At 44.2% G+C, this 71,713-nt stretch overlaps 4 protein-coding genes across 5 annotated transcripts; 1 reads left to right on the forward strand and 3 right to left on the reverse strand.

Moving 5' to 3' along the window:
- Positions 1–6,273: 6,273 nt before the first annotated feature.
- Positions 6,274–8,089, reverse strand: LOC123072203 (uncharacterized). Its single transcript, XM_044495770.1, has 2 exons — positions 7,850–8,089; positions 6,274–7,770 (listed from the first exon to the last, which is right to left on the reverse strand). Exons 1-2 carry the CDS (start codon positions 8,078–8,080, stop codon positions 6,592–6,594), a joined length of 1,410 nt encoding a protein of 469 aa, XP_044351705.1. The 5' UTR covers positions 8,081–8,089; the 3' UTR covers positions 6,274–6,591.
- Positions 8,090–12,051: 3,962 nt separating this feature from the next.
- LOC123066351 (uncharacterized) lies at positions 12,052–13,592 on the reverse strand. The gene is made up of 2 exons (XM_044489444.1): positions 13,470–13,592; positions 12,052–13,389 (listed from the first exon to the last, which is right to left on the reverse strand). The coding sequence occupies exon 2, from the start codon at positions 13,361–13,363 to the stop codon at positions 12,941–12,943; it is 423 nt and encodes a 140-aa protein (XP_044345379.1). The 5' UTR covers positions 13,364–13,389; positions 13,470–13,592; the 3' UTR covers positions 12,052–12,940.
- Positions 13,593–31,339: 17,747 nt separating this feature from the next.
- Positions 31,340–35,705, forward strand: LOC123072205 (kelch-like protein 8). Of its 2 annotated transcripts, none has more exons than XM_044495771.1 (8): positions 31,340–31,663; positions 32,004–32,209; positions 32,519–32,575; positions 32,890–33,543; positions 34,122–34,198; positions 34,550–34,651; positions 34,777–34,970; positions 35,201–35,705. In XM_044495771.1, exons 1-8 carry the CDS (start codon positions 31,453–31,455, stop codon positions 35,476–35,478), a joined length of 1,779 nt encoding a protein of 592 aa, XP_044351706.1. In that variant the 5' UTR covers positions 31,340–31,452; the 3' UTR covers positions 35,479–35,705. The 2 variants fall into 2 exon arrangements, with proteins under 2 accessions (XP_044351706.1, XP_044351707.1); XM_044495772.1 differs by having other exon boundaries at positions 34,777–34,906.
- Positions 35,706–36,120: 415 nt separating this feature from the next.
- LOC123072206 (uncharacterized) lies at positions 36,121–37,911 on the reverse strand. The gene is made up of 3 exons (XM_044495773.1): positions 37,387–37,911; positions 36,998–37,263; positions 36,121–36,890 (listed from the first exon to the last, which is right to left on the reverse strand). Exons 1-3 carry the CDS (start codon positions 37,853–37,855, stop codon positions 36,315–36,317), a joined length of 1,311 nt encoding a protein of 436 aa, XP_044351708.1. The 5' UTR covers positions 37,856–37,911; the 3' UTR covers positions 36,121–36,314.
- Between the last annotated feature and the right edge of the window lie 33,802 nt (positions 37,912–71,713).

Here is a 71,713-nt window from a genome sequence, read left to right on the forward strand (position 1 = left end):
TTAAGCAGATTGGTCATTCAAGAGATAAAATATTCTAATTTTTCAAATAGGAACAAATCTTGAACTTTTTTGTCCTCAACTCCATGCATGCAGTGTAATGCTCTTATTTTTCCTATCTCACCCTAGATACACATGAAGATGGCATATGTGAAGAGTGCCCATCACAAAGTCTCTTGAACAAAGGAGATCGTTGGAACACATTGATGTCATTGCACGAACTTGACGTGCCAAAGAAAGTATGCCAAATCCACAAGTCCTTCGATGTCAGTACTTCAAGTATGATGGTGGCTTATTTGACGTGGCCTTGGTATTGCCCATACAAATCTTTTGGGCAGTTCTTCCATTGCTGGTGCATGCAATCAACTGAACCTGACATACCTGCGAATCCTCTTGATGCTTCAATTGCCAACAGCTTTTATGTGTCTTCCACAGTTGGCTCACTTAGGTACTCTGGTCCGAACAACTTCACAACAGTGTGTGCAAATTGCACCGTGGTGTCCGGGGCTGTTTTCTCTCCCATCCCGTTTTCAGCATCAATTGCATCCGCTGATTTACCATAAATAAGCATCCTGAGAGCAACCGTGCATTCTGCGGAGCAGAGAAGTAAAGTTTTGCCAATAATCGTTCCTCACCTTGAAGTTGTCATCAGCCTTCTTCACGACTTTCACCACCCACAAGAACAAATTTTTGCTCATTCAGTAGCGACGACAAAAGAAACTTTCAGGGAATGTTGGGTCCGCTGTGAAGTAGTCCGTGTAGAAAATCCGTGCACTGGCAATCCTATCACGGGGAATAACTCTCCAGCTCTGGATGGAACCCTTCAAGTGGAGGATGTGCTCCTTTGCCTTCTCCAACACCTCTTGGATCATCATCATCATCATCATCATTTCAGCATCCTCATCGTCCAGATCTATTGAGATGATGAATTGCTGCATATGAATTCGTCAAGGTCTAAGTTTCCACAACCATCATTCCATGACGAATCCATTGGTGAACTAGAAGTAATAACCGAAAGAATAAAACAGGCTCAGAAATTTCATCAAACACATAAAAGCGTGAGGTGTATATATGGAGGAGTTGTACGTTCCGGGCGGTGTCTAGTGGCAGCGACCTTGACCGGTTGCGGCTTGGTCGATGGCAGTGTGGGTTGGGGAGTCCGGTGGCGAAGCCCTAGGTAGGCAATGTCAGAGGAGCAATGATGGTAGAGGAACTCCTGTAGTGGCTGTGCGGACGAGGACAAACAAAGAAGAGAATAGGGTTTGTTAGGCAAGAAGAGATGGGACGGACATGTTCGAATTGTCACGGGCCCTAGAGGTGGCATTGACTCGGTGCTCCGGCACGTCCGGACGTCCCATATCCGCCCCAGATATGGGTTGGATATGGGTAGTACTGGTAAGTCTAAAATCTGAGGAGCCTGGTTGGGTGGCATTTCTGCTTCCCGACAGTGACTGGGCAACCCGCTCGAACGCTTGGGGCGAATATGGGGTCTGGTTGTAGATGCTCTAACCCCCCCCCCCCCCCAGCTTCTGAGGGCCTAAATCTCCCAGCCCGCACCTCCATCGTCGAGCGCGACCCCTCCTCGGCGGTGGACGCTGACATGCGCGCCTTCTTCCTCCTTAATGATGTAGGCAAAGACAACTTCTTCTTCCCCAGATCGGTCCTCGTTGTGTTTCCAGCGGTAAAAAGGATCCCCAGTTTTCACTACAATTCAACCTTATTGGATTCCCATCAATAATGGAGGCTACATGCTTCATGGTTAGAATTGTTCTACTAGTGGTGTGAGAAAGGGCCAAGCTGCATTGGATGCCAATGTTGGGCATCTCCGCCCGCTGGCTTTTGGATCCAAACCCCCACGCGCCTTTTCCAAACCCCAGTTCCAGAGAGAGCGCCCAAACCCTAGTCCTTGCTCCACCGGCGACCCTCCGCCGCGACCGAACGGCAACATCTACATCGGCTTGCGACGAAAGATCTTTTCATCGCTAAAAAGGTAAACGAAAGATCTGAGCGAGCGACCAGGTTCTGGGGCCATGGTGCGCGGTGGCGTGTGTGGCGAGCGCAGAGGACATAGAGATGGGGATGCGACGCGCGATGAGCGCATGGCACGGAGACGTGGCACGGCGGCGCACGGAGCTGCGGGCTGCTGCAGCGGCAGCAAAGGGCGCTCAACGGGGCGTAGCGCAGTGGAGTGCGGCGGTGCGCGGCAGCGGCTGGCGAGGTGGTTATGAGATAGGGCAACTGAGGGACCTAAACATGCTTCATGGCTGCCTCAAGATCCATGGCCTTGAAAATGTTAAAAGCAAGGAGGAAGCTCTTGAAGCCAACATTCAACAACCTGTAATACGTGGATACAAAGGTTCAAGATACCAAGATTGGATGGTGGGTAAGCAGAGCGGTGGCCCAGAGAGCCTGGGTAATGTTTTTCTCTCAAGATGCAGCCATCTGGGACCTATTCCCTCCGTTTTAAAATAGATGACCCAACTTTATAATAACTTTAGTACAAAGTTAGTATAAAATTGGGTCATTTATTTTGGAATGGAGGGAGTATTTTTAGAAATGCGGAATGGAGGGAGTAGATTTGAGGCTTTCCCTCATCTTCATGTGCTCCAGATTTATAGCTGCAGCTGGGAATCCTATCTGGCAACATGGAGCACCTCACGTTGCTCAAGGAACTGTGTATCGGTAATTGCAAGAATATCTGGTCTATTCCAACACTGCCCCAGTCTATTGAGGAATTGCGTCTTGATTCCTGCAACGATGAGTTCATGAAGTCTTGTAAAACAATCTCCAGGAAAGTTGTTGGGTGATCCAACAAGTAAAAAATGTAATCCCTTCTGCTGCCTTGTTTTCCCATTTTGTACGTGTGTACATTGCCTCTGTATATAATGGACGATCTGCTACTAACTCAGCTTATTTGCTACTGGTCGACATTCCAGAAAGGCAGTGAAGTCTGATGGTCTTGAATCAATGAGGAGAGGCTTTAAGCATCGCAAGACAGTGAAGGACATTTGAACAAGTTGGTTGGAATGCCCGGCGAAACTGCAGGATGTGTTGCTGTTTCTTAAATGTTGTCTCATGTTTCAGCTGATGTGAATGCCCTGAATATTAGAGTGTTGGGCCTATCTCAGTCCGTTTTCTCTCGTTTAGTTCTTCTTTTAGGTTTGTGGTGCTGTTGACCAGTAATTTGTACTGCTAAGACACCTGGTTTCTGAAAAAAGGCTTTCGCCCCGCTTTATATATAAAGCATCAACCAATAGCAACCCGGTACAAACGCACGCAACACACGCACACACCCAAGGCAAGATACATAAGCGCTGAGCGCAGCAACACCACCCCAAGCACTACAAGAGCAGTCGGGTCCTCGACCGCGAACACGCCGCCGCGAAGAGATGAAGCTGCATATGACGAACCGTGGGCTCCAAGGCGGTGCCTTCAGGAAGGATACGACACCGGAGCGCCGCCACCGTCCAATCCGAGAGTCAGAGTTTCCCCTGGAGCAACACGACGGGCAATGATGGCCGCGACGACGCCTTCAGGAAGGGAGCGAGCTTCGCCGCCGCCGGTCCGTCCGAAGATAGAACAGGTTTTCACCCCGGCCCATACTGACCGCCACCGAACGCCACACCCCGGCGACCATGCCGCCCACACGACCATGATCACTGGGCAGCACCAAGGCACGGGCTTTGCCCATGAGCACCGCGACACCACCACCAGGGCCGTCGCCCCGGCATCCAAGACCTCGACGCCACCTCACCAGTTACCCAGCGTCACGCCACCTATAGAGACGGGTGGAAAGGCCCCGCCTTTCGCACCCCTGAGCTGCCCCCAACTGGCCGCCATCGGCCCGTCCTGCTGCCGGGTGCGAGACGGGCGCGGTCCTGCCGCCGGGCGTGAGATGGGCGCGGTCCTACCGCCGGGCGCGAGACGGTCGTGGTCCTGCAGCTGGGCGCGAGACAGGCGCGGCGCGGTCCTGCTGCCGGGCGCGAGACAGACGCGGTCCTGCTGCCGGGCGCGAGATGGGTGATGAACGACAGCTGAGAAAAGCCCAGTCCTTTGACGGAAGTGGTGCGTGGGCGACGGTAAGAGGAATCGAAGGCCGCCGCAAGCCGCCTACGGACGAACCGACGCCGAATCAGTCGCCGCCGCAGCCGACATGACAAGCTGTCGTGGATCCCTCCACGGCCGGAGCAGCAGCCATACCAGGCCACTCCCCATCCCGCGCCGCCCGCCGGACTCCAGGCGTTGAGTCCGCCGGGCACACAACCACCAGATCGGCAGCCATCCCCGACCCCCGGCCACACCACCACCTCCCGTCGATCGCTGAAGAAGAGGATGGGAAGGCCGAGGCCGCCACTGCTATGCCGCCACCTCCGCCGGCTGGCTGCCACGGCGGAGGAAGCCACCCGCAGCCCGCACCGCCCGCAACCCGCTCCTACCGGATCTGGATCAAGCCGACGCCGTCACCACACCAGCCGAGCACCACCGAACCGCAGCCCGTCACGCCACCAGCACACCCACGCGCCATCACCTGCGCGATGAGGGGCCGCGCCGCAGCGCCCCGCGGGAACGCCACGACCAGATCCAGGTCGGCCGGCCCGCGCCAGCCCTCCCGCATGAGGCGACGAAGATGCCCCGCCGCCGCCGGCTCCAGCCGGGCGCGCCCTTTGGCGGCGGCGGGAGGAGGAGAGGAGAAGTGGTGAGGCGGCCGGTGGCTAGGGTTCCTCCCCTGCCGCCCGCGGGAGCGCCAGAGGAGGAGGAGTCCCCGATTTTCCTTTCTAGAGAAAGCTCTCCCTCCCTTCCCTCCCTCCCCCCCCCCCCCCCCCCCCCCCTCTCTCTCTCTCTCTCTCTCTCTCTCTCTCTCTCAGACACCTGGTTTCAGTTAAATGAAATGTCTTGCTTATGCTCTCCTGAGCTTGTTACTATGTGATATCTGTCAGCAAAGCCAACCTTTTTATTTGGTTGCTGGCTCCACGTTTGCAAATGAAGGACGCTGCAACGTCTTTCCATTGCTCCTCCTATGGACTTTCAATCTGGAATTCAACCTGGTTAGAAAATCATTTTGTACTGACCAGTTGAAATCCATTGTTTGGCAGGTAAATAAATGGTGATGAAAAATTCTGATTTTATTTGCATCATGGATACAAGGTGTATATACCAGACCACACCGCACCACAGATTTCGAAATCCACATTATAGCTTTCGTCTTCAGGTCTTTCTGACGTACAAATTCAGGCCTTCCTAGCTGACAAGCCATCTACTCCTCTGTCCCATAATATAGGAGCGTTTTCGACATTAATACACTACTAGTGTCGAAAACACTCTTATATTATGGGTGGGACGGAGGGAGTAGTTCACAGTCACGTTTGGACCTCCTAGGGTGAAGCCCGGCCTCGTGTGAAACTCTGTTTTGCAGATATTTTTTTTCTGTCAAGGTGTTCATTCGTTGAGTAGCACTAGGCGCTAGAGAGCCTGGAGTGAAGCTTGTGCCTGCTGCCTATGGAGATTCAGAACTGAAGCCTGCGTGGGGTTGACGCCTCGCCCTTGCCGTGTCGTTGTTCGTCAACTTCCAAGCGATAGAATCATGGATGATACCATTTTGAAAGGGGATGCGTACGTCTTGGATCAAGCACCGACCATGAAATGATGATCAAATCAACACAGAAGATAACAGGACTTGGCCATCACTATCTAGAACTGATTTAAGTGTGAAGAAGAAATTGGCAGTCAGAAGTTTCTCCAGATAGGTGTCACTTGGCAAACAGCAAGAAGCTTCTATGTTGATAAATCTCTATGTAAATCACAGATTCCCAGCAACTACAGGTTGCATTTACACTAACTGAACGGGCACACATCTTCTATTAGAAAACTGCAGCTGGAGAATCAAGCGTTGAAGCCAGAGATAATCAAACCATAACGGCAAAAATCACTTGTTGTTTGCATAAAGTTGAAACCACAGTTCATATGTCAGAAAGCCTTAGCAACAGATCGTGTTAACAAAAATACATGGCAGAAATGAAATAACAAAACGAACTGAATCTACACAGCATGTAGTCCTCGAACGCTCTAGAAATAAAACAGCTAAACAACAAGATACGTTCTAGGCTAGAGCTAGAGATTGAGAAGAAGAATATAACCATTCATTTCTACTATCAGAAACACAAGGTTGCAAGATCTTAGGTTCCAGGTTAATTAGAGCTAGATGTTACGAACAAAAAAACAACCATTCATGTACAACTAAAGTTCATAAGCGGATAAATAAATTCAGAAATAGGGAAATAAGCAGAGAGATGAACGTAGATATTAAAATATTCATAATAGTTCCAAGAAAACGGTAAAATATCCGTAGTTAAGTAGTAGGGTGTTACGCCTGCGTGGCTGCTATAAATGGCCACTCGAACACAAACAGAGTACTAAGTTTACTAAATAGCTAGCTAGCTCCATAAGTCCAGTACATGAGTGCAGTCAAGCACCAACCGCTTTATCACAACTTCATGAAGCTCTGCCCAAGTCCCTTGCTTCCCTGCTGGTACCATTAATGTAACTCTAGTATCCTCAGAAAGGCTGTCAATTGTGAGGCTCCAATACATAGCACAATTAGTGCCCATCTGCCAATGACTCCGAGAACAAAGGAACATAGGAAAGATAAGGGCACGTGGAATTCCATGGAAGATCACATATGAAACACAGCTCCCCAGAATCCATATCGTATGAAAATAATTTCTTCTCTGGTCGGTACCACAATCTAAATCCTTTGATTATGAATATCACATCGTGTTCTGGGTGGGCTGAGATAACACCATAATATTGCTCAGAACTAGAATACTCTATTCCGAACAGTCGCAAGTGGCTGACATTGAGCTTCAGGGTCCAACAATTTTCACTACTAGAATCTTCAAGAACCCAGATTGATAGTTCAGAAGCACCCTGAATTGTGAGATACAACTGTCCCTGTGATGCATAGACATTAGGACGGTCAGGGGCATCATGTGAAGTAGGAATAGGAATGATCCTACAATTTCCTTCCACGTCGACGGCTGCAACTGAATTATTATCAGGACATAGATACAACACTCTGCTCAAAAACGCGCAACCTGATAAGCAGAGTATCTCAATTGGATGCGTCCAAACTCCAGATTCGGAAGAGTAAATACCCACCGCTTTGATGCTATAATGGTCCCTCTTACTCGGAACCCAAGCAATGTCAGGTACCAACTCGAACACATAGAAGTGTGCGGAGACGGCCGGGTCGAATCCTAAGCAAGCACTGTCCACCAACCAGGACCACTTGGTGGCGGGCACGGTTACCCATTTCTCGGTGGCGGGATTGCACACCACGTAATCCAGCGTCTTGGGGTCATCCAGTGTCTCTGGGTCAGTCGACTTCCGGGCTCGGCAGAGGAGGAGGCCGTTGCAGCAATCCAAGATTTGAAGGCTCTCGTATTCGGACAGGAACGAGAGGGAGTCTTCATGAGGGCACCAGTTTCCGGAGACGCTTCGGTAACCATGAGAAAGATGTGGATGGTCGTCCGTGGCGAGGGTTGTGTGAGAAGAAGCCGGCAAGGGTCGACCGGGGAAATATTTTGCGGTGGTCGGGGTGGGAGATGAGGTCCCGCCAGCGCGTGGAGACGCACTTGCAGCAGCAGGTCGACTTGTACGGCACGCGGGAGATGACCTCGACAAGGAGGTCGTCGGGGAGCTTGGCCGTCGGGTCGCCGATGAGGGCCGCCTCCATGGATCCCGTCGCCATCTCCGGGGAGGAAACGAGCGGCCAATCTGCAGATCCGGGGCGAAGGAGGAGAAGTGAGGGATTCATCCAAGCGGCGAGGGGAGCGTGAGGGAAGAGAGGACCTACCAGATGTGTGAGGCGCGAACTGCAAAGAGAGGATCGGCGAGAGCGCCGCCGCTGGGTGCTCCCATCCGCGCCGGCCGGTGAGGGTTTGGTTTGGGGGCGGGGCGAGATTTTTCTTTTCTTTTTGGAGCACAGCTGGGGGGCGAGATGGATGGATAGTTGGATTGGATACTGAGGAAGTGGAACCGGCAGGCACTTGTCTTGCCTTTTTCCTGGGCTCAGTGAAAGACACATTTTAGCTGATCTTTGATACGTACCAGGTGTTGGGGCGCGCCTCTTGAGCGGAAGCTGGGCAGTGCCAGCTAGTGGTCGACCCTTTAATACACTTTTATATTTTGATTAGCGTGTGTGATGATTGTCTTAAGAGTTAATTACACGTCTGGTACATAAACTTGCACTGCGGATACAAATTCATACATAAAGTTAAAAAATGACACAAAATAGTCCAACAACTTGTGTTTGAGGTACATTTATATACATTTCCATTGCTGACTGTTATCACTCCGTTAACTCTATCTACCTCGCACGCCAGCGAGTTTGGGTCGATGTTCCCTCAAGTATGGAACCCACCTGTAAGTGTGGAAAAGAGAAATAAATGGAAAATTAAAATTGTACAAGCATCCAACGGGACTCAATGGCTCGACCTAATTCCTTTAAGCGAGAGATGCTACCAACTGCACCAACTGTTATTTACTGCTAACAAAGATACAGACATCTTCTTATATCATCGATAGAGTTGTTCTTGTTCTTTCTTCACAATTTTAAAAACCGAACCAGCGAGCATCCGGTTCAGATTTTTACACTGTTGTACCGCCAGTCTACTGGTTAAATAGTTGGCTTTTTAGGCACTATAAATTAGCATGCATTCTTTACTAATAAAGTAATAATACCCTAATGGAATGAAAACTAAATAACAAAGTTGCTTGGGCGATACAGAGAGGCCATTGAGCCAACCCTGAAATCGATGATTTCAAGCGTCCTAGTTTCAAATCGTATGTTCAGAATCATTTTTATAATTTACGTGCATGTGGCTCGTTCTACCACCTTGTTTGTACCCACGGTTTGCCAAAAAGAAACGCCTGGTGCAGCCGTCCAATGAGCATATTATATTGCTCCATATTACGCACAGGTTATATGTGCAAATACTTAAAAAAATGCTTGAAGATAAATAAAAAATGTCGCTGGCGAGCAGTGCGTAATTTTCTTTTTCAAATCAATTCTGCAGTGTCGTCAAACTATATAAAGTGGTCTATCTCTTGTTGAGCATATGATGAAAGTTAACACATTGGCTAGTCGCAGACGAGCGTGACATGAGCTCTTGAGTTTGAGTTGTCCTCACCCAATGGCGCTTCATTTTATTCTATTTCTCTTTCCCCACTTACAGGCAGGCTCCACACTTAAGATAACGCGGGTCCAAACTTGCTGGCTTTCCACGTAGACACTTAACAGAGAAAATAACGGCCAGCGACGAAAATGTATGTGAATGTACATCAGATGCAAGTTGTTGGACTACTTTGTGTCACTTTTCAACTTTATGTATGAATTTGTACCCACCATGCAAGTTCATGTACTAGAAGTGTAATTAACTCTTGTCTTAATTAAGAAATTGAGATTTCAAGTGGAGAACCGCTGCAGAAATAAATAAATAAATATATAAATATATAAATATATATATATATATATATATATATATATATATATATATATATATGCATAGAAGCCCCATTATGAATCTTAACATGAATAATCTGACTGAGAACAGTGCAGTTTACATAAGCAACGTCATAGTTTTGACATCTTCAAAAGCATCGGATAGCAGGGTCAAAATGTAAATTGTAGGTTCATCATGAGACAGAGAATAATTAGGAATACTTTGATTATAGTGACACGGGATTGTGGTGTATTCAACGGTGCATCTAGAGGTGGTGGATGGTGAGAACCAGGCGGTACTTTGAAGTGACCCTGAAACGAAAAGCGTAGGTGTCTCCTTCGCGAATGTTGGCACAGTGACGAAACTCAGACCAGTTCATGGTTATAGTTGCCCTCTTGTCAGTTCCTACCATAATGCGACATTCGACGCGCAAACGGCCATTTGCAAGTCTAACCATAAGTGTATCATTGTTTGGATCAATGTAGTCCAGCAGATTCTCTTCAGTAGTGTACCTAAAAATACTGGTACAAGAAAGCAAGTGATTTGCATGGACACAAATTGTTGTGTGATATGGAAGATAAGAGTGTGTTTTTGAGGTTACCATGCGCTGGCCTGGCTTGGCAAATGTTTTGTTAATTGTGCACACGTAGTACTTCATGTAAAATGTTTTGTTGATTGTGCACACGTAGTACTTGATGTCTGTCTCTTTGTGCCAGAACATAGCGAAGAAAGGGTCTATGTGGCGTTCATAGAGCTTCACCCCATTACCCCAGTAACAATGGTCTTCAAGCTCACCAAAGTACTGGATGCCGCCAGGTGCTCCTGCATTCAATTCAATGTAGGTGAGAAGAAAGTTAAGTATCGCTTGCAACAACCGTAAATGTCATAGTTTGTTTGGGAAAAGAAATTTCAGTTATATAACAACATAGGCACGGGCTTAGGGGCTGTTTGGATTGAACCCAGACCAGCCCTACAAAAACGATGGCGTGCCAGAATTTTGGCGAAGAAAACTGCCGCCTGGAACTTGCTCGTGTGCTAGTACAGAATTATAAAGGTTGGCTAAAAAATTGGCAGCCATTAGAAAATTCGGCTGCAATCGAAACGGTTGCCCACACTGTGGTCAACAACCAAAAAATTTATTGGTGAAATTTAGACCTTACATTGAATATTTGAAACAAACAAGAAGACTAACTCGGGCGGGAAACCCCTAAGCAAGAGAATCTGCCTCAAAACCAATACTAAGTTTTTCTGTATGCGAGAACATACCTGAACAACCTAAATAAACTGAAGTGCCACTCTCTTGCATTATCTGCATCTTCCCCGATTGCTCCTAAATCTTACAAACCCATGGCCCTGGTGTAGATATGTAACCCATCATTTAGTAACCATCAAAATCAATAGTAATATTTATGATATATGTAAAAAGGGATCAATGACATCGTTGAAGCTCTAGCAGGTTTAAGTTTCAACTAAACCTATTCAGAATTAATTAACTGTAGAAAAAAACAGATTAGCGAGGAAGCATGAATCAAGTCTAAGAGATAGGAAAGTGGCATCCATAATCTGCCACATAAATCATGCTTCCTGTACCATGGGAAGGAACAGAAACAAACTGAGAAGCTGAATGCATCTCTAAGAGATAGGAAAATGGCATCGATAATTCAGCTTTGCAGCGCTCGGCATACCAAAGAACAGCACCATTGAATTGTCAATGCTAATCAATGCTATAGTTAAATTACCCTGTTGAAACTCCATTTTGTTAGCCTAGTTCCATGAATTTCATTTGCTGACACATATAGCCAGATAATTAGGATAAGATGCCCTATTTGAGTTTTATGCTGATGGTTGCAGCCACGGAAAGCATTTGTCAATCTGTTGTCCAATGATTGGCAATCAAATTGATCCAGTGTGTGCAGATTCTTCTTGGGACCCAATTCAACTAGAAAAACGGAGTTAGTCAGTAAATAATTAACATGGCTCACCCTCACCTCCATGGGATCCATTTGCAGTACCATCTAGAGTAAAAGCTAGGGGAATAACATGAAAGCTTCAGGTTGTGTCGCTCCCCTTCAAAGAAGACCCAAATAATAGCAGTGGAAAACTTTCAGTCTCTTTGACCACTCTAAAAGCTACTCTGCATGAGGAAAAAAGTAATGTTATTAGTAAGAAATGGTAACTCATCCTCAGGTTTGGCGGAGGAAACTATAACACATGTCTATCAACTCACATTATTCAGGTGACGAATCCAAAAACAGCAAATAAGGCAATACTTACTAAATATACTTCATAAGACTTGGTTTCCATCAAGTGAAGAACCATAGACAGAGGCAAAGCAACTTATAACATCAGTATAAACAATTCCACACGTTTGTACTGATATTCAAAGAGACACGCTTAGCACCCAAGCAACTCGCTGAGGAAGTCGATGTTGAAACATCAAAGGTTAACAGATGGACACCTCCTACATGGTCACAAATGGGTCTTTTCCCGAGGCAAGTCTGGACCATATTTTGTTGGCATCACAAATACATCTTCCACTTATTTTCATCGGCTGACTGCAGGTGACGACACATGAATTAAAATCAAATTTAATATGTGCGACTAACTCGTAAGCACATCGAATGCTTACCAAGCAAAAAGAGACAAATCAAAAGAATGGCTCATGAGGAAGTCATATAGAACGTGCTTTCCTGTTATAACGGGGGTGCTCATGTCCATCGTTTCACCACAAAATCCATCCTTCGGAAGTTCCCAGTAATAAGATTGGTTGTCATTCCATTTGTTCAGACCTTGTGTTCTGAAAGGAATCATACCATCAAAACTTCCACTCGGTTTAAGCATTTTGTTAGGAATAGCAACTTAATCTTATTAGGAGGCCAAAGGCATCATATATACAAGTACATGAGAATGCCAAAAGGCTAGAATGTAAAAGACCAAAAGTCACCACTAATATAACTCCCCCCCCCCCTCTCAAACTCATGGTGGATCCACAACACTGAGTTTGGAGAGGTGAAATCTATGTTGCGCTCTAGTCTGTGCCTTTGTGAAGAAGTCCGCTAGTTGTAACTTGGAAGGTACATACTGAAGAGCAATAACATGATCCTGCACAGCAGCCGCACATAAGAAGCATCAACACCAATATGCTTGGTAAGCTCATGCTTCACGGGGTCCCGCGCAATACTGATAGCACCTGTATTGTCGGACAAGAGGGTGGTAGGTGTAGTAACAGAAACACCAAAATCCTCAAGTAGCCATCGTAACCACGTCACCTCCGCCGTCAGAAGAGCCATAGCTCTCAACTTAGCCTCTGCACTCGAACGGGAAACTGCAGTCTGTTTCTTCATCCTCAAGTACCAACTCGAACACATAGAAATGGGAGGAGACGGCCGGATCAAATCCCAGGCGAGCGTACGAGTCCGAGGACCATTCATTGGCAGGGAAGGTTACCCATTTCTCAGTGGCAGGATTGCACACCAGGTAATCCGGTTCTTCAGGATAAGGCTTGGAACATCGACAGAGGAGGAGGCCGTTGCAGCAGTCCAGTAAATCAATCTTCTCGCATTTTGGCAGGAACGAGAGGGAGGCGTCAATGGGGCACCAGTTCCTGAGACGCTTAGGTAACCATGAGAATCAGGTGGACGGCGTTTTAGGTCGTAGATTTTGTAGAAGAAGCCGGCGAGGGTCGACCGGGGAAGCTTCTCGCGGTGGTCGGGATGGGCGATGAGGTCCCGCCAGCGCGTGGAGACGCACTTGCAGCAGCGGGTGGACTTGTACGGCACGCGCGAGATGATCTCCACCAGCAGGTCGTCGGGGAGCTTGGCCGTCGGATCGCTCATGAGGGCCGTCTCCATGGACCCCGTCGCCATCTCTAGGGAGGCAAAGAGCGGCCAATCTGCAGATCGGGGAGGAGGACAGGTTAGAGAGATACGTCCGGCTAGCAGTGAGGAGAGAGTGAAGGGAGAGATGACCTACCAGATGCGTGGCGCGCGAACAGCGAAGAGAGTAGCGGCGAGGGCGCCGGCGTTGGGTGCTCCAATCCGCGCCGGCAAGTTGGTGGCGGCGAGCCGGTGAGGGTTTGGTTTGGGGTGTGGGGAGCCAGGGACCGGGGAGGCGAAATGGATGGACTCTGCGGACGTGGTTATCCAAACTCTCAAATGAAAGGGAAATGAAGGAATGGGACAAATACCCCTAAAAAAGGAATGGGACAAATGAAAGAATTCAATTCCCTGCTCAAATGGAATGACCTAAGATTTTATTCACATTTAAAAATATAAATAGTCTCCAATTTAAGGATTCTTTTGATTGCATGAAGTAGAAACACAGGAACGGTAAAATCATAGGATTGAGACGACATGTCCTATGAATTCTTACATGATTTCAAAACATAGGAATTATAAGGGCCTCTTTGATTCACATATGCACATAAGGAGTACACATCCACTGATCGCGAAGAGGCTGGCGCCAGTGGCGGAGACAGCACCCGGCGAGCCGGGGCTGCTGCCCGGGCTCCCATGGTGCATGTGCATGGAGCTTTAATAGTAAACAAATAGTTTCTTCACAGTTTATTTGGGCAAAATATAATTAACTTGGCATCACGTATATCTTGCCCAGGCTCTAAGTTTAAGCTGGCTCCGCCACTGGCTGGCGCGACCTCAAATCTTGAAGATGCGACCGATCGAGACAAATGGGTCGACTAGGGAGACCGGCCTAATGGACAACCCAAAAGGCAAACACAGGCCTAGGCATCGAAACAAGCTCAGACCAACAGGATTGTCATCAATTGGATGTGTGAGTCATCCAGTGTACCTGTTAGTTCGAAGAGGGACAAACAAGGCTATAGTAATGCGCTAGGCTGCATCCTCTACGAAATTGTGAGCATTAATGAAAAGTCAAAAGACAATAAGCCACCAGCGAGCACTCCTCATGTGAAGTTGCACACTCGATATATGTTCTCGAATGAGTCCCTATAGGCAGTGGCGTAGCTACGGCTGGGCCAAACCAGGCCATGGCCCGCCCAGCTGCACAAGATTTCAGTCAAGATTAGTGTACAATCTGGCCGTAAGAGCAAAATTTTAATGGTCCTTCTTATTCCAATCCGTTTTGGCCCGCCCACACAAATGACTGTAGCTCCGCCACTGCCTATAGGAGACCACTCTGGTAAATAACATAGCCATCTCCATGTTTCCACTTCTTTTGAATGGTTGGAAATCCAAGGCCAAAAATGAACACCTTGCTAAAGATTGCGACGAGATCCAAAAGATGTGGCCTTCGGTTTCTGAGGTGGAATGGAACCTATTCGAGGAGCACGGCAAAACCCTTAAAGTAAAGGTGATGGAAAAAAATGAAGTAGAATATGCAAGCACAAAAACCAACACCATCGGAAGTCGTGGTTACCCAGGGAAGAGGTTGAAGTGCGCCAAGCAGGACTTTGAGTTTGTTGCGGCGGCACACCAAACCCCTTCAAGCACTTCCAAAACCCGTGCCATAATGATTTCATCCGAGTCTGGTACCATTGGGACGAGGAGAATAAGAAAGAGGCACTCTTGGACAAATAACAACTAAATTCAAGGAACTCTTCGTATTAGCCCGCGTATTTTTCTCTGAAATAAAGAGCAAATCAAGGTATTCTGCCATCTGTAGTTCTAGAAGGCTTTAAAATGTTGTCGGGTTCCCAAGCCTTCAGCGGTTCCAGGCGATTGATTTTGTTAGTCTTTGCAGGGTTGCTCCAACAGCCTCGCTTCAATAGATTGTGGTGTTTGCTCCTCGATGTTGGCCTTGATTTTTCCATCACTCACCACATCATTCATCTCCATGTTGTCCCCACTTCGCCTATTTCCCACATGAACCCCAAGAAGATGTTGATCCCCTTTTAAACCCTTCCTATTTTGTCTCTGGAACTTACTGCACTGCTTCTCTTCTCCATTATTCCTTGGAACATTTTCATTCCACCTTCCCACCCCGGTTCCCCGTATGCAGATCCTCTCCACCCAAAGCCCCTACACTTCTCCCTTTACCAGGCATATTCAAATATGTCTTGTTTGAGCCCTTAACTTCCTCCGACCCTCCAGCATCTTGTAGCTCGCTCGGCTTTGTAACCCCAAAGGCCAGTTGTTTCCCTATCCCACTAGTTCCATCCTTCACCTCTCCTGCAGGCATCAGTGATTTAAGTGGGATAGGCACCTACTGGTATGCTCTAACCTTCCCCTTATGGTCCCCAAGAGTTAGCGGTTTATTTGTCCTCCAAGCGTCCTTGTTAGTACCCAAGTTTCTTTTTAATGAGCTAATGTTAAAACTCTTCCCGCTCCCTCCACTTCTTCCCCCCAGAAGCTCATCCCTCACACCAATTTCCTTGGCTCGTGTCACTCTCCCTACAGGGTATAGAAGCTTCCATCCATGCTCTTTATTGGGGTTCCTCCCTTTTTCTCAACTTGATGTTGCACTAATTATTTACATGGGTCGAGCCACTCACATGTGAAGCAAAGATCAAGCAGGAACTCATACTGAATCCTAAACCAGAGGAACACATCGGTTTTATCATCACTCCCCCATTTCCCGTCATCTTCATCCTCCTCTATCATGAAACCTCGCATAAGGGGCTCCTAGATATCTAGACGAACCTTAACTCTAAGGAATTTGCCAATTGCCACCTCACCTACACCCACATACACTTCCAGAGTCTCCCCTATGAAACCTCCGACGACTTCGCTTGAATCCCGACACATCTTATCGAGGGTAGGTTGAAGATCCTCATGCACACCACACCGGCACCCATTTGAATTCATATTCAGCAAAGTTTTACTCGGGACAAAATCCTCCACCACCAAGAGTGCCTTACCAGATTTACATGGCCCATCCTCAAGTATTTTTTCTCTTCCTTGTCGGCTGGTGAAACGTGAACAAGAAGATGTTATCTCCCATGTCTTTGCAATCCAAACCCCTCATAGAGCATCATACTCTAGCCAGAGCATTGGCTAGTGCCTTTGCGTGAGCCAGCTTATCTGACAGGATCAAAGATATGGCTTGTGGCTCCACAACACACACCTTTCCTCCCCCTCCCCATCCTCCTCCTTCCAGACGATCTTCCTCCCTTAGCTCTCCATCTCCAACAATTTTAGACTCTTCATCAATCCTTTTACCTGATCCATGATCCCGAGCATCCTCCAGTGAAACGCCAGACGAAACTAGGTTTGGTGTGGGTGGTGTACGGTCGTGTTCCCTAACACACACGACATGATTGTGGTGGAGGGAGGGATGGGTAACTAGATCTTGGCACAACCCTTGATAGGATTTTATCTATGTAGCAGAAACCCTAAGGGCATGTATAATGGTGCTATCTTAGGAGTGCCACGTAGGATAAATAATGAGGTGGAGAAGAGAGAACTCATAAGAAAATGCTTGTCTTCTCTTATTTAATACTCCCTCCGTCCAGAAATACTTGTTGGAGAAATGGATAAAAATGGATGTATCTAGAACTAAAATACGTCTAGATACATACATTGCTCCAACAAGTATTTCCAGACGAAGGGAGTAGAAGACAAGAGATAATCTCTTAGCACAATATGTCTCACCACGTTTTTAGGAATAACCAGTTATTAAAGATAAGGTTAAGAGATGACCCATTATAGACACTTTTTTTGCCATATCTAAACTACATGCAAAATTTAAGATAAGACTATCTTATCAACGATTCTAAATGCCTAAGACGTGATGATCGCTGATCCTCAAAAAAGATCCTAAAAAAGACATGATGATCGCCTATCCTATCGCTAGTAACCAACCGTCACATGAGGTACAAACTTGTGATGGAGCATTAGCTACGTGCTTCTATGTTAGCAACAGCTTCACCGCCTTATACGTTCGTCCAGTACACTTCAACATATTGGACAATGCAGCAAAGTATTTAGTAGCAAAGTAGTACGGAAGTAACGGTAACAGTGGTAAAAGTAACAATAGCAGTTTTGTAGTAATTGTAACAGCGGCAACGGTAAAGTAACTAAGCAAAGAGTGATATGTGAAAAGCTCGTAGGCATTGGATCAGTGATGGATAATTATGTCGGATGCGATTCCTCATGCAATAGTTATAACATAGGATGACACAGAACTAGCTCCAGTTCATCAATGTAATGTAGGCATGTATTCCGAATATAGTCATATGTGCTTATGGAAAAGAACTTGCATGACATCTTTTGTCCTATCCTCCCATGACAGCGAGGTCCTATTGGAAACTAAGGGATATTAAGGCCTCCTTTTAATAGAGTACTGGACCAAAGCATTAACACATAGTGAATACATGAACTCCTCAAACTACGGTCATCATCGGTAAGTATCCCGATTATTGTCACTTCGGGGTTAACGGATCATAACACATAATATGTGACTATAGACTTGCAAGATAGGATCAAGAACTCACATATATTCATGAAAACATAATAGGTTCAGATCTGAAATCATGACACTCGGGCCCTAGTGACAAGCATTAAGCATAGCAAAGTCATAGCAACATCAATCTCAGAACATAGTAGATACTAGGGATCAAACCGTAACAAAACTAACTTGATTACATGGTAAATCTCATCCAACCCATCACCGTCCAGCAAGCCTATGATGGAATTACTCACGCACGGCGGTGAGCATCATGAAATTGGTGATGGAGGATGGTTGATGATGACGACGACGACGGATTCCCCTCTCCAGAGCCCCGAACGGACTCCAGATCAGCCCTCCCGAGAGAGTTTAGGGCTTGGTGGCGGCTCTATATCGTAAAACGCGATGAATCCTTCTCTTGATTTTTTTTCTCCATGAACGTGAATATATAGAGTTAGAGTTGAGGTCGGTGGAGCTTCAGGGGGCCCACGAGGCACGGGGGCGCGCCCCCTAGGGCGCGCCCCCCACCCTCATGGACAGGGTGTGGGCCCCCTAACGTTAATTCTTTCGCCAATATTTTTTATTAATTCCAAAAAGTTGCTCCATGGATTTTCATGACATTCCGAGAACTTTTATTTGTGCACAAAAATAACACCATGGCAGTTCTGCTAAAAACAACGTCAGTCCGGGTTAGTTCCATTCAAATCATGCAGGTTAGAGTCTAAAACAAGGGCAAAAGTGTTTGGAAAAGTAGATACGTCAGAGACATATCAACTCCCCCAAGCTTAAACCTTTGCTTGTCCTCAAGCAATTCAATTGATAAACTGAAAGTGATAAAGAAAAACTTTTACAAACTCTATTTGCTCTTGTTGGAGAAATATGTAAAGCCAGCATTCAAGTTTTCACCAAAGATTATGAACTAACCATATTCACAATAATACTTAGGTCTCATGTTTACTCATATCGATGGCATAATCAACTAGCGAGCAATAATAATAAATCTCGAATGACAACACTTTCTCAAAACAATCATAATATGATATAACAAGATGGTATCTTGCTAGCCCTTTCTAAGACCGCAAAACATAAATGCAGAGCACCTCTGAAGATCAAGGACTGACTAAACATTCTAATTCATGGTAAAAGAGATCCAGTCATAGTCATACCCAATATAAATTAATAGTAATGCATGCAAATGACAGCGGTGCTCTCCAGGGGTGCTTTTTAATAAGAGGATGATGACTCAACATAAAAGTAAATAGATAGGCCCTTCGCAAAGGGAAGCAGGGATTTGTAGAGGTGCCAGAGCTCGATTTTGAAATAGAGATAAATAATATTTTGAGCGGTATACTTTCATTGTCAACATAACAACTGAGAGATCTCGATATCTTCCATGCTACACACATTATAGGCGGTTCCCAAACAGAATGGTAAAGTTTATACTCCCCCACCACCAACAATCATCAATCCATGGCTTTCCCGAAACAACGGGTGCCTCCAACTAAAAACAATCCTGGGGGAGTTTTGTTTGCAATTATTTTTGATTTGATTTGAGCATGAGACTGGGCATCCCGGTGACCAGCCATTTTCTCGTGAATGAGTAACCCGCCTAACATGGAAGATACAAACAACCCTAGTTGATACATGAGTTGTTTGAGCATACAAAACATAATTTCATTTGAAGGTTTGGAGTTTGGCACATACAAATTTACTTGGAACAGCAGGTAGATACCGCATATAGGAAGGTATGGTGGACTCATATGGAATAACTTTGGGGTTTATGGATTTTGGATGCACAAGCAGTATTCCGGATTAGTACAAGTGAAGGCTAGAAAGAGAGTGGGAATCGACCAACTAGAGAGCGATAACAGTCATGAACATGGATTAAAATTAATCAACACTGAGTGCAAGCATGAGTAGGATATAATCCACCATGAACATAAATATCGTGAAGGCTATGTCGATTTTGTTTCAATTACATGTGTGAACATGTGCCAAGTGAAGTCACTCGAATCATTCAAAGTAGGATACCACCCTATCATACCACATCACGACCATTTTATTAGCATGTTGGCACGCAAGGTAAACCATTATAAACTCCTAGCTAATTAAGCATGGCATAAGCAACTATAATCTCTAATTGTCATTGCAAATATGTTTATTTACAATAGGCTGAATCAGGAACGATGAACTAATCATATTTACAAAAACAAGATAGGTCGAGTTCATACCAGCTTCTCTCATCTCAATCAGTCAATCATATATCGTCATTATTGCCTTTCACTTGCACGACCGAACGGTGTGAATAATAATAATAGTGCACGTGCATTGGACTAAGCTGGAATCTGCAAGCATTCAATTCAAAGGAGAAGACAATGTAATATGGGCTCTTGGTTGAATCAACAATAATGCATATGAGAGCCACTCAACATTTTCATTATGGTCTTCTCCTCTCGACCCCAAAGAAAAGAAATAAAACTATTTACACGGGAAAGCTCCAACAAGCAAAAGAAGAACAATAAATCTTCTTGGGTTTTCTTTTAATTATACTACTACAAGCATGCAAAGTAAACTAGAGCATCGATAGTACAATGAAAAAGTATGAGCACTGACAACTAGAATGAGTGTGTGAACATGAATGTAATATCGGTGAGAAATACGTACTCCCCCAAGCTTAGGCTTTTGGCCTAAGTTGGTCTATGCCCATGGATCAGAGCTACTCTCTCCGGTGTACTGAGGAGTGTCATCCGAGTACCACTAGCTCGCGATATCCTCCGGATCCCACTGATAAAAGGACGGTCGATAAGGGTCAAGTGGTGGTTCCGGCTCAGGCTCTGGAGCTGATGTCTGGCCCCGGTACGCGTGAACGGCCTCTGGCAAGATGAGGTACGTGACTGCAGATAAGTCAAACAAAGAGGGTACAGGCAAGATAATAGTCTCACTGTGAGTTTTATGAAATCTCAAATTATACCTAAGCATCTTCTCATCATTTTTAACAATAAACTCATGTGCTACCATACTCTTATAATCTAGAAAGGTAGGGGGAAGCAGCTTTTCTTCTTTCTCATAATGCTTAATAGGTATCCTAAAGTGTTTAGCAAGGCGTGAAGCATAGATACCTCCAAAGATGGGGCCCTTTGTACGGTTCAGACTTAATCGTTTAGCAACAATAGCGCCCAAACTAACAGTGTTATCACGAAATAAAGCATGGCACAAAATAACAATATCAGGAACACTAAGGTTTCCACAGTTCCCACGACCAATTAAGCATCTACTAGCAAATATTGCAAAGTAACGTAAAACATGAAAATGTATGCTAGTAATTCTTGCATCGGGAACCTTCCTCGTTTCCCTACAGTAATCATGTCAATAAATCCATCCACATCTCTACGATGTGGTTCCTCTATGCTACCCTCGAAGGGTATCTTGCAAACCGCACAAAAATCACATAATGACATCTCCCTAGCCTCATCATATAAATGAAACTCTACTGAAGGTGGTGATTTCTTAGAATGAAAGTAAAAATTTTGCACGAAAGTATTAGTGAGTAAGAGATACTGTTCGAGCTGGTCGTGGAGGAAGTCGGCGAGGCCCGCATCATCAGCCAAAGAACAAAAATCATCATGAATACCGACTGCTCTCAAGAACTCATCACAAGGCCATTCACACGGCCGAACTTCCGCGACGCGAGGGAGATTATACTTGGGCTCTTTATTCTCCTTACTTTGTTTATCCTTTGAGCTTTGGCTAGAAGAGCCCCTCAAAAATCTCTTCATCATTTTCTGAATTTTTTTGAAATTTTTAGTAACTCAAAATAAAAGTGAACCAAACTCAACAAAATTGATAGCAACTACTCCTACAAGTGCCTAGAGACTATATCATGCATTAGAACTACTTGGGACCAAATAAATTTGACATGCAAGCCCAAGAACAGGGTCACCTAGCCAGCAAAAGTTTGCAATGAATAAAGCACTAGAACAAAAACTAATTGGATCATTGGAGGAGTCACATACCAAAGAACAATTCCCCAAATCAGTTTTGTGAATGGAGCTTTGAGCAAGGAGATCGAAAATGGCAGCAAGATGAGCTAGAACTCGTGCTTGAGTTGGTTGGTGATTTTTTTTGGAGGAAGAAGAAGAGTATGGGTGCAGGAATAAGTGGAGGGGGGCCACCATGGGCCCACGAGGCAGGGGGCGCGTCCCAGGGGGGTGGGCGCGCCCCTGGCCCTCGTGGCCAGGTGCTTGCTCCCTTTGCTGTGTTCTCAGTGCCACCTATTCTCAAATATTCCAGAAAAAATCATATTTAATTTTCAGGGCATTTGGAGAACTTTTATTTTCAGGGTATTTTTTATTGCAAGGATAATTCAGAAAACAGACAGAAAATACTATTTTTGCTTTATTTAATCTAAATAACAGAAAGTAAAAAGAGGGTACAGAAGGTTGTGCTTTCTAACTTCATCCATCTCATGCTCATCAAAAGGAATCCACTAATAAGGTTGATCAAGTCTTGTTAACAAACTCATTCCGAATAACATGGAACCAGAGAAATTTTGAATAACACTAGGTTACCTCAATGGGGATATGTACATCCCCAATAATAAGAATATCATATTTCTTTTTGGCAGTAGGAAGAGGAAATTCAAAACCTCCAATTATAATCGATTAAATTTTTCCAATAGAATTTATACTGTGGACTTGAGGCTGTTTCCTCGGAAAGTGTACCGTATGCTCATTACCATTAACATGAAAAGTGACATTGCCTTTGTTGCAATCAATAATAGCCCCTACAGTATTCAAAAAGGGTCTACCAAGGATAACCGACATACTATCGTCCTCGGGAATATCAAGAATAACAAAGTCCGTTAAGATAGTAACATTTGCAAAAACAACAGGCACATCCTCACAAATACCGACAGGTATAGCGGTTAATTTATCGGCCATTTGCAAAGATATTCCAGTAGGTGTCAACTTATTCAATTCAAGTCTACGATATAAAGAGAGAGGCATAACACTAACACCGGCTCCAAGATCACACAAAAGCAATATTAACATAGTTTCTTTTAATGGAGCATGGTATAGTTGATACTCTTGGATCTCCTAGTTTCTTAGGTATTCCACCCTTAAAAGTATAAATAGCAAGCATGGTGGAAATTTCAGCTTCCGGTATCTTTCTTTTATTTGTAATAATATCTTTCATGTACTTAGCATAAGGATTAACTTTAAGCATATCAGTTAAGCGCATACGCAAAAAGATAGGTCTAATCATTTTAGCGAAGCGCTTAAAATCCTCATCATCCTTTTTCTTGGATGGCTTAGGAGGAAAAGGCATGGTTTTTTGAACCCATGGTTCTCTTTCTTTACCATGCTTCCTAGCAACGAAGCCTCTCTTATCATAACGTTAATTTTTTGATTATGGGTTATCAAGATCAACGGCAGGTTCAATCTCTACATCATTATTACTGCTAGGTTGAGCATCAACATGAACATTATCATTAACATTATCACTAGGTTCATGTTCATCACCAGATTGTGTTTCAGCATCAGAAATAGAAATATTATTGGGATTCTCAGGTGTGTCTACAACAGGTTCACTAGAAGCATGCAAAGTCTTATCATTTTTCTTTTTCTTTTTAGAAGTACTAGGTGCTTCAACATTATTTCTCTGAGAATCTTGCTCAATTCTCTTAGGGCGACCCTCAAGATACAAAGGTTCCTGAGTCATTTTACCCGTTCTAGTTGCTACTCTAATAGCAAAGTCATGTTTATTATTATTCAATTCGTTGAGCAAATCATTTTGAGTCTTAAGCACTTGTTCTACCTGAGTGGTAACCATAGAAGCATGTTTACTGATGAGTTTAATTTCACCCTTAACTCTAGACATGTAATCACTCAAGTGTCCAATCATATAAGGATTACTTTTCAATTGTCTACCAACATAAGCATTGAAATTTTCTTGTTTAGCCATAAAGTCATCAAAATCATCCAAGCATTGGCTAGCAAACTTAGTAGACGGGATTTCAACTTTATCATATCTATAGAGAGAATTTACCTTTACTACCCGTGTTGGGTTATCAAGACCATGGATTTCTTTAATAGGTGGTATATTAAGGCCATGTATTTCTTCAATAGGAGGTAAATTCTTAACATCTTTAGCTTTAATACCCTTTTCTTTCGTAGATTTCTTTGCCTCTTGCATATCTTCTGGACTGAGAAATAGAACACCTCTTTTCTTCGGAGTTGGCTTAGGAGTTGGTTCAGGAAGTGTCCAATTGTTTTCATTATTCAATATATTATTCAATAGCAATTCAGCTTGATCAACAGTCCTTTCCCTGAAAACACAACCAGCACAACTATCCAGGTGGTATCTGGAAGCATCGGTTAGTCCATTATAAAAGATATCAAGTATTTCATTTTTCTTGAGAGGATGATCATGCAAAGCATTAAGTAGTCGGAGAAGCCTCCCCCAAGCTTGTGGGAGACTCTCTTCTTCAATTTGCACAAAATTATATATTTCCCTTAAAGCAGCTTGTTTCTTATGAGTAGGGAAATATTTAGCAGAGAAGTAATAAATCATATCTTGGGGACTACGCACACAACCAGGATCAAGAGAATTAAACCAAGTTTTAGCATCACCAATGAGAACGGAAATATCTTAAGGATATAGTAATAGCGAGATTTCTCATCATTAGTGAATAGGGTGGCTATATCATTCAATTTAGTAAGATGTGCCACAACAATTTCAGATTCATAGCCATAAAAAGGATCAGATTCAACCAAAGTAATTATCTCAGGGTCGATAGAGAAATCATAATCCTTATCAGTAACACAGATAGGTGAAGTAGCAAAAGCAGGGTCATATTTCATTCTAGCATTCAGAGACTTTTGCTTAAGCTTAGCTAATAACTTATTAAGATTAGATCTATCATTGCAAGCAAGAAATCTCTAGCAGTTTCTTCATCCATAACATAACCCTCAGGCATAACAGGCAATCTATATCTAGGGGGAGAATCTTCATCATCACTTTCATCAATATTATCAGTTTCAATAGTTTCATTCTCTCTAGCCCTAGCAAGTTGTTCATCAAGAAATTCACCTAATGGCACAGTATTATCAAGCGTAGAAGTAGTTTCATCATAAGTATCATGCATAGCAGAAGTGGCATCATCAATAACATGCGACATATCAGAATTAATAGCAGAAACAGGTTTAGATGTCGCAAGTTTACTCATAACAGAAGGAGAATCAAGTGCAGAGCTAGATGGCAGTTCCTTACCTCCCCTCGTAGTTGACGGATAAATCTTGGTTCTTTCGTCTTTCAAGTTCCTCATAGTGATCAGCAGATATAAATCCCAAGTGACTCAAAGAATAGAACTATGCTCCCCGGCAACGGTGTCAGAAAATAGTCTTGATAACCCACAAGTATAGGGGATCACAACAGCTTTCGAGGGTAGAGTATTCAACCCAAATTTATTGATTTGACACAAGGGGAGCCAAAGAATATTCTCAAGTATTAGCAGTTGAGTTGTCAATTCAACCACACCTGGATAACTTAATATCTGCAGCAAAGTATTTAGTAGCAAAGTAGTATGGAAGTAACGGTAACAGTGGCAAAAGTAACAGTAGCAGTTTTGTGGTAATTGTAATAGCGGCAACGGTAAAGTAATTAAGCAAAGAGCAATATGTGAAAAGCTCATAGGCATTGGATCAGTGATGGATAATTATGTCAGATGCGATTGCTCATGCAATAGTTATAACATAGGGTGACACAGAACTAGCTCCAGTTTATCAATGTAATGTAGGCATGTATTCCGAATATAGTCATACGTGCTTATGGAAAAGAACTTGCATGACATCTTTTGTCCTACCCTCCTGTGGCAGCGGGGTCCTATTGAAAACTAAGGGATATTAAGGCCTCCTTTTAATAGAGTACCGGACCAAAGCATTAACACATAGTGAATACATGAACTCCTCAAACTACGGTCATCATCGGTAAGTATCCCGATTATTGTCACTTCGGGGTTAACGGATCATAACACATAATAGGTGACTATAGACTTGCAAGATAGGATCAAGAACTCACATATATTCATGAAAACATAATAGGTTCAGATCTGAAATCATGGCACTCGGGCCCTAGTGACAAGCATTAAGCATAGCAAAGTCATAGCAATATCAATCTCAGAACATAGTGGATACTAGGTATCAAACCCTAACAAAACTAACTTGATTACATGGTAAATCTCATCCAGCCCATCACCGTCCAGCAAGCCTACGATGGAATTACTCACACACGGCGGTAAGCATCATGAAATTGGTGATGGAGGATGGTTGATGATGACGACGGCGATGGATTCCCCTCTCCGGAGCCCCGAACGGACTCCAGATCAGCCCTCCCGAGAGAGTTTAGGGCTTGGCGGCGGCTCCGTATCGTAAAACGCAATGAATCCTTCTCTCTGATTTTTTTCTCACCGAATGTGAATATATGGAGTTGGAGTTGAGGTCGGTGGAGCTTCAGGGGGCCCACGAGGCAGGGGGCGCGCCCTAGGGGGGCGCACCCCCACCCTCGTGGACAGGGTGTGGGCCCCCTGACGTTAATTCTTTCGCCAATATTTTTTATTAATTCCAAAAAGTTGCTCCGTGGATTTTCATGTCATTCCGAGAACTTTTATTTCTACACAAAAATAACACCATGGTAGTTCTGCTGAAAACAACGTCAGTCCGGGTTAGTTCCATTCAAATCATGCAAGTTAGAGTGCAAAACAAGGGCAAAAATGTTTGGAAAAGTAGATACGATGGAGACGTATCTGACAATACAAGAAAATGCCATAAAAGGACCATAAAAGAAATGAGAGAACTCCACTCGAGCGCTCTGCTCTGCTCGTGACGGGTCGCCACTCAAAATGGCAGTTTTCCCCATGGGGGCGGGTATCCGTGGGCATTTACTCGCTAAGAAGTGGTGATGGGGGTCAAAATCCCCCCACGGGTATAACGGGGCGGGTATCCGAGAAGCAAGCGGGGTGGGGATGGGGGGCAAACTGGCTCGATGGAGCCTCCATGGATACACGGGACCCATCTGTCAGTCAAACTGGCCACCCAGTATATATACAAGAAACCCTAAATCGACTCGTCCGCCTCCACTCTCTTCCCATCCCCGCAGCCGCCTCTCCCTCTGCCCTCTCACTTTCACCAATCCCCCTCCCGATCCACTCATCCATCCAACCCTAGATCGACAACGACCGGCGGCGCCCTGCACCAGCCGTCTCATCCGGCCGCCCCTCCTGGTGCTCGCCTCCTCGTCGCCCATTGCCCTCTCCTGGTGCTCGCCTCCTCGTCGTTCACCTCCTCGCCTCCTCGCGAGTCCACGACGGCGATGATGGCGAGCCACGACCGCACCAAAAGCTTACTGCGATGGTGATAGTGGCGACGACGACGAGTATTGGCGGCACCCTGCAACGGCCCCCCTCCCATTTGGTCCCGCCCCGTCGCCCTCTCCTACATCTGGTGATCTGGTCCCGCCCCGTTGCCCTCTCCTGCATCTGGTCCCGCCCCGTCGCCATCTCCTGCTTCTCGCCTCCTCAACGCCAGTGACTCCCCTCCTCTTCTTCCACCTCAAGCACAAGAAGTGACCACTGACCAGAGTCCAGAGGCCGAGACCATCATGGTAAGTAGGTAACCGGCTGCATCTACACCTTTTCTTGTATTTTTTGTGTCATTTCGTGCTGTTGAATGTGTATGCATCTGTTGAATGTGTATGGATCTTGTAGTTGTTAGTTCTTGTAGTTATTTTCCATCTTGTTGAATGTGTATCTGTTGAATGTGTATGCATATGTTGAATGTGTATGCATCTGTTGAATGTGTATGGCCATCTTGTTGTTAAATGTGTATGGGTCTGTTACTTGGTCAGTCATAAGTGAATTATGTAAATATCCAGCAGTCCACACACATTCAATTATATGTCAGAAACTCAAAATTGTTTTGTCAATTATATGTCAGAATCATCTAAACATCCAGCAGTTTGCATATCCTTTTTATCTAAATATATTGCAATGTGATCTTGCTGTTGAATGTGTATGCTTCCTGATTGAATGTGTATGTATCAATTGTATGCTTCCTGATTATCTAAATATTTTGTTGTGTGCCTTTGTAGCTGACCGCGACGTTGACCGGCAACTCGCATCCTCTTCCTCCACCTCAAGCAAATCTGCATCGACCCAAGACCATCAAGGTGAGCAGATTTGCAATGGCATCAGGTTCAGGTGAATATGCTGAGCAAGATAAGCCACTTCATGTGAAGACAAAGACCACATCTGTGGTTTGGAATGAGTTCAATAGGGTTCTTGTTGAGGAAAAATGGAAGGCTGAATGTGTATGGTGTCACAGGCTATTTTGTGGAGATCCAGAGTATGGAACCTCACATATGCATGCTCATTTAGCAAGATGTGCTTCTAGGCAGGCCAATGGTTAAGTGTTAAGGCTAGGAACTTTCAGTCATGTAATCAGATTTAATGTATGGTGTCAAGGGATGTGTGTGCTTTGTTATGTTTGCCATGCTTGCTTTTGTTAAGTGTTAAGGATAGGAACATATTTGATCAAGAACTATGTAGGAAAGAACTTGCTTTGATGATATGTTGTCATGAGTACCCACTTGCTATGGTAGATCATGTAGGTTTTAGAAAGTTTTGTGCTATGTTGCAGCCTATGTTCAAGGTTGTGTGTAGGAATACCATCCGGAAAGATATTCTAGAAATGCATGAAGGACAAAGACATAAGTTGATCAAGTACTTTGCAAACTTCAAGAATAGAGTTGATGTGACTTCAGATATGTGGACTGCTGGACATCAAAAGAGAGGATACATGGCTATAACAGGTCACTATATTGATGGTTCTTGGAATCTAAAGTCATTCCTTCTAAGGTACAATACCATTGCTCCTATCTTACTGCTTGTCTGAATACCTTTGCTCTTATTCATGCTTTCTAACCCAATAATTTATAATTTTGCAGGTTTGTATATGTACCAGCACCACATACAGCTGAAGTGATTTGTGATGTTCTACATGAAGTTTTGATAGAGTATCATCTTGAGAGAAAGATATCAACCATTACTCTTGATAACTGCACAACCAACAACAAGGCAGTGGAAGATCTCCTAGATAAGTTAGACTCCTCCTCTCTCATGCTAGGTGGTAAACTGTTGCATATGCGGTGTTGTGCTCATATATTAAATCTGATTGTGAAAGATGGGCTTGCTGTTTTGGGGGATGGTATTGAGAGGGTGCGGGATAGTGTGGGGTTTTGATCAACAACTCCAAAAAGACATGAGAAGTTCGAAAAAAACTTGTCGCTTGATGAACATTGAGTACTCTAGGAGGTTGAACCTTGATTGCAAAACCAAGTGGAACTCCACATACATAATGCTTAGTATTGTTGTGTTGTATAGGGATGTTTTTGATCGTCTTAGTCTATGTGAAAGGCTTTTTAATTGTTGTCCAACAACTGCTGATTGGGATTTTGCCAAAGAGATGATTGCTAGGCTCAAATTATTCTATGATGTCACTTGCTTATGGTCGGGAACTAGATATGTTACAGCAAATATGTTCTTCCCCAAGGTTTGTGGTATTAAGTTGGCAATTCGCAAATGGACTACACTTGATTATGAGCTGTTGCAAGATATGTCTGATGAGATGAAAAAGAAGTATGAAGTGATGCAACAAATGTCCGAGGAGATGAAAAAGAAGTTTCAGAAGTACTGGACAAATATCCATGGTCTGATGGCTATTGCCACTGTTCTTGACCCAAGATACAAACTCCATATGGTGCAGGCTTTGTACGGTCCTCTTTATGGACCCGAGGCTGCAAATTAGGAGGTTGAGCGCGTGAAGCAGTTGCTCTGAGAATTGTTGGTTCAATACCAAGATGCCTCTTCTACGGGAACATCAAATGTTGCTACTGCTTCACAGCCCACTGATTCAGCTTCACAGGAAGAAGTTTTTGACATATTTGAACAGTACATGTCTTCACAACCTACTGCTTCATCTATGTTGGTTCATACAGAGCTAGATATGTATTTAGAAGAGCCAACTTTGCCAAGAACACCTGATTTTGATATCATCAATTGGTGGAAGTTTGGAGGGATAAAATATCCAACTCTACAACTCATTGCTCATGATATCTTGCCTATTCCGGTCACAGCGGTAGCATCGGAATCTGCATTCTCTACAAGTGGTAGAATTCTTAGCCCTCACTGCAGTAGGCTTGCACCAAAGATGGTTGAGGCTATAATGTGTATGCAGGCTTGGTCTAATGCTGGCATGCTAGGTAAGACAATTCAAATGTGCTCTTTTGCTCCTATTACTGCTGTTGTGTTGTTCTTACACTACTTTTTTTTGCTTAGACAATTTACTAGAATATATACCTGAATCAGTTACACTACTGCCATCTAATTTTACATTGTTTGCAATTTTAGGTGAGAACAATTCATCTTTGTCTACTGAGTTTCAAACTTGCCTTGATGATGAGGATGAACCAATGGTAACTTGACATTCCCAACTCTCATCCTATGTCTTTATTTCATTTGCAACTTTCTAAATTATCTTGAACTATTTCCATGATCGGGATGAGGAACTCTCCACTTGCAATAACTATTAGCCTTGCTGCTTGCCTCCATGGAGTCAAGAATGAAGAAAATGGAGGACCAATAAGCTACTGTGATGGTCTCTTCAAGTCTTCATTTCATTTATTTTTCCATCCATGCTTGTCAACTGGTGTTAAGAATTAGAACTTCCGGCTTGTAATCGTACTAAGTATTGTTGTTTGTGCCATTCGTACTTCCAGTATGTGGTCAGACTTGAGTCGAGATGGTTGAATCTGTCAAACTTACTGTGGTCAGACATGGGATGGTTGAATCTATGTCAAAAATATTGTGTTTGTGCTGCTAATTTACTATTCTTTTGCTTCTCTAATGGAGGATTGCTGTCAAAATTATTGTGGTTTGTGCTGCCAATATAATGTTGTTGTGCTGCTATAATGTATGATTAAATTTGTCAAAAGTTTACTGATGTTTTACTCCTCTTTTACTGCTGTTTTGTGCTGCCAATATACTGATGTTGTGCACTTGTGCTCCTCTTTTACTGATGCCAATATACTACTGTTGTGTAGCTCCTCTTTTACTGTTATTGGTATCCATGGAGATCCCCATGGGGATCGGGTACCCGTTGTTCGCGGGCATGGGGACTGTCCCCCCCCCCCCCCCCCGCGAAGGTGGGCGGGGCTAGTGGGGATCGGGGCGGGGACGATGGCGTGCCCCCCGGTGATCCCCGTCCCCGTTGCCATTTTGAGTTGCCACGCGCCGGCCTGCAGCACCCTCCCAAGAAAAAAAAGACGAATAAAACAAATCGGCTGCGCAAAATTGGGGGATGGGCCTGGCCCATGAGACACGCGCCAGTCTGTTGACGCTACCCGGATCCGACGACGGCCTAGCTCGCCTCGCATTACTGGGAGACAGCGCCTAGCCGACCAGCAACTCCCGGAGACAGCCGACAGTCCCCACTCTCGAATCCCGCCGCCGCCACCGTCGCCGTCGCCGTCGCCGTCAATGGATGAGCTGCGGCGGCCGCCCGAGTTCGACCACATGTTCACGGACGAGGCGTGGGCCAGCATGACCCAGGACACGCGGCGTCGGATCGTCGACATCTCGTGCCGGGTGGAAGAGGAGCCCACCGAAGAGGAGCGCCGCATCCACGATGAGCTCATCGTCGGCGGCGGCAGCATCAGTTACCCCCCCGACCCCTCCCTCCTCCCCGACGGTAGGCGCACACCTCCTCTCTACTCGCTAGGGACCTCCTCCGAGAATTCAATTTTTTTTTTCATATAGTAGTAGTTACCCTAACCTACACTGAGCCCATGTTCCCAACACGCAACATTAAGCCCAGTGTGTCAATAAGCTGGTCTAGGTCTCCAATCCTTGACAACCACATCACCCCAGGTCCCAAACGATAGGGGGCACTAGAAATTTGACAAATTTTAACATTTCCCTACTGTACATGGGGGTCCATTTTTCATGTTTGTGATGTTTGTATCTGATAGTTTGATATGGGTACTAGCAAAGTATCTCATTTTTCATTGTTCACGGATGGGCGGATGCAGATTTTGAGGGTCCAATTGAGTCACTTGGCCGTCCGTGGAGGATCTTCATGGATCCCGGTGCTGTTCGTGAGGTCTTGAAATCCGCAGAAGAATATCACTGGCAAATGGAGCGACGTGACAGGGAAGGGGTGCTGCAAGGGCTGCATTACGCTGAAAGTGATGGATGTAGCACCTCTGGCACCGAGGATGTGCTGCTATTCGACCAGGTATATATGTGTATGCTGCTCGTTAGTTTAAGCAGGGTCACTGCCGCATGCCTTGCACTCTGTCATGGATTTGTGACACTACTGTGTTTTTGCCTACTGCCTGAAGCTTATTCAAGGTATTCTACTTTGCTAGTGCACAGATTGGACTATGAATCCTATTCAGAAGCAAACAATACGAGTTGTAACTGCCCAAAGATGCTTGTGTTGCCAACACCCTGCTTTCTTGTTTGTCTAATTCAAATGCCACCGCTGCTAAAATGCTGCTTATTGTCTATCTTCAAATATCTCATATTTATTTTATCTCTGCAGTTGATGGGTGTAGTAGAAGAGCTCTCTGGGCGTGTAGCGACTATGGAGAAGAAACAGGTCTGTTTTGAAATGATGTACCATGTTCAAATGCCTTATGTCTGTTACACTGAACCTTTGGATCTTAAAGATTAGGAAACAATAAGATGTTTGTCATGCTTCTAACTCATGGCTATAAATCATGACGAAATGGAATTTGCTCATATATGAAAAAGTTCTTACGTGTAGTTAACTTTTCAGGTAGACTGTAGTTTAAACAAGTTTACTATCTTCTTATGTGGAGGGTCAAGCAGTTTTAAAATGTTGGAAACCCTTTACTAATTTGAGCTTTCTTTGGTGTTATGTTCCTGATATTTTGGCATAATTGAATGCAGGCTTCCTCCATCGACAAAGTCAAATACCTACGTGGAGAAAATGGCAGGTTGCTGAAAAAAGTTGTTGAGCTGAATGGCACTGTGAAGGGCTTGAATTCTCAAATAGACCCTTTACCCCGAGATGATTCAGTAAACCAGTTGATTAAACAGTGTTTGGGTTCAGACGTCATTTATCTTGTTGGTGGTCTAGATGACATGTTTTGTCCATCGTCACTAGGTTTCTCATGCTTTTCGCCCTCCCTGGACGTACTAATACCTATGAAACCAATGCCTGATGAAAGGCTTTTTAATTCTACTGTTGCCTTAGACAACAGAATATTTGTTCTGGGCGGTGCTGATCATCCGTATGGAAGCAGCATTGATGCAGGTGCTGATCATTTTTATGTTTACCTTCCCAAAATCTCTCTGGTTGCCATTTCTGCCCTAATATGTGCTTTTAATCTTTATCATGAAGTTTGCTGTTATGACACAACCTCTGATGATTGGACCCTATGCCTACCAATGATCCGTGCAAAGGCAAACCTTGCCGGAGTTAGCTTGTGTGGGAAAATCTATGCATTTGGTGGTGGAGATGGTTCAAAATCTTTTCATGATGTTGAGGTCTTCGATCCTGCATATGGGAAGTGGATAAAGAATCAGCCTATGCTGAGAAAGGTATAGCTACCTACATTCTTAACATATCATCCTTGATTCAGTTTACCGTTATTAAGTAATGGTTTGATTTGATCTTGGGTTTGCTGTATATGTTGCCGAGCAAGAAAATAAAATTACCAGTGATTCGATAGTACTCTACCCAGAAGAAGGAAATAATGTGGTGTTTTTTTTCAGAAAAAACTGTGGTTACTTATTAACTAGCTTGTTAGTTACTGGGTTTTCATTTGAGATAGTAAAAAAAATTAGAACTGCTTCAAACTCTAGTTATTAGTCTACATCATTTATCTGCTTCAATTTTGCAAATTTCCTTATCGTGGACAAGTAACAGTCTTTACCATCTTTTTAGTTTTACAATGTACCTAAACCTCGCCTGAAACAAGGACAAGTCGTGGAGAGATATAATCTGCTCAAGGAAATGCATACTTTTATAGTGCTCTCAAAATGCCATCTTATTTTTCTACTTACTAGTTTGGTTTCTTACTTAGTTCTTTATAATGTTGTTCTGGGATATGATTTTTTACCTATGTAGGATGTGATGATTTCTTTTATCTGAATAACTTATGCCACTTGGTCCTTAGCGCTCTGCTCTAGCTGGTGTGGAACTCAATGGTGCGATTTATGCGGTTGGTGGATATGATGGTATTGAAACTTGGAGGTGATGTCCTTTTTCTGCCTGTATGTAGAGTTACTGTTACAAACTCATGTTGATTAATGACTTTGTGAATCCCATGTGAATCCTCTATTTAAGAACATGGAGAAATACTTGGCTTAAAGTTAAAGTACTGTACACTGAATGACTAGTGTAAATCTGTAATCAACTGAATCGTTTCTTTAGACTTAAGCACCTAATCTACTGATTATCAGGGATACAGTCGGACCGTGACCCATGAATCATTTTACAATGCTCATTAGACTATTTCCTATGGATTTCATGGTGGTGAAGTTGTTGTTGAAGCGAGAATAATACATGGACTTTTTTGGCTAACATTACGGTGTTGGTTGCCAGCTGCGCTGAGAGACTTGATCCTAGGGAACCTCACTGGAAAATGCTCCCAAGCATGAATACACAAAGATGCTTCCATACGCTGGCAGTTCTTGATGAGAAGATGTAAGTATGGAGCTAGCACTTTCTTACAACTCAGGAGGATTCACCAAAACTTGCCTCCAAGCATCGTTGATGGTGTAATCATGACTTGCAGATACCTACCTTGTCTTGCCGTTTGTTGCTTTCAGATACTCGATTGGTGGTTACAATCCTGAGGCTAGAGCAGGGGTGGCCACTGTTGAGCTGTACGACCCAAGGATGCCATCATGGGTGGCAGTCAAACCAATGAAGTATTCCAAGGCGTGCCATTCTTCAGCCGTGCTTGGTGGCTCGATATTCACATTCGGTGGCCTGGAAGATCCAGAACAACATCTTGGACGTGGTAGGTAGCTACACCAAGATCTATGCCTGCATAAGTAAATCTATCAAGCATCAGATTGCTAACCTCCAAATCGTATATAGTTATAGAACATACTAGTAAACTTGGTGGTTGCATTGCATGTATGTATCTGTGTCAGTGTAGAAACTCCTGATGTATGAACTTGTCTGTTCTTATTCTTATAATTTTGACTAACTAACAGTTGGAACCTTTATGTTGGATAAACTTGTCAGGTAGAGTGCTACAGCGAAGGGTGTGGTTGGGTGAATACAGCGCTCAAGTCAATCGGCAGGAGAAGCCATTGTTCTGCCATTGTCTACTGAATTGGTTGCAGATGCTTTACAGTGGCCCAGCAAGTCTACTTGGTAGTAATGCATCAGAAAGTTTCCTATGTGTACTGAAAACTGGAGTGAGCTCAATTTGGCAAAAGCCCTTTTTTTTCTGCAAGGGAGGAAACTCTAGTCCCCCTAATCCAATTTCAGAGCCCAGTCCGAGCTCCTATCTTATCTGAAACAAAAGCAAGAGGCAGCGCATGGTGAACACCAAAAGTATTTTGCTCTAGAATTTTCCCTAGCTTAGGGTTTTCTACCTAACAGTATCTTCCTATGATTACCTTGGTTATCCAAGAACCATTTTCTCAAAGTAAACAGCTAGGAGAAGCTTGAAATGTGGCTAAGGGAGATGTTTGGAACACAGTTTAATTATGAGGAATAAGTGTAATAGTGTCTCAGTTTTGTATTTGATTGGCTTCTCTGATTTCATTTCATAAGTGTCAAACACAAGTTCTCCTTGTCTCTCATTTCTACTTAAGAGGTAAAACACCCGAGTTACATTGAATTTGAACTGCGTCTGGTTTCAAAAAAAAAACTTCTTTGCTGATTTCATAAGAGTGCCAAACATAATTCATGTATGAAAAACATTTCAATTATATGTCTGGCTTAAGTTTTTTTATATATAATTTCAGAAATTCGTAGGGAGACTGTTTTGGGCAGGTTCCACAAAGTTTGCCAGAACTGGCTTTAGCACTATATATGATCAGCAGACCAAAAATAAGTGCTCCTTCCAATACACGAATAAGTGACATTGACAATTCATATAGCTTCTAATGAGCATCTACTAAATGATCAACCATGGAATAATCAGCGTTACACCATCACCGAAAAAGTCAGTATCAACCGGATTTAAACATTATTACAGCACTAATCAGCATCCACTTGTGCACACTTACACCAAGGCTAAAATAGCAAATAGGATATCATTCTCTCTTGCCTTCCATCTAAGAAAAAGATAACTCAGGCTACTCCAACACCGACAAAGGAGCTGACTTTGAAAACTAGGCGCCACTGATCATTCTTCATAGTCGTCTACACTTAATATGGTTGACCACACAACTCGCACCGAGACCAACGCTCCATTGCTAAACCGATACATTTGCTCCTCTTCGCCATGCTTGGACGCCACAAACGAAAGCGCGTCTTGGCCCTCCTCCATGAAGTCTATCCGCAGCGTGTCCCCTAGATTCACGGCTGCAACGAATTTTTGAATGTGCTTCCCGCTAGATGGTATAAAACCAACTGTGTCACGGCAGTGCTCATCAATGAAGGAGTAGGAGCCTTGAGAAAGGACAGTGTTGCCACGCATGCGCACAAGAAAGCCATCTGCAGGCACCTCCACAAAATCCAGGTCTATAGTAGCCTCCATGCCTCTAGGAACAACACATGTTTCCAGTGTAATCTTGCCGTTGATATCATCGACATGGTTCAGTCTCCACGGGTCAAACTGTTCAGATGCTTTCATGCAACCAGAGACAATAATCAAGTCTTCAGCAGCCACCTTGGCCTTGGCCTTTATATCAATTTCGATCAAGCAGCATGATGCGAGTATTCCTCTTGCAGGATTCCTCAGGCATAAATAGTCACCTTTCTAAAATGTAAAATGTAGGGAAGAGCAATGATGATCAGACGTAATATTGAATATATTCTCCATAAATAACATCAAGGATGTGTATGAAACAAGGAAGTATTACATACTGGGTCCACTGCTTGTGCATTCTCTCTAGAGCAATGGAAAATGTAGTTGCGTGAGAAATTCAGGTGATCCCTTACTGCGATCACGCCATAGACCTCGATATTATTCGATTGTAGCATATTGTCACGCATAAACTTGACGAAACAGTAAGATTTCGTATACAGCTCGACCATAACATCAAGAAACTGTAGCATAGGGACAGGATTGTGTGGGCATCTGTCATCACCACCAAATTCACACGAAGCGTATCTCATCGGACCCGGCCGAGCTGAATAAATCAAGTAGTTTGGGTCATACTACCATTTGTATCATCATCACCACCAAATCAAGAAGAACACTAGTATTTTTGATTGGTAAAAAGATTTGGTTGTGCAATATAAAATTAGCTTACCTGGTGAAGGTCGGTGTAGGAGGTGTAGCTGGTGGTATCGAGTCCACAGAAAAGCCTTTGATTTCTGTATATCCCTGGACAATGTCTGTTTCGGCGGCCGGGCGTCCACGGTCTGCGCCGTCGTCGTCTTCGTCATGGTCTTGCCGTCCTCATCGTCATCTGCGCATTCGTCGGCGTAATGCCGCCCTTGCAGCACCGCCTCCCAGTCCTCTCGCTCCGCCTCCCGGTGATGTCTGTCCGCGAAATCCAGTACCTCAGCGACGGCAGCGGCATCGGTGAAGACGGGGCCGGCGATGAGTTGATGCATGCGGCGTTCCTCTTGGGTGGGCTCCTCTACCACCCGGCACGAGATGTCGACGATCCGGCGCCGCGTGTCCTGGGTCATGCTGGCCCACGCCTCGTCCGTGAACATGTGGTCGAACTCGGGCGGCCGACGCAGCTCATCCATTGACGGCGGCGGCGGCGGCATTCGAGGTTGGGGATTGGGGATTAGGGATTCGGTCGACCCCCTCTCTCACTCTCGCGAGGGCTCTACTGATATCGAGCTGGGCTCACCAGGCCAGATCCGAGCGCGAGTAGACTTGGGCCGGAATCAGCCGCTGTTTGGACCGTTTCTTATTGGGCTAGAGTTCTTAATCTAATTTATATTGTGCTAAGAATAGAAAACATTAAAAAACAAATAGGGAAAGGGGACTGCTACGCATCTGCCGGCGCATCTTTTCAAAAGACCCGTCATCTCACGAGTCGTTGGAACTAACACAATCTAGCGCTGAAAGTCCTTTCCTCTACTTTGCAATAAAGATCATGTTGCAGAAACATTTGCATATGATGTTGTGTTACGATCTACTTGCAACGTAGGTTGTGTTGTGGGATTTTTTTTGCAACAAATTTTGTTGCATTTTTTTTTGCAAACAGAGATCTTATTGCGGTTTTCTTTTTGCAACATAGGTGATGTTGCAAGATAAGGTAATTAAGTGGGCACGTAGTTGGTAGGGAAAATAATGGAAGTGTGTGAATGTGCATGAGGACGCATGGATCAAGGGCGATCCAACGGCTACGCGCGTGGCAGAACACTCACCACGATCAGCAGCCGAAATCTTAGCGTTCCCCATATGGAAAAACCGAAAAAAAATCAATAAAAAAACACAAAAAATAGGAAATGTCCGGAGCGAAGGGGGATGTTCTTACGTTTGCAAAATGCACAATAATAGACGCCCAGAGTGCCAAATAGGAAATGCCCCAAAACCGGGTGGATGGTTAACCAATCCCCACCATAAGTAAAAATGCTCGCACACAACTTATTGGGTTGGCCACTGTGTGAACTATGTAGGCAAAAGTTGCTATGATCTCATAATGAACGAGATTTAGCATTTGCGGCGATAAAAGCAACATAGAGTAGTAGATCGCTCGTTGGTGCTTGTGTTGCACCAAGGGCCCGAGACCCACTAATGGGCGCTTGTGGACTCTACATGCTTGTGTTAGGACTTGGGACTAGGATGGAAGCTCGTCCTTGCGGCCTCGTCATATTGGGGATGGTCGCGCAACTCATCTTTGGGAGGATACAGGGCTTGGGGACACGTCTCTAGCTTTTCAGTACCCTTCTCTTTATAATATTATTCAGTGTAAAGAAGAATACATTGCACTATTTTGGGGGTTAAATCCGTTGAATATCCAGTTCACAAAAACTTTGATAAATGATAAATGGTTTGTGTGGGTACAATATTTAGTATGAAGGTTTATGCGTAACACCCTTACTAATGTACCGGACACATCTTACATCTTACATTCTTAAGAAGTTGATCCCCCACTAACCAATTCTTTCAAGATGCACCTTTTTTTGAAATAAATTTTTAAAAAAGTTTCACATATTTAAAAAAAAGTTCATTGATTTGGAAAAAGTTCATAGAATTTGAAAAAAAGTTCAGATTTAAGAAAAGTCATCAATTTTTAATAACAAAAATCAAAATCAAAAAAAGCTCATGGATTTTCCAAAAAAAAGGTCCATGATTTGAAAATGTTCATCAATTTTGAATAAAATTTTATCAATTTTGCAGAAAAAAGTTCATCAATTTTAGGAAAATGTCCACAAATTTGAGAACTAGGAAGAAGAAAAAGAAAAAAGGGAAAAGGAAAAAAGAAAATAAGATAGAAGAAAATATGAAAAAATATGTAAGTAATCACTTCAGGTTAGGTGGCGGGGTGGTTATTGCAGCGTTCTTGATGGAGGAGGTCGCTGGTTCGATTCAGTCGATGTTCACACTTTTTCCGGGTTAAAAAACAGAAAATAAAAAAAGGTAGATGGGTAGGCCCAGCGCGAAGGGGGGATGTGTAAAAGCGCCAAATAAGAAATGCCCCAAAACCGCACGGAAGGTTAACCGATCCCCACCATAAGTATAACCGCTCGCACACAACTTATTGGGCTGATCTATCGTGCAAACTATGTAGACAATAGTTGCCACGATCTCATAATGAGCGAGATTTAGCATTTGCAGCAATAAAAGCAACATTTTTTTTGAGACAAATAAAAGCAACATATGGTAGCAGATCGCTCGCTGGCGGGCCCGAGGCCCACTAACAGACGCTTGTGGACTCTCTCCATGCTTGTGTTAGGACTAGGACGAAAGCTCGTCCGTTGCGGCTCGTCATATTGAGGATGGTCGAGCAACTCATTTTTAGGATGATACATGGCTTCTAGGCACACATCTAGCTTTTCGGTACTCTTCTTTTCATAATATTACTTAGTGTAAAGAAGATTACATTGCACTATTTTTTTCGAGGAATTAGATTGTACTGTTTTGGGGGTCAAATCCGTTGAATACCAGTTGAGAAAAACTTTGATAAAGGATAAGTGGTTTGTGTGGGTACATTATTTAGTAGTACAAAGGTTGATGCGTAACACCCTTACTAATGTATCAGACACATCTTACATCTTACATTTTTAAGAAATTGGTCCCATTAATACCAATTCTTTCAACATGCACACTGTTCACATCAGTTTCATGCCATGTTAGCATTCACATGAGTCTAATTTTTAACATGCATGATGCCATGTCATCTTGCCGTTCCCAGCGTACAGAACAGACCGAGGACCGCTGTCATCCCACATTCTTTCAACCGCAGGTGCATGGTTTAATCGACAACCCAAGCAGTTTTATAACTGCACCTCACGGTTGACTCCAACACATGCATCTGGCTTCTTTATTTAACTAGAAGATAGAAGAGCAACTAGTTAGCGGGTACTCCTTCGGGAGCCCCCGCAAGGATCACTTTGGGAGGGCGCAAGTGATGCGCTCTAGTTACGTGTCGCGCTCTGGCACTTTCTCCTTTTTTAATTTTTTGTACGTTTTTTAGCTTTTAGATGTTTTTTTGGCTTTCCCCCATTTTTTCTTAGGTTTTGGAAAAAATATGGATTTTCTTTCATGAGAGGCACAGGCACGGATTTAGTTCTCATGGAGGCACGAATTTGCTTTCGCAAGAGGCATAGTCGTATCTCTCGAAAGGATTTTTTTTGCTTCACGAGAGGCACAAGCGTGCATCTCAGAAAAGGGAAAACAACTTTTTTTCCGTGAGAGGCCGGATTTAGTTCTCATGGAGGCACGGATTTTTTTTCCGTGAGAGGCACAGTCTGTTGGGGAACGTTGCAGAAAATTAAAATTTTTCCTACGGTTTCACCAAGATCCATCTATGAGTTCATCTAAGCAACGAGTCTAGGGAGAGAGTTTGCATCTACATACCACTTGTAGATCGCGTGCGGAAGCTTGCAAGGTGATGATGTAGTCGTACTCGACGTGATCCAAATCACCGATGACCAGCGCCGAACGGACGGCACCTCCGCGTTCAACACACGTACGGGACGGGAGACGTCTCCTCCTTCTTGATCCAGCAAGGGGGAAGGAGAGGTTGATGAAGATCCAGCAGCACGACGGCGTGGTGGTGGATGCAGGGCGTCACAGCAGCAGGGCTTCGCCAAGACTACGAGGGAGAGACGTAACGGGGGGAGGTGGAGGCGCCAGGGGCTGGTGTATGAAGTCCCTCCTCTCCCCCACTATATATAGGGGTGCCAAGGGGGGGCGCCGGCCCTAGTAGATGAGATCTACTAGGGGGGGCGGCGGCCTAGGGGAGGTTTCCCTCCCCCCCAAGGCACCTAGGGGTGCCTTCCACCACTAGGACTCCTCCTAGGGGGAAACCCTAGGCGCATGGGCCTATAGGGGCTGGTGCCCTTGGCCCATGATGGCCAAGGCGCACCCCCTACAGCCCATGTGGCCCCCCAGGACAGGTGGCCCCACCCGGTGGACCCCCGGGACCCTTCCGGTGGTCCCTGTACAATACCGATAACCCCGAAACTTGTCCCGATGCCCGAAATAGCACTTCCTATATATAATTCTTTACCTCCGGACCATTCCGGAACTCCTCGTGACGTCCGGGATCTCATCCGGGATTCCGAACAACATTCGGGTTTCTGCATATACATATCTTCATAACCCTAGCGTCACCGAACCTTAAGTGTGTAGACCCTACGGGTTCGGGAGACATGCAGACATGACCGAGACGCTCTCAGTCAATAACCATCAGCGGGATCTGGATACCCATGATGGCTCCCACATGCTCCTCGATGTTGTCATCGGATGAACCACGATGTCGAGGATTCGATCAAACCCTGTATGCAATTCCCTTTGTCAATCGGTACGTTACTTGCCCGAGACTCGATCGTCGGTATCCCAATACCTTGTTCAGTCTCGTTACCGGCAAGTCACTTTACTCGTACCGTAATGCATGATCCCGTGTCCAACACCTTGGTCACATTGAGCTCATTATGATGATGCATTACCGAGTGGGCCCAGAGATACCTCTCCGTCATACGGAGTGACAAATCCCAGTCTCGATCCGTGTCAACCCAACAGCTACTTTCGGAGATACCTGTAATGCACCTTTATAGTCACCCAGTTACGTTGTGACGTTTGATACACCCAAGGCACTCTTACGGTATCCGGGAGTTACACGATCTCATGGTCGAAGGAAGAGATACTTGACACTTGCAAAGCTCTAGCAAAACGAACTACACGATCTTTTATGCTATGCTTAGGATTGGGTCTTGTCCATCACATCATTCTCCTAATGATGTGATCCCGTTATCAACGACATCCAATGTCCATAGTCAGGAAACCATGACTATCTGTTGATCACAACGAGCTGGTCAACTAGAGGCTTACCAGGGACATAGTGTGGTCTAAGTATTCACACGTGTATTACGATTTCCGGATAATACAGTTATAGCATGAATAAAAGACAATTATCATGAACAATGAAATATAATAATACTTTTATTATTGCCTCTAGGGCATATTTCCAACAGTCTCCCACTTGCACTAGAGTCACCAATCTAGTTACATTGTGATGAATCGAACACCCATAGAGTTCTGGTGTTGATCATGTTTTGCACGCGAGAGAGGTTTAGTCAGCGGATCTGCGACATTCAGATCCGTGTGCACTTTGCAAATCTCTATGTCTCCATCTTGAACATTTTCACGGATGGAGTTGAAACGACGCTTGATGTGCCTGGTCTTCTTGTGAAACCTGGGCTCCTTTGCGAGGGCAATAGCTCCAGTGTTGTCACAGAAGAGTTTGATCGGCCCCGACGCATTGGGTATGACTCCTAGGTCGGTGATGAACTCCTTCACCCAAATCGCTTCATGTGCTGCCTCCGAGGCTGCCATGTACTCCGCTTCACACGTAGATCCCGCCACGACGCTCTGCTTGCAGCTGCACCAGCTTACTGCTCCACCATTCAACATATACACGTATCCGGTTTGTGACTTAGAGTCATCCAGATCTGAGTCGAAGCTAGCGTCGACGTAACCCTTTACGACGAGCTCTTCGTCTCCTCCATAAACGAGAAACATGTCCTTTGTCCTTTTCAGGTACTTCAGGATATTCTTGACCGCTGTCCAGTGTTCCTTGCCGGGATTACTTTGGTATCTTGCTACCAAACTTACGGCAAGGTTTACATCGGGTCTGGTACACAGCATGGCATACATAATAGATCCTATGGCTGAAGCATAGGGGATGACACTCATCTCTTCTTTATCTTTTGCCGTGGTCGGTGACTGAGCTGAGCTCAGTCTCATACCTTGTAACATAGGCAAGAACCCCTTCTTGGACTGATCCATTCTGAATCTCTTCAAAATCTTATCAAGGTATGTGCTTTGTGAAAGACCTATGAGGCGTCTCGATCTATCTCTATAGATCTTGATGCCTAATATATAAGCAGCTTCTCCAAGGTCCTTCATTGAAAAACACTTATTCAAGTAGGCCTTAATGCTGTCCAGAAATTCTATATTATTTCCCATCAGGAGTATGTCATCTACATACAATATGAGAAATGCTACAGAGCTCCCACTCACTTTCTTGTAAACGCAGGCTTCTCCATAAGTCTGCATAAACCCAAACGCTTTGATCATCTCATCAAAGCGAATGTTCCAACTCCGAGATGCTTGCACCAGTCCATAAATGGATCGCTGGAGCTTGCATACTTTGTTAGCGTTCCGAGGATCGACAAAACCTTCCGGCTGCATCATATACAGTTCTTCCTTAAGATGCCCGTTAAGGAATGCCGTTTTGACGTCCATCTGCCATATCTCATAATCATAGTATGCGGCGATTGCTAACATGATTCGGACGGACTTTAGCTTCGCTACGGGAGAGAAAGTCTCGTCGTAGTCAATCCCTTGAACTTGTCGATAACCCTTAGCGACAAGTCGAGCTTTATAGATGGTAATATTACCATCCGCATCCGTCTTCTTCTTAAAGATCCATTTGTTTTCTATCGCTCGCCGTTCATCGGGCAAGTCTGTCAAAGTCCATACTTTGTTTTCATACATGGATTCTATCTCGGATTTCATGGCTTCAAGCCATTTGTTGGAATCCGGGCCCACCATTGCTTCTTCATAGTTCGAAGGTTCATTGTTGTCTAACAACATGATTTCCAGGACAGGGTTGCCGTACCACTCTGGTGCGGAACGTGTCCTAGTGGACCTACGAAGTTCAGCAGTAACTTGATCCGAAGTACCTTGATCATCATCATTGTTTTCCTCTTCAGTTGGTGTGGGCATCACAGGAACGGTTTCCTGTGCTGCGTCACTATCCCGCTCAAGAGGTAGTACTTCATCGAGTTCTACTTTCCTCCCACTTACTTCTTTCGAGAGAAACTCTTTTTCCAGAAAGCATCCATTCTTGGCAACAAAGATCTTGCCTTCGGATCTTAAGTAGAAGGTATACCCTACAGTTTCCTTAGGGTATCCTATGAATACGCATTTTTCCGACTTGGGTTCGAGCTTTTCAGGTTGAAGTTTCTTGATATAAGCTTCGCATCCCCAAACTTTTAGAAACGACAGCTTAGGTTTCTTTCCAAACCATAATTCATACGGTGTCGTCTCAACGGATTTAGACGGTGCCCTATTTAAAGTGAATGTAGCTGTCTCTAGAGCGTATCCCCAAAATGATAGCGGTAAATCGGTAAGAGACATCATAGACCGCACCATATCCAATAGAGTGCGATTACGACGTTCGGACACACCGTTTCGCTGAGGTGTTCCAGGCGGCGTGAGCTGTGAAACGATTCCACATTTCTTTAAGTGTGTACCAAATTCGTGACTTAAGTATTCTCCTCCACGATCTGATCGTAAGAATTTTATCTTTCGGTCACGTTGATTCTCCACCTCATTCTGAAATTCCTTGAACTTTTCAAAGGTCTCAGACTTGTGTTTCATTAAGTAGACATACCCATATCTACTCAAGTCATCTGTGAGAGTGAGAACATAACGATATCCTCCGCGAGCCTCAACGCTCATTGGACCGCACACATCAGTATGTATGATTTCCAACAAGTTGGTTGCTCGCTCCATTGTTCCGGAGAACGGAGTCTTGGTCATTTTGCCCAAGAGGCATGGTTCGCACGTGTCAAACGATTCATAATCAAGAGACTCTAAAAGTCCATCGGCATGGAGCTTCTTCATACGCTTGACACCAATGTGACCAAGGCGGCAGTGCCACAAGTATGTGGGACTATCGTTATCAACTTTAAATCTTTTGGCATCTACACTATGAACATGTGTAATATTACGCTCGAGATTCATTAAGAATAAACCATTGACCATCGGAGCATGAGCATAAAACATATCTCTCATATAAATCGAACAACCATTATTCTCAGACTTAAATGAGTAGCCATCTCGTATTAAACGAGATCCAGATACAATGTTCATGCTCAAACTTGGCACTAAATAACAATTATTAAGGTTCAAAACTAATCCCGTAGGTAAATGTAGAGGCAGCGTGCCGACGGCGATCACATCGACTCTGGAACCATTCCCAACGCGCATCGTCACCTCGTCCTTTGCCAGTCTCCGTTTATTCCGCAGCTCCTGCTGTGAGTTACAAATATGAGCAACGGCACCGGTATCAAATACCCAGGAGTTACTACGAGTACTGGTAAGGTAGACATCAATCACATGTATATCAAATATACCTTTGGTGTTGCCGGCCTTCTTATCCGCTAAGTATTTGGGGCAGTTCCGCTTCCAGTGACCCTTCCCCTTGCAATAAAAGCACTCAGTCTCAGGCTTGGGTCCATTCTTTGACTTCTTCCCGGTAACTGGCTTACCAGGCGCGGCAACATCTTTGCCGTCCTTCTTGAAGTTCTTTTTACCCTTGCCCTTCTTGAACTTAGTGGTCTTATTGACCATCAACACTTGATGTTCTTTCTTGATTTCAGCCTCTGCTGACTTCAGCATCGAGAACACTTCAGGAATGGTCTTTTCCATTCCCTGCATGTTGTAGTTCATCACAAAGCTCTTGTAGCTTGGTGGGAGCGACTGGAGGATTCTGTCAATGACCGCCTCATCTGGGAGGTTAATGTTCAGCTGGGTCATACGGTTGTGCAACCCAGACATCTTCAGGATGTGCTCACTAACAGAACTGTTCTCCTCCATCTTACAACTGTAGAACTTGTCGGGGACATCATATCTCTCGACCCGGGCATGAGCTTGAAATACTAGTTTCAGCTCTTCGAACATCTCATATGCTCCGTGGTGCTCAAAACGCTTTTGGAGCCCCGGTTCTAAGCTGTAAAGCATGCCGCACTGAACGAGGGAGTAATCATCAGCACGAGACTGCCAAGCATTCATAATGTCTTGGTTCTCTGGGACGGGAGCGTCACCTAGCGGTCCTTCTAGGACATATTGTTTCCTGGCAGCTATGAGGATGATCCTTAGGTTCCGGACCCAGTCCGTATAGTTGCTGCCATCATCTTTCAGCTTGGTTTTCTCTAGGAACGCGTTGAAGTTCATGTTGACATTAGCGTTGGCCATTGATCTACAAGACATATTTGCAAAGGTTTTAGACTAAGTTCATGATAATAAAGTTCTAATCAAATTATGAACTCCCACTTAGATTAGACATCCCTTTAGTCATCTAAGTGTTACACGATCCGAGTCGACTAGCCCGTGTCCGATCATCACGTGAGACGGACTAGTCATTGTCGGTGAACATTCTCATGTTGATCGTATCTTCTATATGATTCGTGTTCGACCTTTCGGTCTCCGTGTTCCGAGGCCATGTCTGCACATGCTAGGCTCGTCAAGTTAACCCTAAGTGTTTTCGCTGTGTAAAACTGTCTTACACCCGTTGTATGTGAACGTAAGAATCCATCACACCCGATCATCACGTGGTGCTTAGAAACGACGAACTGTAGCAACGGTGCACAGTTAGGGGAGAACACTTCTTGAAATTTTATAAGGGATCATCTTATTTACTACCGTCGTCCTAAGTAAACAAGATGCATAATACATAATAAACATCACATGCAATTATATAGTTGTGACATGATATGGCCGATATCATATAGCTCCATTGATCTTCATCTTCGGGGCTCCATGATCATCTTGTCACCGGCTTGACACCATGATCTCCATCATCGTGTCTTCATGAAGTTGTCACGCCAACGACTACTTCTACTTCTATGACTAACGTTTAGCAATAAAGTAAAGTAGTTTACATGACGTTATTCAATGACACGCAGGTCATACAAAAAAAAAATAATGACAACTTCTATGGCTCCTGCCGGTTGTCATACTCATCGACATGCAAGTCGTGAATCCTATTACAAAGAACATGATCTCATACATCACAATTCATCATTCATCACAACTTCTGGCCATATCACATCACATGATCAATCGCTGCAAAAACAAGTTAGACGTCCTCTAATTGTTGTTGCATCTTTTACGTGGCTGCAATTGGGTTCTAGCAAGAACGTTTTCTTACCTACGAATCACCACAACGTGATTTTGTCAACTTCTATTTACCCTTCATAAGGGCCCTTTTCATTGATTCCGCTCCAACTAAGGTGGGAGAGACAGACACCCGCCATCCACCTTATGCAACTTGTGCATGTCAGTCGGTGGAACCGGTCTCACGTAAGCGTACGTGTAAGGTTGGTCCGGGCCGCTTCATCCCACAATACCGTTGAGCAAGAAAAGACTAGTAGAGGCAAGTAAGATGACAAAATCCATGCCCACAACAAAGTTGTGTTCTACTCGTGCAAAGAGAACTACGCATAGACCTAGCTCATGATGCCAGTGTTGGGGAACGTTGCAGAAAATTAAAATTTTTCCTACGGTTTCACCAAGATCCATCTATGAGTTCATCTAAGCAACGAGTCTAGGGAGAGAGTTTGCATCTACATACCACTTGTAGATCGCGTGCGGAAGCTTGCAAGGTGATGATGTAGTCGTACTCGACGTGATCCAAATCACCGATGACCAGCGCCGAACGGACGGCACCTCCGCGTTCAACACACGTACGGGACGGGAGACGTCTCCTCCTTCTTGATCCAGCAAGGGGGAAGGAGAGGTTGATGAAGATCCAGCAGCACGACGGCGTGGTGGTGGATGCAGGGTGTCACAGCAGCAGGGCTTCGCCAAGACTACGAGGGAGAGACGTAACGGGGGGAGGTGGAGGCGCCAGGGGCTGGTGTATGAAGTCCCTCCTCTCCCCCACTATATATAGGGGTGCCAAGGGGGGGCGCTGGCCCTAGTAGATGAGATCTACTAGGGGGGGCGGCGGCCTAGGGGAGGTTTCCCTCCCCCCCAAGGCACCTAGGGGTGCCTTCCACCACTAGGACTCCTCCTAGGGGGAAACCCTAGGCGCATGGGCCTATAGGGGCTGGTGCCCTTGGCCCATGATGGCCAAGGCGCACCCCCTACAGCCCATGTGGCCCCCCGGGACAGGTGGCCCCACCCGGTGGACCCCCGGGACCCTTCCGGTGGTCCCGGTACAATACCGATAACCCCGAAACTTGTCCCGATGCCCGAAATAGCACTTCCTATATATAATTCTTTACCTCCGGACCATTCCGGAACTCCTCGTGACGTCCGGGATCTCATCCGGGATTCCGAACAACATTCGGGTTTCTGCATATACATATCTTCATAACCCTAGCGTCACTGAACCTTAAGTGTGTAGACCCTACGGGTTCGGGAGACATGCAGACATGACCGAGACGCTCTCAGTCAATAACCATCAGCGGGATCTGGATACCCATGATGGCTCCCACATGCTCCTCGATGTTGTCATCGGATGAACCACGATGTCGAGGATTCGATCAAACCCTGTATGCAATTCCCTTTGTCAATCGGTACGTTACTTGCCCGAGACTCGATCGTCGGTATCCCAATACCTTGTTCAGTCTCGTTACCGGCAAGTCACTTTACTCGTACCGTAATGCATGATCCCGTGTCCAACACCTTGGTCACATTGAGCTCATTATGATGATGCATTACCGAGTGGGCCCAGAGATACCTCTCCGTCATACGGAGTGACAAATCCCAATCTCGATCCGTGTCAACCCAACAGCTACTTTCGGAGATACCTGTAATGCACCTTTATAGTCACCCAGTTACGTTGTGACGTTTGATACACCCAAGGCACTCTTACGGTATCCGGGAGTTACACGATCTCATGGTCGAAGGAAGAGATACTTGACACTTGCAAAGCTCTAGCAAAACGAACTACACGATCTTTTATGCTATGCTTAGGATTGGGTCTTGTCCATCACATCATTCTCCTAATGATGTGATCCTGTTATCAACGACATCCAATGTCCATAGTCAGGAAACCATGACTATCTGTTGATCACAACGAGCTGGTCAACTAGAGGCTTACCAGGGACATAGTGTGGTCTAAGTATTCACACATGTATTACGATTTCCGGATAATACAGTTATAGCATGAATAAAAGACAATTATCATGAACAATGAAATATAATAATACTTTTATTATTGCCTCTAGGGCATATTTCCAACACAGTCATGGATCTCGAAAAGTGTCGTGGAAATATCACGTCAGATGTCCTAGCAGAAGGACTTAGTCGCGAGTCCAACGCATCTATGCGGTAGTTTGAGAGGGGTTAGGCGGAATCGAGAGACGCAACGCAAGACAAGGATTTAGACAGCTTCGGGCCCCGGGAAACATCATCCGGTAATAGCTCTACATGTTGTTTGTGGCTAGGTCTCATTATCATCACGAGAGAGTCGCCGTAAACCGGCTTTCCTCTAGTTGTGTCTAGCCCTAGAGATTGTTGTTTGCTTGTCCCTCTTTGGGGAGCTCTGCCCCTCCTTATATATGTTGAAGGGGCGGTTTACATGAACTATTCCTAGTTGGATTAGGACTACTCTATTATAAGTGGAGTCCTAGTATTGCTTCCTTTGTAGGAGAATATTCCTTATGTCTTCCTCTTAAACCGGCCTACCATAACATGAGTCGACCTTTCATGAACCGCCCATTGGGCTACCGGGTCTTTGTCGCTCCTCTGACCCGCCTGCCGGATCACCAATAAATCGTAAATCGCCAGGTCCAAGCGGGTCGCCAGTGAATCGCCGAGCTCCAGCCGGGTTATACTTCTGGCCGTGTTACACCGCGGGGTATATCCCCGACATTAGCCCCTAGTTTAATTTGGATTTATCCATGTTAAACTGATCTGCAACATAAACACAAGAACAAATTTATGGGGTTGTGCTCCGGTTTAAATATTCTTATAAACCGGCACTTGATCATCCTTAATTCTTTGTCATTTCTTCCTTCTAAAAAATCCGAGTCAATATACCAGCTTCATAATCAATTTGCTTGTAGAAAATATTTTGTAAATAAAGAATCCACTTGAATCGGCCTTCAATGCTCTGACTTGACAAAAATATTAGTCTCTGACATATTCAACTGATATCCAGCCGGCTTGAAGATGTAAAACTTGTCGGTTTATGATTACCACGATTGTCGTGTTATAAAAACTGATAATTCCGGGTCATGATTGTTGCCAACGCCGGTTTATGATTATTGATGATGCTAGGTTGCAGACATATGGTCGTAATGATTAGTGACGCCGGGTCAATCCGGTTTGCTCAAAACAGAGAATTTGAAAATAGTTCTTCGATAATAATATAATACCTGTAGCCCCCAAGTCTTGAGGAGAACAAAGTGATGGCTTAAGACTTGCTTCAATATAAATACTGCTACTTAAGAAGAAATCCATGTTGTTCATCCCAGTCACTTAGTAAAAACTGAATACTCCATATTATGTAGCCCCCAAGTGCCGGGTTGTCATGCTTGCAGCAACCTGGGACTTGTAATTGTCTTATACTCATAAAAACTTCAACCAGTGTAGCCCCCAATGGCCGGGTCATTATGCAATAATGAGCAGGGACTTTGTAGGTATAATCATATATATTTGAGCAATGATGTGTAGCCCCCAAGGGCCGGCTCGGTAAGATAATATTGAGCTGGTACTTGATATATACTTTAATGAAAATAACATCATATGATGTAACCCCCATAATGGGACTTGAATCCACGTCCGCAAGGTTAAGAGCCTTGTGCTTTACCAACTGAGCACTGGACCCTTTAATATAATGAATAAAAAGCTTTGTACCTTGAATTGTTGACAGGAGCAATTGGTAGCCCCCAAGGGCCGGCTCATTATAATGTGATGAGTCGGGTCTTCAATAATATGAGCAAAAAATGACTTTGCATTAGCCCCCAAGTGTCATGGTGCATGCTTGCAGCGACATGAGACTTGCATATTTGATGTAATCTCAACTTAAATAATGTAGCCCCCAAGTGCCGGGTTGTAAGCCTGCAGCAACTCGGGACTATTCCTTCAATTGTAGAATAAATCATATCCATTGATAATATGATAGTCCTTGCGCTAAAGCGATTTTAAAAACCTTAATCATAATACTGGTTATTGATAACCATAATAAAAATCCAGCCATGTTGGTTATTTGAATAATATACCCAATGATTTATAAGTGCATAATTCCAATGGCGCAATCCAAATATATACCGGCGACTTATAGTCCAAAGCCAGGCCGGGTTAATAAACACCGGTGATTTGTATTTATGCTTTATTCAACCTGTTTCTGCATACAACAAGTTTAAAGTGTCCTGACGGTTTACCGCCGGACGGGTCATAATGCCCAACATATAACCCGGGTTTATAACCAAGGCTGCACTTAAGAATAATCAAATATGAAATATATCATACCCGTGACATTGAATCACATCGCTGGTTTACCAACTTTTTGTAGTAAGGGTGATAACCCAAATCTTGAGTATGATAACTCCCCTCATATTTTGCCGGTTTGTAATAAACCCGTGCCGGGTTGTAATAAACACCGGATGATCATCCTGGCGACTTATAGTCAATGCCAGACCAGATTAAGAGATGCCGGTTCATAATGGATTATGTGCTAACAGCTGATAACTGTAAGCCATGCCGGGTTAAGAAACACCGGACTAATGAAATGACTTATAGTCAGGCCGGGTTAGTAAACACCGGTTTAACTTAGAACTTGATCAAAAAAGAGATAAAACTTTGCAAAAAGCAAAAGAAAATAAAACTTGTAGTCGAGGCTTTTCGAGGGCTGCCTGGCCCAAATTCGAGGCTTTTCGTGGGCTGCTAGGCCGCTGAGTTAAACCCTTTGACAAAGCCTTTTAAGATGGGCCTCCAACTAACCAATCGTCGTTTTAACTTTGACAAGTTCAGGTTCTTGTATAAGAGTAACTTGTCAAACGTTCGGCGGGTCATGCCAGGATTACCTGGATAGGAGTGGCTTACTTGATGAAGGCAGGTTAACCCGGGGTTTTAGGTGAATACACCAGGCTTCCAAGCCGTGGGTTGAAAGTGCGTTATATCGACTAGAGGGGGGTGAATAGGCGATTTTTATGAATTCTTCACTGAGGAATTTGCCGGTGAGGAAATTCCTTAGCGAAGAACTACTTGCAGCGGAATAAGTACTCAGAAGTAGGCATGATAGAATACACACATGGTCATCATGATGAAATGAAGACAAACACAGAGTACAGAAAGCGTAAACACAGGATAACACAAGATGAAGACAAACAGACTGAAGAAATTGAACTGAGGAAATTGAGAAAGTCTTCAGTCAAAGTCTTCAAACACAGATATGAACATACACTCAACACAGTAATGAGGAAATGAAAGAGTTGAGGAAATAGAACCAGTAAGGTTGGTGAAGACAATGATTTGGTAGACCAGTTCCAACTGCTGTCTTAGTTGTACATCTGGTTGGAGCGGCTGAGTATTTAAACTCGAGGACACACAGTCCCGGACACCCAGTCACTGAGCACGCAGCTCAGGACACCAAGTCCTCACCGTATTCTCCTTGAACTAAGGTCACACAGACCTCGTCCAATCACTCGTGGTAAGTCTTCAGGCGACTTCCAAACCTTCACAGACTTCGGTCACTCGGCGATCCACAATTCCTCTTGGATGCTCTAGACCATGACGCCTAACCGTCTGGAAGAAGCACAGTCTTCAAAGGTAACAAGCGTCGGATCCACGCAGGATCAATCTCTTCAGTGATGCTCAATCACTTTGGGTTTGTGGGTGTTTGGGTTTGGATTTTCCTCACTCGATGATTTTCGCTCAAAGTCCTCGGAGGATGGGTTGCTCTCAAATGACAAGTGTCAGTTTCTCTCGGAGCAGCCAACCAGCTAGTGGTTGTAGGGGGCGGCTATTTATAGCCTAGGGAGCAGCCCGACATGATAAGACATAAATGCCCTTCAATGATATGACCGTTATGTGGATAAGATATTTTGGGAGAGCTGGCGCGTAGCACAGCAACGGTCGGAAATTTGACTCTCAAATTCCTCAGGGCTATCATGTTCCTCACTGTGTAGGCAATCCGCACTGGCGAATTCCTAACTCCTCAGTCAGAACAAATTCCTCAGCGACCAGAAGAACTTCGTCTCTGTCTCTGAAGAAATTGACTGAACTGTATGAGATTTCCAATGGCTTCACTCGAAGGGATTGGTAGGTGTAGGATTTTGAGTTGAGCATCACATGGAAATTTTTCCTTAGTATTTCCTCGACCCCCTTTAACAGTACGGTGTTTCCTATGACTCAAGAAGGAGAAAAACAAAACTATGAAAACGAAAGTCTTCAAGCTTCATATTCCTCGCATGAATATCAAGTCTTCACGGACACACCAATTTCTTCACTTTCAAAGTCTTCATGAAAGTCTTCAGAAATACCAAAATCTTCAGTCGAAGATATTCATTTTTAGGGGTCGACTTTCTCTGTAAATATCAAACTCCTCATAGACTTATAGACCTGTGTACACTCATAAACACATTAGTCCCTTAACCTATAAGTCTTCAATACACCAAAATCACTAAGGGGCACTAGATGCACTTACAATCTCCCCCTTTTTGGTGATTGATGACAATATAGGTTAAGTTTTCAACGGGGATAAACATATGAAGTGTAAGTACTGATATTGAGGAATTTGATTGCAAGATATAGAAGAACTCCCCCTGAAGATGTGCATAGTGAGGAATTTGCTTTTGAAGCAATGCACACTTGAAGAGTTGAATCATGGAGATCTCCCCCTATATCTTGTAATTCATACATGCATTTGACATATAATATGAAGAATTTGAAATGCATGATGAAATATGGTGCCTGAGGAGATTCAGCATGCGTGAAATAATATTAACGAGGAACAAGCATGCAGAATCAGAGCACAGTGCATCAAAAGTATCAGAGCACCATCGGGTTTAAGATTACAACTCGATCCAATAAAAGTTTCAGAAGAACGAGAGTTGTAACTTAGCAAAAAAACGCCCATATAATAGACCCGCTTGAAGACTAACTCAGATTTCTCCCCCTTTGTCATCGAATGACCAAAAGGATCGAAACTGAGGACTAACGCCCCTGAAGAATATCAAGTTGATGGAGGAGCGCCAGCGTTGCCGGGGTCGGTTGTCGTAGTAGGGCCTGCCGCAGTGTCGTCCAAGTCTTCATTTTCATCAGTGTCGCGCGATGAAGAATAGGAGCTGGCCACCAAGGAAGGAACCTTGACCTTCTTGAATTTCTTCGGTGGAGGTGCAGACCAGTCAAATTCTTCCTTGAGACCCATGTTCTTCAGATCTTCGGCGCTGTAGATATGAGATAGAACAGCCCAGGTACGGTTGAAGGTTTCATGGAGGTAGTATTGGTTTTTCTTCACAGCATTGTGGGTTGAGGTCATGTTGTAAAGAATGGAACCAAACTGACGCTTGACCCATTTATGATTGCGATCAACTTTCTGATGAAGACTGAGGAGTAACTCACGATCAGTCATCACCCTGGGTGCTGTGGCTTGAGGAATTTGCTTGGCAGAGGTGTTGGCGGCAGAGTCATGTGTGGCAGAGTCATCATTGGTGGAGTAGGATGCAGCCTTGCGAAATTGACCATCCAATGGACGAATGCCTTCATCTATCACAGCAGTTGCCTTGCCTTTGTCATCAGCTGAGGAAAATGTCCGTTTGAGGACTTCAATTGGAGGCAAGAAACTGCCATGGTTCAGAGTATCAGCCTTGTAGTTGAGTGAAGACCTTGTCCTGATGAATTTCATAATCCATGGCGCATAAGGCTTCAGCTCAAACGGTGACATAGCAATATTTGCCAGAGTCCTCATGAAGAAATCATGGAAGTTGACGGGAACGCCATGAATGATATTGAAAAGCATATTCTTCATGATGCCAACGACTTCTTCATCATTTGAGTCGTGGCCTTTGATAGGACTCATTGTCTTCGTCAGAATGCGATAGACAGTCCGTGGCACATACAGTAATTCCTTGACGAGGAATTTGGTTCGAGGAGCTTGCCCTGGCTTCAAAGGCTTCATCAGCACTTGCATGTAATGATTTGTAAGCTCAGGTTCATTGTAGATGCAACGTGCACCATCAAGGGGAGGACTGAGTGGGAGGACACGAAGCAATTCAGTTGCTGGTGCCTTGTAGTGAGTATTTTCTGACATCTAGTCCAGCACCCATGAGTTCACATCTTCAGAATTTCCTGTGATGTGCAGCGTCGCATAGAATTGAAGAATGAGTTCTTCATTCCAATCACAGATGTCAGTGCAGAAATTCAGTAATCCAGCTTCGTGAAGAACACTGAGGACTGGCTCGAAGCACGGCAGAGATTCCATGTCCACGTGAGGAATGTGTGCATGATCGAAGACTTTGTCTTTGTCGAATAGCACAGAGGAATAGAAATTTGCTTGACTAGCAGTCCAGAAACGCCTCTTCCTTATGCGAGCAGAATCATAGGGATTATAGTCAGTGAAGAACACATGCTCGTTGAAGAAATCAGCAGCCTTGAACTTTTGCTTCTTTGAGAATGGATCCTTTGGCTTGGGCACAGGAGTGTCAGTGAGTTGCATCACAACCTCAGGAATCACAATCTCCGGTTCTTCAGGCTGAGGAATTTCTGGTTCCTCTTTAGTGGCAGTCTGCATGTTCAACGTATCAGCAGCAGCAGTTTCTTCAGCACTAGTGGCTGGAATTTCTTCATGCACAGACGAGGTGGGATGAGTTTCTTCAGAGCCCAGTTGAACTGTTGGTGCAGGGGACTGAGGTATCTGCTGTAGTGGGGTGAAGTGTGGAGAATTGGGATGCTGACTCTCCCAAAAGTCATCATTCATCACAGGCGTGGTGCATCCAATATCCACGTCTTCATCTTCAATTTCTTCAACGCCAGCCTCTTCAGCTGTGAACTGAGGCATTGGCGAGGAAGCAACAGGTGTTGAAGGGATCGCATCCACTTCAATTTCTTCATCAATCTGCTCTGACGAAGCAGCAGAATGATTTCTTCATCAGATCCGCTAGGGATCACATATTCTTCACCATAAGGAACAAGGTCCTTTGATGGCATGGTGGAAATCGGAACAACATCAATGGGATTCTCAAGTGAGCTGGTCATAGTCTTCATTTTCTTCGGAGCTGAAGAATCTGAAGCAGATGATGCTTTCCTTTTCTTCACTGCAGCTTTCTCTGCAGCCTTGGTCTTCCTCACATCTGATGCAGATGGTAGGGTAGGAGTTGGGGTAGGCGCAGGAGGAGCTGAGGAATCTGTTGTATTTCCTCAGGCGCAACTGATGCAGTTTCCCTGACTTCTTCATTTTCTTCAGGCGCACCACTAGTGGATGCCCTGGCAGTTTCTTCAGCGGCTGGAATGAAGTCATTAGCCCTGGAACTAGCATTTTCTTTAGCATCCTGAAAATCATCAGCGGTGCTGGCATGTTCTTCAGTTTGCTGAGTAGAGGCTTCGGCTTGAGAAATTTCTTGTTGCGATGGGGCTGCAACATTGGTGAACTTCTTAGTCAGGCTGACAAATCTGACTTTGGCTCCTTGCCAATCAGCATAATAAGCATTGAAATCATCGCTGAGGGCTTTGATTTCAGACTGGATCATGAGGAGTTCCTCAGGTGTCATTTTGACAAATGTGTTCTTCAAGAACTTCTCTTTCCTGAACTGAGCCTTCTTGATTTGTCTGGCCTTCTCAAATTTCCATTTCTCTTCAGAGATGAAATGGGTCAGTATGTGACTTTGGCAGGGAGTCAAATGAAAATCAAGCATAGGAGTGTTTGGGTCCTTGTGCCAGAGATCAATGTAGTCGAGGATCACCTTTGGATCCAAAAGTAGTGGCACAATTGTCCCTTTGGCTCTAGCGGCCCTTTCTTACCTATCTCTGATGATTTCTGCAAGTTCATCATCATCAGCATCATCGTCAGATAGCACTTGGAAGGCAACTTGTTTCTTCTTCGGACTAGGCCGAGGACCTCGTCCAGCAGTGGCCTTTGTCTTTAGCAGAGTGGGGCCTGATGAAGAATTTGGTGCAGCTGAGGAACTTGCTGAGACACCAGAGGCAATGGAGATGCCTGTAGTCCATTGGCATGTGGCCAGATGTACAGGTGTTGAGGACTTTGTCGGAGCAACTGAGGACTTTGGAGGAGCAGGAGCAGCATGAGGCATTGGCCGTGAGGGCTTTGAAGATTCTGGCCGTGAGGGCATTGCTGAGGAACTTGGCCGTGAGGGCATAGTTGATGAAGCACTTGGCTTGTGAGCAGGCTTCTTTGCCATTGATTTCTAGGCTTGTCAGAGGCCTTTGTGGCAGCAGCAGCAGAGTCTTCATTAAATTTCCTCACTGCTTCTTTGGCTTGTCTAGCCAACTTGGCTTGGCGCTTGGCCCATTCTTCAGGAAAATCCTCACCGCGCTTGAGGCTGGTGGGATCAGCTTTTTGACCAGGTGCCAATGGAGCTCTTGGGCATGGAGGATTTAGAGCGAATTTCTTCATATACTTTGGAGTTACATATCTGTACTCCCTCCATTCTCTTGCCCATCTCCTTTCAATCCTCTGTATGCGCACCTTGCGCTGATTTTTGTTCTCTTTTCCAAACTTGGCTTCATCAGGTGTGCAATAGTCAGCATAGATGTCCTCAGGAATTTCAAATGCAGTCATGACCTCAGGCTTCTTTCCTCCTTTCTGTGGTTTCTTACCGTCTGCCATATTCTTCAGATGAGGAATTTGAACAATCGAATTCTCTGAAGAAGTATGCAACTTTTCTTCGAGGAACGCTGCAAATGAGTTAAGTTGATGAGAACCTAGTGATTCAGCAGCGGACATGAGTACCTGTGAACAGAGTATAGTTGCGAGGAATTTGAAGAGGTCATATGCGTTCTCAGAAGATTTTCAAAATGAACAAGTTTGAGGAATTTGACCAGATGAGTCTTGAAGAATTTCACTAAGCGTTCTTTGTCTTAGGTTCCAGAGTTGTATAGATTGAGGATCCACACAATTGAGGAATCTTGAAGATAAATGATGCTTAGAGAAACGAATCAAGAACAGATGACTAGTGAGGTGTTTTGTGTGTGAGGATTTGAAGAATAAAACACCTTTGAAGATTTTGTAGAGAAAATTTGAATCAAAGAGGGCAGTAAAAGTAACTTTTAATTACCCTTGATGACGAACACGATGAACTGAGAAGTGTAGATTTGAAGCTCGTCAGTTCAGATCTTCCACGCCCTAACTTGGCGGAGGAAGACAGCTACGGCGGCGGCGGAGTGAAGATTTCCGCAGCCGGCGCGAGTACGACGGCGACGAGGTCGAGGCAGTGAAGCTCTTCCTCACCGGCAACGATGGAGTAGCGGCGGCGCTAGAGTTTGAGAAGCTCGAGCGAGAGAGAGAGCGGTCGAGCGGAGTAAAGGAAGTGAGGAAGGTTGAGGGGGTATTTATACTCACAGTGAAAAACTGTTCGCTCGAAGATTTAGGACGAACGTGCCCCTGGCCCTTCTCATTCGCTTGACATGTGTCACCCACGTACTGAAGGTGTAGATCGTGTTAGATCGTGGGTGAATAGATAAGTCTATCGTGGGATACGGGACGGTTTGAGCGGCAAAACCAAAAATTTTGGATAAGGTAGTTTTAAAGTTTCGTTCGCAATTTCTTCAGCTGACAGGACACAGTGAAGATTTTGAACGAGTTTCAAATAGAACGCACATGAAGAATTTGTGAATAGATTGGGTTGAGTATAGCATAGAGGGGGAAGGGTCCGATCACATTCACTTAGCAGAAAAGCAACTTGAAGAAATAGCCATAAGTGAATGTTGTAGAGGACATAAACCCATATATATATATATATATATATATATATATATATATATATATATATATAGCCAATGAAGAAAAGCGACGGAAACAGTGAAGATTTTGTAAAGTTGAAGAATTTGAAAAACTGAGGAATTTCAAAACTGAGGAAAAACTCAAATTGAAGATTTTCAACTTTTGTGGTGGCGTGACCCACCGTATAAGAATGATGATTTCAAACATCGCGTACAATTGTCGTAGGGTTCTGAGAATCAAATTCTTCATTAATTTCTTCACACTTAGAGTGTTATTCTTCATTGATTGAAGAAAAACGTTTCTTCATGTGTTGCACATCTAAGTCATCAATTTTGCATAAGTGTTAGGATGTGTGTCCTTTTCAAAGAACATTCGAAGACTCTAAGATATTTAGCTCACATCGCAACTTGCTAAATCTCTTCTCATCCAAGGGCTTTGTGAAGATATCGGCTAGCTGTTCTTCAGTCTTCACATGCTCAATAGAAATGTCGCCCTTCAACACATGATCACGAAGAAAATGATGACGAATCTGAATGTGCTTTGTCTTCGAGTGCTGAACTGGGTTGTGAGCAATCTTGATGGCACTCACATTGTCACAGTAGAGAGGCACATTCTTCATGTTGATGCCGTAGTCCTTGAGAGTTTGCTTCATCCACAGCAATTGAGCACAGCAAGAACCAGCAGCAATGTACTCAGCTTCAGCAGTAGACAGTGATACACAGTTCTGTTTCTTCGAGGACCAACAGACCAAAGATCGTCCGAGGAAATGACAAGTACCAGATGTTGACTTGCGGTCCACACGATCACCAGCATAGTCAGAGTCAGAATATCCAATGAGATCAAAAGTAGAGCCCTTGGGGTACCATAATCCTAGTGTTGGTGTGTGAGCTAGATATCGAAGAATATGTTTCACAGCCTTATGGTGTGATTCCTTCGGTGTTGCTTGAAATCGGGCACACATGCAAACACTAAGCATTATATCTGGCCTAGATGCACATAAGTACAATAAAGAACCAATCATGGAGCGGTATACCTTGTGATCGAAGTCAATACCATTTTCATCAGTGCATAGATGGCCATTTGTGGGCATAGGAATTTTGACTCCTTTGCAATCTTGCATGCCGAATTTCCTCAGAACTTCCTTGAGGTATTTCTCCTGAGATATGAATATGCCATTGTGCTGTTGACGAATTTGAAGACCTAAAAAGAATTTCAACTCTCCCATCATAGACATTTGATATTCTTCACTCATCATATAGGCAAATTCATCACTATAACGTTGGTCAGTACAGCCAAAGATAATATCATCAACGTATATTTGGCACACAAACAGTTCACCATCATAAGATTTAGTAAAGAGAGTAGGGTCGAGTGAACCGGGTGTGAAGCCATTCTTCACGAAGAATTCCTTCAAAGTATCATACCACGCCCGAGGGGCCTGCTTGAGGCCATAGAGGGCCTTGTTGAGTCTGAAGACTTTGTCAGGATTCTTTGGATCTTCAAAACCTGGGGGTTGAGCAACATATACTTCTTCCTCAAGCTTACCATTGAGGAATGCACTTTTCACATCCATTTGTTGTAAGATAATATTATGATGGTTAGCATAAGCAAGTAATATGCGAATAGCCTCAAGTCTAGCAACAGGTGCAAAAGTTTCATCGAAATCAATTCCTTCAACCTGTGTGTAGCCTTGAGCTACAAGTCGTGCCTTATTCCTCACCACAAGGCCATTTTCATCTTGCTTGTTGCGGTAGATCCACTTTGTGCCGATGATATTATGCTTGCGAGGATCTGGACGTTTGACCAGTTCCCAGACATTATTAAGCTCGAACTGATGTAATTCTTCTTGCATGGCCTGAATCCACTCAGGCTCCAGAAATGCTTCATCTACCTTAGTGGGCTCTGTGATAGAGACAAAAGCATAGTGCCCACAAAAGTTAGATAAATGTGAAGCTTTTGAGCGTGTGAGAGGACCTGGTGCTTCAATGTCATCGATGATCTTTTCAACTTGCACTTCTTTTGCAACGCGAGGATGAGCTGGTTGTCGTTGAGGAATTTGATCAGCATTTTCTTCAGCATTTTCCTCAGGTACATCAGCTCGACGATCTTCGCGTTCTGGAATGAATTCTTCAGTAGATTCTTCGGTAGGAATGATATCCTCAGTAGCCTTGAACTTGATAGAATCCTCAGGTGCTGGTTCATCTATCACAGAAGGTAGGTGCTCTCTTTGCGAGCCATTAGTTTCATCGAACCGCACATCTACAGTTTCAACAATCTTGTGAAGAGTGATGTTGAAGACTCTGTAGGTGTGCGAGTCCTTTCCGTAACCAAGCATAAAACCTTCATGTGCTTTCGGTGTAAATTTAGCATTGTGATGAGGATCTCTAATCCAACATTTAGCACCGAAGACTTTGAAATAACTCACATTTGGTTTCTTGTCAGTGAGGAGTTCATAGGCAGTCTTCTTGAAGAATTTGTGAAGATATACTCTGTTGATGATGTGGCACGCGGTATCAATTGCATCAATCCAAAACCGATGAGGTGTTTTGTATTCATCAAGCATAGTGCGAGCCATCTCAACAAGAGTTCTGTTCTTGCGCTCCACGACGCCATTTTGCTCAGGAGTATAAGGAGCAGATAACTCATGAGTAATACCAAGTTCATCAAGATAGTCATCAAGACCGGAATTCTTGAACTTAGTTCCATTGTCACTCCTAATGTGCTTGATCTTCACACCAAAGTTGGTTGAAGCCCTCGAGGAAAATCGTTTGAAGACTTCCTGCACTTCACGTTTGTAAGTAACAATGTGTACCCATGTGTAACGAGAGTAATCATCAACAATAACAAAGCCATATAGAGATGCATCATTAGTCACAGCAGAATAATGATTAGGACCGAAGAGATCCATGTGAAGCAATTCAAATGGTCGAGTGGTGGTCATGATAGTCTTCGCTGGATGCTTGGCCTTAGTCATCTTCCCAGCTTCACAGGCACCACACAAGTGATCCTTGAGGAATTTGACATTCTCAATGCCAATGACATGCTTCTTCTTCGCAAGCGTGTGCAAATTCCTCATGCCTGCGTGACCAAGTCGTCGATGCCATAGCCAGCCTTCTGAAGCTTTTGCAAGTAAGCACACGGCAGGTTGTGGTCCTGTAGAGAAATCAACAATGTACAAGTCTCCTCTCCTAAAGCCTTCGAAGACTTTGGAATTGTCAGCTTCCATGATCACAACACAACGATACTTGCCAAAGACAACAACCATATCAAGATCACAAAGCATTGAGACAGACATGAGGTTGTATCCTAAGGACTCGACAAGCATGACTTTGTCCATGTGTCGATCCTTAGAGATCGCAACCTTACCTAGACCCAATACCTGACTTTTGCCTTTGTCAGCGAAGATGATATGCTTCAGATGTGACGGAGTTAAGGGAGCATCCATCAATAGATTCTTGTCACCAGTCATGTGATTTGTACATCCACTATCGAGGACCCACTCATTTGCTTTGGGTTGATCATCCTGCAGATGAATTAGTGCAGCTTACAAACTCATATACTTCATCAGTGAAGAATATGACATCAGTATCATCAGTTCAATTTCATCAAGTAATTTGATCAGATAATCAGTATGAGGACGGGTGAAATGAAAGTTCATTTCATCATGATTCGCCTGCGTCCTTTCAGGCACTGTTCAGGTCTCCAGCAAATTCTTCAGTCGTTTTGAGCACGACTGGAGACCTGACCCTGCATAAGAGATTAGTTCTTTTTCTTCACCACCCACATCTGGAGGGGTGGCAAAGAATTCATCACTCTGTGAGCACCATATGAGAAAGGTGGCATGGACGCAGTCCACTTCGTTTCACATAAGAGGGGTTAGGGTAAGCATATGAATAAGCAGAGAAATTCTTCGAGGACTTATGAACATAATGATTTGAAGAATAATGCACATATTCATAGCCCTTAGCTCTACCCTGTGAAACAGAGTTGTTAGCACGATGATGTTCATATGAGGATTTTGATCCTTTTGAGGAATTTGATCCATGTGAGGAATTTGGTCCGTATGAGGACTTGGATCCATATGAAGAATTTGGTCCATATGAAGAGTTTGATCTGGGGTTCCTATTCTTCACTGGTGGTGTCATGAGGACATTCACCTGAAGACTTTCAACATAACTTTTGGGAACCCAGATTTTCTTCATAGGGGAACCGTTCCTGCAGTTAGTGCCAACATATCTAGCAAATACTTCACCATTCTGATTTTTGAACAGTTTATAGTTGGAGTCAAATGACTCATCAGAAGAATGAGGAGATTCACACGTAAAGCCAGATAAGTTAGATGGATCAACTGGAGGTCCCTTTGCAGCAACCCATGAGGTTTTGGGGTACTGCTCAAGCTTCCAATATGTTCCATCAGCATTGAGTTTCCTCTCAAAGGCAATACCCTCTTTCCTAGGGTTTCTATGGAGGATCTGCTTTTTAAGCACATCACAAAGAGTCTGATGCCCTTTGAGACTTTTGTACATGCCTGTCATATACAATTCCTTCAGCCCTGCATCGTCAGTGATACTAGCAATGTCCTTAGATGAGGAATTAGTGATAGCAGAGGCAGGTGAAGAATTTGTAACATTTGAAGCATTTGAACATTCAGGTGAAGAATTAGCAGATTCATGTTCAATGCACTTTAAGCATGGAGGATCAAATTCTTCCTGAGTAGCGCTGATTTGTTGAGCAAGTAATGAATCGCGCTCCTTCTGAAGATCTTCATAACACACTCTTAGCTTCTCAAAATCTTGCTTTCTTTGAAGAAGTTCAAGAGAAAGCTTCTCGTGATCAGATAAGAGAGAGTTATGATGACTTTAAAGGTCGTCAAACTTGGAATGGAGTCCCTGAAGACTTTCAGCCAAGGCTTTTGACTGATCCATTTCTTCACCCAACATATCATCGCTCTTATTTAGCATGTAATGAACTTTTTCCAAGGCTCTTTGTTGTTTAGTGGCAAGGGAAGAAAGTTTGACATAGCTAGGTCCAAATTCATCGCCAGATTCATCATCACTAGATTCAGATAGGAATGATTCGGTTACCTCAGCACCGTTTGCCATAAGGCAGGGGTTAGACGATGATGATTCTGGTTCGAATGTCATTGCATTGAGAGATTCCTTGTAATCCTCAAACCAAGGATCATGACGAGTCCGATGACCTTCATAGACCTCAGAGAGACGGTCCCAGATTAGCTTCATGTGATTGAGATGCATGACGTTCCTGAACTGATTTCGGGACAGACTAGAGCAGATGACATCCTTCGCTGTGAGGTTAAGCAGTGTGTACTTGCGAATGTCATCAGCCTCAGCCATCTTGCATAGATCAGTAAGACCGATCTCGGTGATGGTCCACAGTTCGCTGTCCATAGCCATGAGTCTCTTTTTCATCATGGCCTTCCACCGAGGATACTCATGACCGTCAAAGATGGGGCAGGAAACGTTCTTCATACCTGCGGTCGACATAACTAAAACTCCAGGCGGTTAAACCAAAATCACACAGAACAAGGGAGTACCTTGCTCTGATACCAATTGAAAGTGCGTTATATCGACTAGAGGGGGGGTGAATAGGCGATTTTTATGAATTCTTCACTGAGGAATTTGCCGGTGAGGAAATTCCTTAGCGAAGAACTACTTGCAGCGGAATAAGTACTCAGAAGTAAGCATGACAGAATACACACATGGTCATCATGATGAAATGAAGACAAACACAGAGTACAGAAAGCATAAACACAGGATAACACAAGATGAAGACAAACAGACTGAAGAAATTGAAATGAGGAAATTGAGAAAGTCTTCAGTCAAAGTCTTCAAACACAGATATGAGCAAACACTCAACACAGTAATGAGGAAATGAAAGAGTTGAGAAAATAGAACCAGTAAGGTTGGTGAAGACAATGATTTGGTAGACCAGTTCCAACTGCTGTCTCAGTTATACATCTGGTTGGAGCGGCTGAGTATTTAAACTCGAGGACACACAGTCCCGGACACCCAGTCACTGAGCACGCAGCTCAGGACACCAAGTCCTCACCGTATTCTCCTTGAACTAAGATCACACAGACCTCGTCCAATCACTCATGGTAAGTCTTTAGGCGACTTCCAAACCTTCACAGACTTCGGTCACTCGGCGATCCACAATTCCTCTTGGATGCTCTAGACCATGACGCCTAACCGTCTGGAAGAAGCAACAGTCTTCAAAGGTAACAAGCGTCGGATCCACGCAGGATCAATCTCTTCAGTGATGCTCAATCACTTTGGGTTTGTGGGTGTTTGGGTTTGGATTTTCCTCACTCGATGATTTTCGCTCAAAGTCCTCGGAGGATGGGTTGCTCTCAAATGACAAGTGTCAGTTTCTCTCGGAGCAGTCAACCAGCTAGTGGTTGTAGGGGGTGGCTATTTATTGAAGGAAATATGCCCTAGAGGCAATAATAAAGTTATTATTTATTTCCTTATTTCATGATAAATGTTTATTATTCATGCTAGAATTGTATTAACCGGAAACATGATACATGTGTGAATACATAGACAAACATATAGTCACTAGTATGCCTCTACTTGACTAGCTCATTAATCAAAGATGGTTAGTTTCCTAACCATAGACATGTGTTGTCATTTGATTAATGGGATCACATCATTAGGAGAATAATGTGATTGACATGACCCATTCCGTTAGCCTAGCACTTGATCATTTAGTATGTTGCTATTGCTTTCTTCATGACTTATACATGTTCCTGTAACTATGAGATTATGCAACTCCCGTTTACCGGAGGAACACTTTGGGTACTACCAAACATCACAACGTAACTGGGTGATTATAAAGGAGTACTACAGGTGTCTCCAAAGGTACATGTTGAGTTGGCGTATTTTGAGATTAGGTTTTGTCACTCCGATTGTCAGAGAGGTATCTCTGGGCCCTCTCGGTAATGCACATCACTATAAGCCTTGCAAGCAGTGTGACCAATGAGTTGGTTACGGGATGATGCATTATGTAACGACTAAAGAGACTTGCCGGTAACGAGATTGAACTAGGTATTGGATACCGACGATCAAATCTCGGGCAAGTAACATACCGATGACAAAGGGAACAATGTATGTTGTTATGCGGTTTGACCGATAAAGATCTTCGTAGAATATGTAGGAACCAATATGGGCATCCAGGTTCCGCTATTGGTTATTGACCAAGAATAGTTCTAGGTCATGTTTACATAGTTCTCGAACCCGTAGGGTCCGCACGCTTAAGGTTTCGATGACAATTTTATTATGAGTTTATGAGTTTTGATGTACCGAAGGAGTTTAGAGTCCCGGATGAGATCGGGGACATGACGAGGAGTCTCGAAATGGTCGAGACGTAAATATCGATATATTGGACGACTATATTCGGAGTTCGGAAAGGTTCCGAGTGATTCGGGTATTTTTCGGAGTACCGGAGAGTTACGGGAATTCGCCGGGGAGTATATGGGCCTTATTGGGCCATACGGGAATAGATGAGAGAGGCCGAAAGGAAGGAGGTGCGCAGCCCCCCTTTGGTCCGAATTGGACAAGGGGTGCAGCCCCCTTTTCCTTCCCCCTCTCCCCCTCTTTCCTTCTCTCCTACTCCAACAAGGAAGGGGGGGAGTCCTACTCCCGGTGGGAGGAGGACTCCTCCTGGCGCGCCCCTCCTGGCTGGCCGACCCCCTCCCCCTGGCTCCTTTATATACGGGGGCAGGGGGGCACCTCTAGGAAGAACAACACAAGTTGATCTACGGATCGTTCCTTAGCCGTGTGCGGTGCCCCCCTCCACCATATTCCACCTCGGTCATATCGTCGCGGAGTTTAGGCGAAGCCCTGCGCCGGTAGAGCATCATCATCGTCACCAAACCGTCGTGCTGACGGAACTCATCCCTGAAGCTTTGCTGGATCGGAGCCCGGGGATCATCATCGAGCTGAACATGTGCTGAACTCGGAGGTGCCGTACGTTCGGTACTTGGATCGGTCGGATCGTGAAGACGTACGACTACATCAACCGCGTTGTCATAACGCTTCTGCTTACGGTCTACGAGGATACGTGGACAACACTCTCCCCTCTCGTTGCTATGCCATCACCATGATCTTGCGTGTACGTAGGAATTTTTTTTAAATTATTACGTTCCCCAACAGTGGCATCCGAGCCTGGTTTTATGTGTAGATGTCATATGCACGAGTAGAACACAAGTGAGTTGTGGGCGATACAAGTCATACTGCTTACCAGCATGTCATACTTTGGTTCGGCGGTATTTTGAGATGAAGCGGCCCGGATCGACATTACGCGTACGCTTACGCGAGACTGGTTTCACCATTACGAGCACTCGTGCTTAAAAGTGACTGGCGGGTGTCTGTCTCTCTCACTTTAGCTGAATCGAGTGTGGCTACGCCCGGTCCTTGCGAAGGTTAAAACAGCACTAACTTGACAAACCATCATTGTGGTTTTGATGCGTAGGTAAGAACGGTTCTTGCTAAGCCCGTAGCAGCCACGTAAAACTTGCAACAACAAAGTAGAGGACGTCTAACTTGTTTTTGCAAGGCATGTTGTGATGTGATATGGTCAAAACGTGATGCTATATTTTATTGTATGAGATGATCATGTTTTGTAACCGAAGTTATCAGCAACTGGCAGGAGCCATATGGTTGTCTCTTTATTGTATGAAATGCAAAACGCCCTGTAATTGCTTTACTTTATCACTAAGCGGTAGCGATAGTCGTAGAAGCAATAGATGGCATAAACGACAACGATGCTAGGATGAAGATCAAGGTGTCGTGCCGGTGACGATGGTGATCACGACGGTGCTTCGAAGATGGAGATCACAAGCACAAGATGATGATGGCCATATCATATCACTTATATTGATTGCATGTGATGTTTATCATGTATGCATCTTCTCTTGCTTTGATTGACGGTAGAATTTTAAGATGATCTCTCACTAAAAATTATCAAGAAGTGTTCTCCCTGAATATGCACCGTTGCCAAAGTTCGTCGTGCCCAGACACCACGTGATGATCGGGTGTGATAAGCTCTACGTCCATCTACAACGGGTGCAAGCCAGTTTTGCACACGCAGAATATTCAGGTTATACTTGACGAGCCTAGCATATGCAGATATGGCCTCGGAACACAGAGACCGAAAGGTCGAGCGTGAATCATATAGTAGATATGATCAACATAGTGATGTTCACCATTGAAAACTACTCCATCTCACGTGATGATCGGTTATGGTTTAGTTGATTTGGATCACGTGATCACTTAGAGGATTAGAGGGATGTCTTTCTAAGTGGGAGTTCTTAAGTAATATGATTAATTGAACTTAAATTTATCATGAACATACCTAGTATTTTGCAAATTATGTTGTAGATCAATAGCTTGCGTTGTTGCTCTCATATGTTTATTTTGATATGTTCCTAGAGAAAATTGTGTTGAAAAATGTTAGTAGCAATGATGCGGATTGGATCCGTGATCTGAGGTTTATCCTCATTGCTGCGCAGAAGAATTATGTCCTTGATGCACCGCTAGGTGACAAACCTATTGCAGGAGCAGATGCAGACGTTATGAACGTTTGGCTAGCTCAATATGATGACTACTTGATAGTTTAGTGCACCATGCTTAACGGCTTAGAATCGGGACTTCAAAGACGTTTTGAACGTCATGGACCATATGAGATGTTTCAGGAGTTGAAGTTAATATTTCAAGCAAATACCCGAGTTGAGAGATATGAAGTCTCCAACAAGTTCTATGGCTAAAAGATGGAGGAGAATCGCTCAACTAGTGAGCATGTGCTCAGATTGTCTGGGTACTTCAATCGCTTGAATCAAGTGGGAGTTAATCTTCCAGATAAGATAGTGATTGACAGAATTCTCTAGTCACCATCACTAAGTTACTAGAACTTCGTGATGAACTATAGTGTGCAAGGGATAACGAAAACAATTCCCAAGCTCTTCGCGATGCAAAAATCAGCGAAGGTAGAAATCAAAGAAAAACATCAAAGTGTTGATGGTGGACAAGATCACTAGTTTCAAGAAAAAGGGCAAAGGGAAGAAGGGGAACTTCAAGAAGAACATCAAGCAAGTTGTTGTTCAAGTGAAGAAGCCCAAGTCTGGACCTAAGCCTAAGACTAAGTGATTCTACTGCAAAGGGACTGGTCACTGGAAGTGGAACTACCCCAAGTATTTGACGGATAAGAAGGATGGCAAAGTGAACATAGGTATATTTGATATACATGCTATTGATGTGTACTTTACTAGTGTTTATAGGAACCCCTTGGTATTTGATACTAGTTCAGTTGCTAAGAGTAGTAACACGAAACGGGAGTTGCAGAATAAACAGAAACTAGTTGAGGGTGAGGTGACGATGAATATTGGAAGTAGTTCCAAGATTGATATGATCATCATCGCACACTCCCTATACTTTCGGGATTAGTGTTGAACCTAAATAAATGTTATTTGGTGTTTGCGTTGAGTATCAATATGATTTGATCATGTTTATTGCAATACGTTATTCATTTAAAATCAGAGAATAATTGTTGTTCTGTTTAAATGAATAAAACCTTTGATGGTCATACACCCAATGAAAATAGTTTGTTGGATCTCGGTCGTAGTGATACACATATTCATAATATTGATGCCAAAAGATGCAAAGTTGATAATGATAGTGCAACTTATTTGTGGCACTGCCGTTTGGGTCATATCGGTGTAAAGCGCATGAAGAAACTCCATAAAGATGGATTTTCGGAATCACTTGGTTATGAATCATTTGATGCTTGCGAACCGTGCCTTTTGGGCAAGATGACTAAAAACTCCGTTCTCCGGAACAATGGAACAAGCTACTGACTTATTGGAAATAATACATACCGATGTATGCGATCCAATGAGTGTTGATGCTCGTGGCAAGTATCGTTATTTTCTGACCTTCACAAAATGATTTGAGTAGATATGGGTATATCTACTTGATGAAACATAAGTCTGAAATAATTGAAAGGTTCAAAGAATTTCAGAGTGAAGTGGAAAAATCATCGTAACAAGAAAATAAAGTTTCTACGATCTGATCGCGGAGACGAATATTTGAGTTACGAGTTTGGTCTTCAGTTAAAACAATGTGGAATAGTTTCACAGCTCACGCCACCTGGAACACCACAACGTTATGGTGTGTCCGAACGTCGTAACCACACTTTATTGGATATGGTGCGATCTATGATGTCTCTTATCGGTTTTACCACTATCGTTTTGGGGTTGTGCATTAGAGACAGCTGCATTCACGTTTAAAAGGGCACCATCTAAATCCGTTGAGATGACACCATATGAACTATGGTTTAGCAGTAAACCTAAGTTGTCATTTCTTAAAGTTTGGACTTGCGATGCTTATATGAAAAAAGTTTCAACCTGATAAGCTCAAACCCAAATCGGAGAAGTGCGTCTTCATAGAATACCCAAAGTTAACTATTGGGTACACCTTCTATCACAGATCGGAAGGCAAGTTATTCATTGGTAAGAATGGATCCTTTCTAGAGAAGGAGTTTCTCTCGAAAGAAGTGAGTGGGAGGAAAGTAGAACTTGATGAGGTAACTGTACCTGCTCCCTTATTGGAAAGTAGTTCATCACAGAAATCAGTTCCTGTGACTACTACACCAATTAGTGAGGAAGTTAATGATGATGATCATGAAACTTCAGATTAAGTTACTACAGAACCTCGTAGGTCTTCCAGAGTAAGATCCGCACCAGAGTGGTACGGTAATCCTGCTCTGGAAGTCATGTTACTAGACCATGATGAACCTACGAACTATGAGGAAGCGATGATGAGCCCAGATTCCACGAAATGGCTTGAGGCCATAAAATCTGAGATATGATCCATGTATGAGAACAAAGTATGGACTTTGATTGACTTGCTCGATGATCAGCAAGCCATGTTAAATAAATGGATCTTCAAGAGGAAGACGGACATTGATAGTAGTGTTACTATCTATAAGCTCGACTTATTGCGAAATGTTTTCAACAAGTTCAAGGTGTTGAATACGATGAGATTTTCTCACTCGTATCGAAGCTTAAGTCTGTCTGAATCATGTTGGCAATTGCCACATTTTATGAAATCTGGCAAATGGATGTCAAAACTGCATTCCTTAATGGATTTATTAAAGAAGAGTTGTATATGATGCAACCAGAAAGTTTTTGTCAATCCTAAAGATGCTAACAAAGTGTGCAAGCTCCAGCAATCCATCAATGGACTGGTGCAAGCATCTCGGAGTTGGAATATACGCTTTGATGAGTTGA

The sequence above is a fragment of the Triticum aestivum genome, chromosome 3B (assembly GCF_018294505.1).
Source record: "Triticum aestivum cultivar Chinese Spring chromosome 3B, IWGSC CS RefSeq v2.1, whole genome shotgun sequence".
NCBI classification, from domain to species: Eukaryota; Viridiplantae; Streptophyta; class Magnoliopsida; order Poales; family Poaceae; genus Triticum; species Triticum aestivum.

What these genes read in the sequence shown, in the direction of transcription:
- LOC123072205 (XM_044495771.1), top strand. Translation starts at nt 31,453, where the DNA reads ATGGATGAGCTGCGGCGGCCGCCCGAGTTCGACCACATGTTCACGGAC. An exon ending in CGACTATGGAGAAGAAACAG is followed by an intron (nt 32,576 to 32,889) that starts GTCTGTTTTGAA and finishes AATTGAATGCAG; the next exon opens with GCTTCCTCCATCGACAAAGT. An exon ending in AGAACAACATCTTGGACGTG is followed by an intron (nt 34,971 to 35,200) that starts GTAGGTAGCTAC and finishes TAAACTTGTCAG; the next exon opens with GTAGAGTGCTACAGCGAAGG.
- LOC123072206 (XM_044495773.1), bottom strand. Translation starts at nt 37,855, where the DNA reads ATGCCGCCGCCGCCGCCGTCAATGGATGAGCTGCGTCGGCCGCCCGAG. An exon ending in CCTACACCGACCTTCACCAG is followed by an intron (nt 37,264 to 37,386) that starts GTAAGCTAATTT and finishes TGATTTATTCAG; the next exon opens with CTCGGCCGGGTCCGATGAGA. An exon ending in ATGCACAAGCAGTGGACCCA is followed by an intron (nt 36,891 to 36,997) that starts GTATGTAATACT and finishes TTTACATTTTAG; the next exon opens with AAAGGTGACTATTTATGCCT.
- LOC123066351 (XM_044489444.1), bottom strand. Translation starts at nt 13,363, where the DNA reads ATGGCGACGGGGTCCATGGAGACGGCCCTCATGAGCGATCCGACGGCC.
- LOC123072203 (XM_044495770.1), bottom strand. Translation starts at nt 8,080, where the DNA reads ATGTGTCTTTCACTGAGCCCAGGAAAAAGGCAAGACAAGTGCCTGCCG. An exon ending in GTTCGCGCCTCACACATCTG is followed by an intron (nt 7,771 to 7,849) that starts GTAGGTCCTCTC and finishes CCGGATCTGCAG; the next exon opens with ATTGGCCGCTCGTTTCCTCC.